The sequence below is a fragment of the Cannabis sativa genome, chromosome X (genome assembly GCF_029168945.1).
Source record: "Cannabis sativa cultivar Pink pepper isolate KNU-18-1 chromosome X, ASM2916894v1, whole genome shotgun sequence".
Lineage (NCBI taxonomy): Eukaryota > Viridiplantae > Streptophyta > Magnoliopsida > Rosales > Cannabaceae > Cannabis > Cannabis sativa.
Genome location: NC_083610.1, coordinates 32,745,407 through 32,817,495, shown reverse-complemented (window position 1 = coordinate 32,817,495; position 72,089 = coordinate 32,745,407). Strand labels below are relative to the sequence as shown.

The 72,089-nt window shown below is 34.6% G+C and overlaps 1 long non-coding RNA gene across 1 annotated transcript; it reads left to right on the top strand.

Annotated features, from left to right (window-relative positions):
- The first annotated feature begins 19,880 nt into the window (after positions 1-19,880).
- Positions 19,881-21,417, top strand: LOC133032434 (uncharacterized). Its single transcript, XR_009685071.1, has 3 exons — positions 19,881-20,156; positions 20,806-20,869; positions 21,267-21,417. It is a non-coding gene; the product is annotated as an uncharacterized LOC133032434 (long non-coding RNA).
- Positions 21,418-72,089: the final 50,672 nt, after the last annotated feature.

Below are 72,089 nucleotides of genomic sequence, written 5' to 3'. Positions count from 1 at the left end.
TGATGCAAGAGGGGTAGGAGCCCCGCCACTCGCCGGAGTACTAGCTGACTCCGACATACATCCAACTACGCTTTCAGCTCGCAGTGCCTTCTCCACCATCTCAGCATAGGTGGTCTTGTCGTCAGTAGTGATCATCAAGTCATGTTTAATCTTTGCATTTAACCCGTCCAGGTACTTCTCTTTCTTGCTGAAGTCGGTTGGCACTATACTCGAGGCTAACCTCGCCAACCGATCGAACTGAGTAGTATACTCTGTCACGATCATATTCTCTCCCTGGGTTAGGTGAGCGAACTCTTTCCTCTTGGCGCTTCTGACTGCCTCGTTATAATACTTGGCGTTGAAGAGTTCCTGGAACCTTTCCCAGGTCATGGTGGTGACGTCATGAATCTGAGACACCATGTACCACCAGACAAGAGCGTCTTCCTGAAACTGGAAGGTGGCACACACCACTCTGTCATTCCCGGTGACACCCATAAAGTTCAGAATTTTGGTGATCACCGTCAGCCACTGTTCGGCCTTCATCACATCTGGACCTCCCAAAAAGACCAGAGGTGCTTGCTTCCGGAACCGTTCATACAAAGGTTCCAATCTGTTGGCCGCCACAACTATTTCGGCCTGAGCAGCAGGGGCGGGTGCCACTGGAACTACTGGCACAGGCACTGCAGGAGCACCCTACTGCCTCAATCTCTGAATCTCATTATCTTGCTCCTCCATTCTGGCTTGCATTTCAGCAAACCTAACTTCCCAATTCTGGGCTTCCTGATTGACTTGGGCAGCCTGTAGCGAGTTGATATCATCCCGACCACGAGCCCTGCCCCTGGGACCTCTACCTCGGCCCATAACACTTGGGGGAAACTGAGCTCCTCGACCTTGATCTGACCCGACTGAGATGCCCTGACTCCTAATATTTCGTCTGACGTCCATCTAGTCTGAACAGCCTCGAAACCCTGAGTTGGCATTTCAGGTTACGATCAACGAGAGCTTACTAATGCCGCTTAATTTGGAAATTAAAAACGAAACATGCGCCTATTCTACTATCAGGCTACTAACATGCTTCCTAACAAGCTTTTCTTATTTCATAAAAATAAATAAACTACTAAAGCAATAAAAGCTTACTGAACCGTAGAACGAGCTAACTGCTGATGATGATTGTACATGTCGTGACGATCTTCGGAAGACAACCTGGCGGCTCTGATACCAAATTGTAACACCCTAACTAGCATAGGCGTATTACGTGATTTTTAAACATACTGTGCAGCTCGTTGCTAATCAACGAGGTTTATGGAAAACATGATTAATTAAAATTTTTGCTTTTTAATTAAACTTGTAAAATATTTATACAAAATACTCGGGATTCCGATTACAAAACCATTAACAAAAGTTTACTGTCTATATAAAATACTTGTCGCCTAGCGACTAATTACAAAAATAGCCTTGCTGTCCCGATGATCGTACGCTCCAGGCCTAACCCCCCGACATGTACAATCTTCATAGGCTCGTCCTCACGGTTCCACAGCTTTAATCTTGCCATAACCTACACATGAACATAGCACTGTGAGTCGACAGACTCAGTAAGAAAAGCATAATAATACTCATACATAAATCTCGGTCATGATCAGACGCCCATACCCCTGATCATAACCTTAACTGCCGTGTCCAACACGATACTGAGTCCCCCTAACTGCCGTGTCCAACACGGTACTGAGTTCTGAACGTTCATAGGGACGGTACTATTGACAAGTAATAGCCTAATCGGTCGAACCGGTCATACTCCGGCTACTGGTCATACTCCAGCCTGTACCGACGTGTTACAGTATCAGCTTGATCGGTCAAACCGGTCATACTCCGGCTGCTGGTCATACTCCAGCCTGTACCGAGGTGATACGTCAAATAGTACGGAACCACCAACCTAAGTATCAGCCTGATCGGTCGAACCGGTCATACTCCGGCTGCTGGTCATACTCCAGCCTGTACCGACGTGATACAGTGTCAGCCTAATCGGTCGAACCGGTCATACTCCGGCTGCTGGTCATACTCCAGCCTGTACCGACGTGACACAGTTGGATGGTTCGAAGCCAACATACATATCTAATGTAATCTAACAGGCTTCCTACATGCACGCTAAACATGTAATCTACACATGCATACTGTTATACTAATCTTACTTGGATTTCGAATTCAGGTGTGCCGGTCAACCTGACTGGAACTATCTGTGCGGCGGATTACAGGCTCCTAAACCATAAAAATCACAACACTATAAGTGATACGCTAAATCACTTCCCGGGGACTTAAACTAGGAACTAAAAGTTTCCCTATCGATAAAAAGCATGGCAATACCCCAAATAACATAAAATCGAGGAAACTAGGGTTTCCGAAATTTCCCCAACCGGTAGACCGGTTGTCCAACCGGAATTCCGGTTCTGGGAATTTTCGAAACCCATCCGGAATTCCGGATGCACAACCAGAATTCCGGTTCCTCGCAGGCAGAACTTCAAAAATTCACAACTCAGCCAAATCAAATCCAATTAACCTCAAACCTTCCAGACCTGTTCTATACAACCCCTAGAACATTTCTAAAGCAACAAAACCGAGCTTCACACACAGAAACTCATTTCACCATTAAAGGTCAAAGATTGAGTTCTAAACTCAAAACTTGACTAAACAACCTATCATGCATTAAACCTAGATTAAAATCACATATCCAAGCATTTAAAAACTGCAGAAATCAAACCCTAACTCATGCAACAACTACAGCCACTAAAAATCCAAATTTCTCTTTGAAAACCTAAGCTTTTACACTAAAAACTCCACAACTCTAACAACCTAACCATCAAGCATTACAAGCAGCTTAATAACATCAATTAGTCATGCTTAAACCTCTGCAAACAACTATAAAATCACAGCAACAATAACAACTTAAACTAGGCATGCAAACATCATCAATTCATCAAAATTCTTCAAGAAACTAAAAGGGAGAGCTACAAGGATCTTACCAACAACTTGAGGTCAAAATCTATGCTAAAATCAGCTTGAACTCCAAGAGAAATCCCCTCCAAACCCAGCTGCTCAAAACCGAAAAGGAGAGAAAGAAAGAGAGCCTTTGAATATCCAATTTTCTAACTTTTGAAATTTTTGACTAAATGAAATAAATGCAACCTAGCTCTTTTTATTTCAGCCAACATAAAACATACTAAAACACATAATATTCCACTTACTAAGTCCACTAAAGGACAAAATCACATAAATAACACTAAAGGGGTATTTTGGGAAATTCCAAATTCCCGGTCATTCCCAACATTCCCAATGTCTAGTAAACCGTCCCAATCTACTAACATACTAAGTTGTGATTTTACTGAGCCAAACACCGAGTTCCATGATACCAGGCACCGAAAATGCAAAATTATGAAAACTACTAAATGACATAAAAATGCATCTCTGAATTCAATATTAACAGTATAAATAATTATTTAAATAGCTATAAATAATTTCATAATTAAACGTGATTAACTGCTAATTTCCAAATTAAACTAAGCGGTCTTTACATATTCACAGTAGAAAAGTTATCATAAACTTACTGTAATATCTTTTCTAAGTAAATATCACTTAGTTGATCTTAGATCAAAGATCTTAATTCTGAGATGGTTAGGTTCTGGGTCAAATGTACTACATGTGTTCTTTGACTTGTTCGTTACAAGGCTACCAAAGGATCAACTTGTTGGGTTGTCTGCCCTAAATAAAACCCATTTCAACATAATTACATTTACTAATTAATAAAATATCAGAAATCGTTTTATATTGCATGGTTCACATGATTTATTTCATGATTATACTTAATGTAAAAATTCGATTAAGTCCAGAACATATATAAATATATATATTGTTCATGATTATAGTGTCGTTAGCATAGTAGAATATAATCATGATTATATGTTCAAAAGTTTAATTCCAATAATTTTTCAGTTTACTGGATTTAGACTAACATGATAATTGACGATAAGGTATACTTACACCTTGGATAAGCGTTATGTCCTTTCCAGGGTATTAGCAAAGTTTACCAGTATCGGATGTATGGAGTATACATTAGATTGGACCGATATTGATCTTGAATAAGATATCATAAACTTACCGTTATATCTTTCTAAGTCAATATCACTGGTTGATCTTAGGTCTATAGATCTTAATTCTTATATGGTTATGTTTAACTAAGTTGTATTATTTATGTTCTTAGAGGTGTTCGTGGAAGCTAACCAATGGTTCTGGCAGATATTTACATCTTGGGAATATGGTAGTTCAATTGAGTGGGAGCGATGATCATAGATGTGGAATCTATAGCTTCTATAAGTATTTAGAGGTGAAACAATGATTTTCTTTGAGCTTGGCTGAATAGAGATAAATGATTGAGGCCTCATTTTAGTAATTATATTAGTTTATTGAAACATCATTTATAGGTAGCTAAGTTTTTTAAGGATAAAATACATTGAAGGGTAGAACGGTAAATTTATCCCTATTCAGTGTAGATCATCTATAGAGAATCTTTGACTATTAGGATTGTAACAATGGATAATCATAACGTATCTATATCCTGGTACATATAGAGCGTTCTATATAATTGAGAGTGCAATTCAATTCTAAATCTTGTTGGGTTTTATGCCCTAAATAAAACTCTATTTCAATGTAATCCAGATTATTCAATATCAATAAAGTAACAGAAGTATTTTTCATTCATTTGTGTATGTTTTGGTTCACTTAATCAATTGTTTGTCTATTTGATTTATAAATTCATCCAAACCCCTTTTCACATACTTGATCATGTTTATTGTGTTGTCAACACAGTGGAAAGTAAACATGAGTATGTGAATAAAGTATTCCTAGATTTATCAGAACACTGGGTTTTACTGATATGACAATCTACAACAGAGTTTACTTGCATTTGGAGAAATATTATGTTCTTTCCAGAACATAGGTTAAAGTAAAGCTCAGGTTGGATGCATGGAGTATGCATTGGAATGGACCGATATTGAACTTTGAAATAGATTTTTGAAACTTACCGTAAATATCTATTCAATTCAATATCATAAGTTGATCCTAGATCACATGATCGAAATCCTGATATGGTTAGGCTCAATTTCAAGAGTGTTATTCGTGTTCTTTGATTTGTTAGTTAAGCCTAATTTTTGGTTAGGGCAATACATACATTTTGGGAACACGGTAGTGCGATTGAGTGGGAGCGCTAACATAAATATGGAATCTATAGCTTCTATCTGCCGAATAGTAAGCAAAGGATGATTTCCTTCGAGCTTAACCAAACGAGATAAATGATTGAGTACTCATTTCACTTAGTTGAAATATCATTTATACAGGGTTAAGTGTTTTAAGGATAAAATACATTGTAGGGTGTTACGGTAATTTAGTCCCTTTACAGTGTAAATCATCCATATAGAGGATCATTGATCACATTAGGATTATAACAATGGATAACTAATGATGTGTCTATATGGTGGAACATATAGAGCATTCTATATACTGAGAGTGCAATTCTGAGTTCTATGTGTGGATTCAACGAAGAATTAATAAGTCAGTGAATTTAAGTGGTAAATTCTAGATCTGCTTATTGGAAGCTCGGATATATAGACCCATGGTCCCCCCACTAGTTGAGATAATATTACTTGTAAGACTCATTTAATTGATTTTAATTAATCAATTAAAATTCTCAAGATAGACTATGTCTATTTGAGAATTTATCACTTATTAAGGGCAAAACAGTAAATAGAAATTTTGAAGGGCATATTTATTAATTAGGAAACTTTAATTAGTTTCATTATTAATAAAATAAATGACAATATATTATTTGATAATTAATTTTAATTATTAAATAATTAGATTTGACATTTATGTGGTTGAACAAAGGAATTGGCAGTTTTTGACAAAACAGGAAACTATCAGTGTAGAAAAAGGAAAGTTGGAAATGTGGCAAGCCTTGTTTCCACAATGCCTAGGCCGGCCACTTCAACATAACTGATACACAACATTATTCTGACAGAATTTTCTCTCTGAAAATTCTCTCTGAGCCGCCACCCTCTCTCTCTCTATTCCTTCACTGTTTCGAAACCTATAAGTGCTAGAGTAGTGCCCACACACATCAAGTAATACCTCAATCATAGTGAGGAAGGCTGTGTAGAATTCAGAAACAACAAAGAAGGACTATCGGGCTCAGATCTTGATTATACTCTGCTACAGAAAGGAATCAAGGGTTAGAGATCTGAGTGAGAGGAGACATATATTCCGCTGCACCCAATGTAAGATTTCTGATACTCTTATGTGTTTAATTTTCTATCGTTTTAGAAGTTCATATTTAGGTTGTTAAATCAACATACTTGTGAGTAGATCTAAGTTCTTGGTAAAATAACTTCCAACCAATCTATAGTAGCATAAGGCAGAATTAATAAATTAGGGAATTCACTTGGTAAATTCTAGATCTACTTATTGGAAGCTCGGTTAAATAGGCCCATGGTCCCCTCACTAGTTGAGATAATACTGCTTGCAGTCTCAGTTAATTGGTTTTAATTAATCAATTATAATTCTAAAATTAGACTATGTCTTATTTATGAATTTTCACTAACCAATGGCTTAATTGTGAAGAAAAGAGGTTTTGGGGTCTATTTATTAATTAAGAGATTTTGTATGGTCTAATTGATAAATAATATACATGGTAATTTTATTTGATAATTAATTATAATTATTAAATAAATAGTTTGACATTTATAGGATTGAAATTGGAAAATAAGGTATTATTGAAAGAAGAATAAGTGTGTTATCCCAAAATTGGTACTCTGACGTGGCATCACGAGAATGGTGACATGTGGCATCTACTTAGAGCACCTGGTCGGATCAACACGCCGAGCAGGATGCCTCGCTGGCATGTCCATAATGGAATACTCAACGAGCCGTGCAGAATGAGCAACACTTAGCGAATTCAACCAAGCGCATCGTGAGTCACCAGCTCAATCCCTATAACTCAGGGATCAATTTGGGTGGTTGTGGCATATACACGATCCCACTATTAGTGTATTCAGCCTCAATCCCACGATCCTAGCATTCAGCATTGATCACACGATCTTTCTATTTATGCGCATTGTATCGAGAGAGAAAACTCTTCCTCCTCAAGTTTCCTGCCCTATAAATAGTGAGGAATGTTCACTGGGCAAAGGACGGAGAAATTGTACGCCGAAACGCTATAAGCTAAGGCTATCTAAGAATTATATATTCAGAGATATTATTGTAAGAGCTATAAGAAAAGGAATCTTCTTCCTTATTCTTAAGTCAATACAACTCTAAGGATTAGGCTATTACCGAACTGCTTGGGGCTGAACCTCAATAAAATTTCTGTGTCTTATTATTATTGCTTTACTACGTATTCTTATTACGACATATCGTTTATCGCTTATCAAAAAGACTCATTGTCGTTGGCTAAAAGCGAAGTCAACATTTTGGTGCTTTCATTGAGAGAAGAATCACAGATCGCTCTTTCGACACGATGGTGCAAACTCGTAGAGGCCTGGCCAAGAGGTAGGCGGACAGACCTTGTTCGGGAATTCATCAGGAGGAGTCATGCTCGATGGATCCACGCAAAATAATTGAGCCATTCCACCTGCCAACCAAGCGAACCAATCGCTAAGGCAGCCAGGTTCTTCTGTGTTCGATAGGTTGGGAACAACCCATGACCTAAGGGACGACCTAAACAGAAGAAGGGGAACAGACGAGTAGAATACTACAACGAATGTGCAGTCCGGAGCCCATACACAAATCCCCGCTCAGAAAGATGCTGACGTGGCCCAACCCGACTAGAATGCCAATCAAGTCAGCCCAGCCGTACAGGCTCAGATTGACGAACTGAAGAATATGTTTCATGGCATGGCTGGACAGCGTAACAATGATCTTGAGTTAGACCGTGCACGCGGAACTCCCTTCTCACCAGAAATCAACCTCCTGCCACTACCTCACAAGTTCAAGATGCCAACGTGGAAGATGTACACTGGAAGAGAAGATCCTCTCTCCCATCTCAAGTATTTCGAGATGCAAATGGATTTACAAGGGGTACGAGGAGACGTATGTTGCAGAATCTTCCCCGCAACTCTGTCAGAGGCCGCACAGCAATGGTATTTCAAGTTGGCTCCAGGAAAGTTTAGTTCATGGAAAACCTTCTCCTCAGAATTCCATGCACAATTCTCTTCCTCATGCCAACTCCCATTGCATCTGGGAGATTTGGTCGAAGTAAAACAGCGACCAGGCGAGCCACTCCAGGCATAAATCAGCAGATTCATGACAGAAGCGACCAAGGTGTCATGGGTAACCGAGGATGGAAAGTTATCCGCGATACTGGGGGGCATTGAAGTCCTTGGTTAACTATGGAAGGACATAAGGAAAAACGGATCGGTCGACTCAATGAGTGATTTCCTTGACCGGGCCGAAGGTTTCATCAAGCTCGAAGAAGCCATTCAGCGAGCAGAAAGTGAGCAAAAGACGAACAAAACGAAGGCTCCTTCTACTGGAACGTCCGTCCAGCTTCCCCAATATTCCAGCAATTCAAGTGGCAAACGTTCAGGCAACAACCACAAGCAAGGAATCAGGAAGAAGGGAAAGTTCGCCGAAAAACCCAGACAGACTCCCCGTGATCGCGCCAAACACACTGCATTTACTATCTTAACTGAGGATATAGAAAGTTTGTATATAGCGACTCAGTCGCTAATCCCGTACAAGAAGCCCGGGCCCATGAAGAAAGATACCAGCAAAAGGGACATGACAAAATTTTGTCGGTTCCATGGAGACTACGGCCACGACACCAACGAATGCTACAACTTGAAGCGGGAAATAGAACTTCTGATCAAGAAAAACAACCCGCACTTACAGAAGTATGTCAAGGCCAATCAAGGTCGGAATAACTAGGATCTGATGCCTCCGCCAATAGATGGACACTTGCAAGTCATCATTGGAGGCCCGCACATTGTTGGAGACACGGGCAAAGCTCGAGAACGATATGCCTGTACAGCTCAATACGAGCAAGAAGAAGTCATCCTGGCCGTGGAAGAAAGGAAGCCTAAAGTTCCACGAGCAGGAGAGCCAACCATAACATTCAACGACGAAGATGCTGTCCAGATAAGATTTCCGCACAACGACCCGCTAGTCGTGGAAGTCCAGATAGCAAACAAAATGGTGTCCAGAACCATGATCGATAATGGGGCTTCTTCAAATATTTTGTTTAAAACTGCTTACGAGAAGATGGGGCTCCAGCTCAAGGATTTAACTCCATGCCTTCAGCCCGTCTATAGTTTCTCCGGTCAAGGAGTTGCGCCTTTGGGACAAATCCGCCTACCCCTCAAAGTTGGACAAGCTCCAAGGAGCATAACTATCATGGCACAATTCCTGATATTGGATGTTCCTTCAGCCTTTAACGTAATGCTAGGCCAACCAGCCTTGTATGACTTAAAAGCTGTCACATCAATATTCCACTCGTGCTTGAAGTTTCCAACCAAAAACGGGGTAGGGTGTCTTAGAGGGAACCAACAATCTGCTCGGGAATGTTACAACCTTGCAGTGGCCAAGGCTAAGAAGGAAGTATCCTCCAGCCAGAGCCCGGACAAGGGAATAAATATTCCCAAGTAGGAAACTTCCCAAGGCGAGGATGAAGATGTGGATCCTTCACTTGGGGACCCAAGCAGCAATGTTGGACCTGTGGAAGAATTAGAAGAGATCGAGGTCGATCCAGCTATCCCAGCCAGAAAGCTAAAAATTGGAAAGGGTTTGTTGCTTGGAGTAAAATCGGAATTGTTAAAATTTCTGAGAGCAAACCTAGATGTTTTCGCCTGGTCACATGCGGATATGGTCGGGATCGATCCTTCTATTATTTCGCACGTCCTGAATATTGATCCTAATATCCGGCCAGTTCAGTAAAAATGAAGATTGCTGGATAAGGAACGAGCAGTAGCCCTAAAGGACGAAGTTGAAAAGCTGCGCAATAACAACTTCATCAAGGAAGCCTTTTACCCGGCTTGGATTGCGAACCCCGTACTCGTGTCTAAGCCGAACAAGAAATGGCGAGTCTGTATTGACTTCATAGACCTCAACAAAGCATGCCCTAAAGACTGTTTCCCACTTCCAAGAATCGATCAGCTCGTCGATGCAACAGCCGGGCATGAAATATTAAGCTTCATGGATGCTTATTCGGGCTACAATCAAATCAAGATGCATCTGCCAGACCAAGAACGTACAAGTTTTCGGACAGATATGGGTCTCTACTGCTACAAAGTCATGCCATTTGGTCTTAAAAATGCCGGAGCTACATACCAAAAACTGGTCAACAAAATGTTTAAAGATCAGATCGACAGAAATATGGAAGTGTACGTGGATGATATGCTCGTCAAATCCAGAAAGGCTGGGGGGCACATAGACGACCTGGATGAATGTTTCAAAGTCCTCAAAAAATACAACATGAAACTGAATCCCCTAAAATGCTCCTTCGGAGTCAGCTCGGGAAAGTTTCTAGGCTTCATCGTCAACGCACGAGGAATTGAAGCCAATCTGGAAAAATCCAAGCTCTCCTGGATATGAACTCGCCAACAAAAACCAAAGAGGTACAAAGCCTAACTGGTCGAATCGCCGCAATTAGCAGATTCGTGTCAAAATCAACGGATAAATGTGTCCCATTCTTCAACATCATGCGAGGAAATAAAAAGTTTGAATGGACAGAAGAATGTGAAAGAGCTTTTCAAGGCCTAAAGGCACAGCTCGCAAAACCTCCCGTCCTCTCTAAACCTCTGGACGGTGAGGAACTGGGGATATACCTGGCAGTAACGGAGCATGCCATAAGCGCCGTACTAATCAGAGAAGAAGATGGCGTGCAACATCCAGTCTATTACATCAGTAGAAGACTCATCGAGGCCGAAGGCCGATATCCGTTGATAGAAAAGCTCGCCTACTTCCTTATATTAGCAACAAGAAAGCTAAGACCTTACTTTCAAGCTCATCCTGTTCGGGTGTACACCGACCAACCACTACGGCAAATACTGCAAAAGCCAGATGCCTCTGGGCGATTACTCAAGTGGGCGGTGGAATTGGGGCAGTACGAAATCAACTTCCAACCCCGGACAGCTATCAAAGGCCAAGCCTAGGCCGACTTTGTGGTGGAATGCACAGGAAAAATTGAAAGCATCCCAGAAGGCGATCCCGAGCCAACACCACAGCCGAACAGCACTGAAAACAAGCCGACCTGGAAGCTTCATGTGGATGGATCGACCACAAATCAGCTATCCGGCGCAGGAATTGCCCTTGTCACACCTGGGGGGCAACACCTACATGCAACGGTCAAATTCGGATTCAAAGCCTCCAACAATGAGGCTGAATACGAAGCCCTAATCGCTGGACTCAAACTAGAAAAGGAGATGAAGGCCGAGCACATCGAGATCTGCAGTGACTCACAGCTAGTGGTTAATCATGTATCTGGTGAATACGAGGCTCGGGGAGAAAAAATGAGAGCATATCTGAGCAAAATATATGACCTGCTCGCACAATTCAAAAGCTATAGCCTCAAGCAGATTCCAAGAGAGGAAAATACAACAGCAGATGCGCTAGCCCGTTTGGCGAGCAGCAATATAAGTGACAAGGCAAACATGGTCTCGATCCAGTTTCTTGAAGAGCCTAGCATCACCGGCACGGAAGAAATCGAAATGATAGACACATCTCCGAACTGGATGACGCCAATAGCAGCCTATCTCAACTCTGGGGAACTCCCAAATAACCAAAATGAAGCTCGAAAAATGAGAAGGAAGGCAGCACGGTACATCATCGTAGACGGGATCATGTATAGAAGAGGATTCTCAATGCCATTACTCAGATGCGTCACACCAAATGAAGCTGCACGGCTTCTATATGAAGTTCACGACGGATTCTGTGGAAATCATCCAGACGGACAGAGCTTATCAAAGAAAATTCTAAGGCAAGGCTACTTCTGGCTGACGATGATTGAAGATTCGAAAGCTTATGTCAAGAAGTGCGACAAATGTTGGGTTTTATGCCCTAAATAAAACTCTTTACAATCTGATTAGTTATCAATATAAGAAATTTGAAGTGATTGATGTTTGCATAAATTTTACATGCTAATGGTTTAATATGTTTGATATGGTTATTACATTCATACACACAAAATCAGTTAAATCCAGATCATATGTTTATTCACAATTACAGTATCGTCAACACAGTGGAATGTGATTGTGATCATATGAATCAAAAGTTTTGGTCCCTGTTTCATCAGTGTTATTGGATTTACACTAATGTGATAATCAGCGATGATGTATACTTACACTTGGAGTAAGTGTTATGTTCTTTCCAGGACATTAGTAAAGTATACTAGTTTCGAATGTATGGAGTATACATTGGACTGGACCGATATTGCAACTAAGTTAAGATATTACAAACTTACCATTATACATATCTTTCCAAATCAATATCAGTAGTTGATCTTAAGATTAAAAGAATCTAAATCCTGATATGCTTAGGCTCAACTCAGGAGTGCTATTCATGTTCTTTGATTTATTAGTTAAGCCTACTTTTGGGTCAGGGTGATACGTATATTTTGGGAACATGATAGTATGATTGAGTGGGAGTGCTGAACATAAATATGGAATCTATAGCTTCTACTGGTGTATAGAAGTCAAGTGATGATTCCCTTCAAGCTTAGCAAATAGAAGTAAATGGATGAGCTCTTGTTTAACTGACTAATAATTAGATCACTAAACACCATTTACAGGTAGCTAAGTGTTTTAAGGGGCAAAATACATTGAGGGGTGAGAACGGTAAAGAAATCCCATCTCGATGTAGATCATCTATATAGAGGATCTTTAAATCACAATAAGATTATAACAATGGTTAAATGAGATAGTATATTGATATCGTGGAACATACAATATGCTCTATATAAGTCTGAGAGTGCAATTCTAAGTTCTAAGAGTGGATTCAAGGAAGAATTAATAAGTAGGAATTTACTTGGTAAATTTGGTTCACTTATTGGAAGCTCAGCATATAGATCCATGATCCCCATTCTAGTTGAGAACATTATGCTTGTAAGACTCATTAATTGATTCGTGATTGATCAATTATAATTCTAAAGTTAGACTATGTCTAATTTTATGAATTTTCACTAAGTAGGGGTGAAATTGTAAAGAAAAGAGTTTCTAGGTTTATTTATTTATTAATGGACTTTATATGTCTAATTAATAATTAAATTAAATGACAATATTATTTAATAATCTATTTTAGTTATTAAATAATTAGTTTTGGCATTTGAAAGGTTAGAATTGGAAAATTGGCGTTTTTGAGAAAATAGAGATAAAATTTGATAAAACTGCAAAATCAAGTGAGGCCCATAACTAACACCTAGGCCGGCCACTTAATGTTGTTTTTTCAAATTAATATTTTCATTATTTTAATGCCAAATAATTCTAAACCTAAACCTAGTAGTTGCCTATAAATAGAAAGTGATGGCTCAGTCTCACATAATGCTTTCATTAGTAATCTGACAGAAATTTCTCTCTTCAGAAAACTGAGCCTTCCCCACTTTCTATACCTGGCCGAAATCCCTCTCTCTTTTCCCTTCATCTTTTTCGTGACCCTAGTGAAAGAGTAAGTGCCCACACACAGCAAGCAGTAACTCAATCATAGATTGGAAGACTGTGAAGGATCAAAACTTGAAGAAGAAGGACATTCGGGCTCAGATCTTGATTATACTCTGCTACAGAAAGGAATCAAGGGTTAGAGATCTGAGTGGAAGGAGACATTAATTCCGCTGCATCAATGTAAGGTTTTCTTAACTTTATATGTGTTTAATTTATCGTTTTAGAAAGTTCATATTTAGGGTGTTTAAACAACATACTTGTGAGTAGATCTAAGATCCTGATAAAATAATTTCCAACAACTGGCCTCAGAGCGATGGTAATTGATTTACTTGCATGAAATTTGGACTTTAAAACGATTGTTTGTATGTTCTTTGGATGGTATCATGTTGTATTGAGTGTTATTTGATGATTGATTGATGTTTGTTAAATTTTTGTGAAACATAATTGTGATTTTGTTTCTGGAATTATTTTTATTGGATAGTATGGAAAAAATTAAGCAAGTTAGCCTTTTACAGAACTTAATTTGGATTTTATTTGAATTAGTTATGATTTTTTGAAGATTTGAAAAAATCGGGACTGTGCTGATATTTTCCTGCGATCGCAAATCTGTCCGTACAGTTCACAATTTTTTCGTTTTTCTTCGATTTTTCATACTTTTTCATGGAATTAACTTCCGATTTTTTGTATAGTTTTGTATATATACTATTACTATTCCTAATTCAATTCTAATTATAATTTTGAATTAATTTAATATTTTTTTTAAAATTTAATTCAAGATATTAGTGTAATTTGAATTCGAATAGAATTAGTATCTATCTTCTTGCTTAAAAATCTATCTTATTTTTAAATTTGATTATATCTTATTTTTTTTTTTTAAATTTAAGGTCAGATTTTATAAGATATTTATAAAATCTTTTAAGATATTTTTTAAGATATCTTATCTTTTAAGATATTTTTAATTATATCTTATCTTTTATGATATTTTTTTTTAAAATTAAATCTTTCTAGATATTTTGACCTTATTTAAATTTAAAATAAGATATTTATAATCATGTAATTTTAAATAGATGTAAGATATTTTGCTAACTTTTAAATTTTGTTATTTTATTTATTTAAATTAAATTTAAAATCTGAAAAGATATTTCATTTATCTTTTCTAATTTTTATTTAATTTTTATTTTTAAAATAACATTTAATTTTTAAAAGTAGTTAGCAATTTTTTGAAATGATATTTAGGTTGGTTGAAACCTAATTTTTCAAAATAGTAGGTTTAATTTTAAATATTTATTTTTTAAATAATTTCGAAATTTAAATTTATTTTTTATTTTATTTTCGAAACTAATTAAATATTTTTTTTAAAATTTTTTTTTTCGAAAATTAAAATGTTTTTTTTTATTTAATTATTTATTTTTCGAAATTATTTATTTAAAATTAAATAAATCCTACTTCCAACTATCTAGCTAACCTTGTTGCAGGAGTATATGGTTTAAACTTGTATGTAAGTTTTTCAAAACCTATTATTACTTTATTGCAAATAGCCATGGTTACTTTTTGCCAGATCTAATGATCTGATGGCTCCCTTGGTCAAGTTAATAATTTGTAACAGGTAAATTTTACAATCTTCTTTCATCTGTGTATGACCTAGCAACATGATAGGATCCATCCAAAGTGTGCCTGTGTGAGCCTATATGTTTATTTTGTTTTAATATAGATACATATAGGTTGTTGCTAAATAAAATGTCACACTATGATAGATTTTATTTAGGTCCATTTAGTTATTGGACCTATTCAATTAATAACAGTTATTCATTTTAAGGTTAAATTCCTCTCTTTTGGGCCTTGTGTGAGAGTTGGGAGCCATAGAAGTGGGTACGACATACTGAACCCAACACCCCCTCACATGAACTACCCCAATTGTGAAGGCCCATTTGCCTGATTTGAATAACTGTACTAGGTTAATTATATTAGTTTGACCTAATAAAATTGAATTAGCAACATAATTAACTTTTAAAATATATGAAATTTATTTTCATTTTAATATTTTAAAGTTAATTTTAAGAAAAACACTTTTAGTTTAGATATTATTTCTAGACAAACTATTTGTATTTTTCTTGTATTTAATTAAATATAGAATTTTCACTAACTAAGATTCTTTCTAGAGCTTATTTAATTAAATATTCATATTTAAGTTATAAATTAGTTGTATCAACTGATTTTTCTCATCTAACTTAAATTTGAATATTTGATTTAAATTTTAAATCAAGTTGAGGAATCCTAGGCATTAGTTATTAAAGATTCTTAAGATATTTTTTAAGTTAATATCTTTTCAAATATTAACTTAAAATGGAATATTTTAGATATTTTTTGGTTAATATCTTTTCAAATATTAACTTTAAAAAGATATCTTCAAATTAAGTGGTTACAACTTAATTTTTGATATTTAATTCAATCTAAATTTGAAATTATTTAAGTTTTAGATTTTTTCTATCTAACTTAAATTAGATATTTTTCAAATTTTTTTTGAAAAGATACTTAGTCAAATAAGATATTTTCTAGACAGTAATTTCTAGACTACTTATTATTTCTAATATTTAAATAGGAAAATATTATACTTTGTGAAATTAATTATTTAAATAATTAATTTTGGTACAATTTTATTAAGTATATTTTTCCTAGTATTAAATAGAAATTAATAATTAAGCCTTCCCTACACTTAATTATTATTTCTTGAATTTAATACATTTAATTAACTTGAAGAATCTAAGTATCTAAGTTGATTTTCATCATGATACTTAAATATTTATTGATTTTTCATGACACTTAATTAAATAGAAAATTATTTTTAGGTTGAAATTTAATTTTTCAACTTAAATTTAAATAATTTTCAAAATATATATATTTTTCTTTATTTTATTAATCAATTTCGAAATTTGCATTTTAATTATGCAATATTTTCGAATTTTTTTTGAAAAATAGATTGAGTTGTAAATTAATTATTTATTTTAATTAATTCTTGGACCAACTACAATCAATGATTTTTTCATTTAATTGATTATTTTAAAATAAATGAATTTAATATATATATATAATATTAGAAATTGAATTAATTAGTCAAAAGAAAATCTAGATAGGTGATATTTTTGCTTGAAGTATTTCTTTTCAATTTTTATTATTTTCGAAAATTGTATAGTTTTTATACTTAATTTTTGAACTCAATAAATATATTCTCAAAGGAAATTTTTAAGTTGCTAATTATTTAATTTAATTCAACTTAAATTAATTTCCTTAATATTTATATTTAAGATTACTACTAAGATGGAAATAATTAATTTTATTTCAATCACCATCTAAGTATAATTTTAAAAATATTATATTAAATTCTTATTTTTGAATTTTAATTCTTAATTTCGAATTTAATGAGAATTTATTTATTAGAATAATAAAGAAAATACATTTTAAAGAATGAGCTTTATTATTATTAAGATATTCGATCTCCATTGTGGGTTTTACACCGCGTTTGTTTTAGTGAGTAATCCTCCCTAATGGAGGAACGTTCATTAGCAATTTCACACCGTTTAATCTCGCATGATAAGTGGTTTGTAAGTGTTTTATATGGTATAGATCACCCGAATGGTGGCGACCATATTTGACTTGCAAATTGCGAAACAATGGTAGAAGCTCATGAGATAGAATAGCCTTGACTCTCGCCTAAACGGGACAACGCTGGATTCCAATCTTGATCGAATAAAAGGTTGCTAGAATGTTTAACATTTTAGATGAGCTGACAACTCTATTCAATGGATGGTAGCTTTGACTCTCGCCTAAACGGGACACTGATATCAGTTTGTTGAAAAACCTTGGAAATTATTTAGGATTGAATTTTTTAAGTATTTTCTCATATCATTCCTACTTGCTATGTGCTTATAATTTCTGAATTGATTTTGTGTTAAACCATTATTTATTTCTATTTGTTGATTTCTATTATTTTGTAGTATCTTGTTTTGTCAAAATGAATCCCATGTTATCACTGTTGACTGAAAATAAACTGAATGGATCTAACTTTAATAAGTGGAATGAGAACATTAATATTGCTCTCATAGGAGAAAGTTTCTTGTTTGTTTTAACTGAGCCGTCACCTGAAGTGCCTGGGGACAATGCTTCCAAAGCTGTGAAAGAAAAGTATGAGCGTTGGCAGAAAGCAAATGACAAAGCTCTATACTTTATGCTTTCTAGCATGGTTGATACCCTCAAAACTCGGTTTTCTAAAACCGAGAAGGCTGCTGAAGTTATGACGAAGTTAAATGAGCTATTCGGTAAGGCATCACTTCAGTCACGCTTTGACGCGACTAAGAAGTACATTAATGCACGGATGGAACCTCATCAAAACGTGCGTGACCATGTTCTCCTCATGTCTAGTTATTTCCAAGAAGCCCAGGATCATGGTGCTGAAATGGACAGTGCTACTCAAGTTAGTCTTATCTTGAATAGCCTGACTCCAGCATTTCTACCATATACATCAAATTATGTTATGAATAAGAAGGAAATTGACTTTCATGAATTAGTCAATGACCTTCAAACTTATGAAAATTTGATTGGAGGACCCAAGAAAAAAGGGAGTAAACATCACAATCCTGGGAATGGTAATGGGACGATAAAACCTGAAGCAAATGTTGCCTCTGCTTCAAAACCCAAATCGAAGAAGAAGTGGAAGAACACCAAGAAGTGAACAAAAGCCATAAAAAGGCTGTTCCTTCTGGTGATGCTACACTTAAAGGAAAGTGTTTCTACTGCAATGAGAAAGGTCATTAGAAATCTCAATGTCCTATACTTCTTGCAAAGAAACAAGGTATTTCCATTTTGTAAACTTTAAGAGTTTTAGTGAATTATTATCCAATTGGATTTATGATTCTGGACTAAACTTTGTTTATTTGTTTTCTTCTTCTTATAGGCCAAGCTACTTGAACTCAATTGAGTTAGATCAGAAAGCTGGACCAAAGGGTGAAATCGTCCAGATGAAGATGAAGCTCTTCAATTTATTTTTGAATTAATTGTTTTAGTTTAAAGACAATTTGGATTTCAAATTTTAGTTAGGGATATTTATCCCTGTTTTTCTCATATTGTTGCAATATTTTTTTTATTATTAATAAAGTTTTTTTATTTTCGAAAACACCATTGCAATTTATGAGATTGAGCTTCATTTATTTTATCTTCATCAACTATTACCACATTATATTTATATGTTTGTATGTGTAAGTGTTTTTATTATTGATGCAAATTCTACAATATTTACAACTCTTCATCGAGTTATATTAAATAAACACTAGAAATTATTTCTATGTTTATCAATAATTGTTCATTCTAATACAATTATTAAGAATTTGTTTAATAAAAGGATCTTTTGATGTGATAGGGGTGGAAAAAAGTTAAGAAAACTATGCAGTTCAACGATCTTTTATATCTAATGAACTTTGGATAGTATTCAACTCCACATAAACTCTATCACACTAAGAGAATCATGATCTTTACAACCTTTAGGGGTGGATCATAATCTCTATATACTTAGGGGTGGAGGTTATCCATAGTACCCTATATGTATATTCTTAGGGGTGGAGTCCATTCCACAATTCCCTATGAAACACATATCTTGTTTAAACATGGAAGTAATATAATGAGTCAGCTATTATCAATATAAATTCTTGATCTTGATTGTATGTTCCATTTCGATTTTACTGTTGCAAGTAAAAGTTTGATACCTTTGAAAGTTCTTTGTTAAAGTTTCACACTACCGTAATTGAGTGGGAGAATTTTAAATTTCTATACCCATCTTCATTAGGTTGATAATTGTGATATGTACTTAAGAACACTACTGAAAAGCAAATCTAACCATTCACATGGATAGGTATAGCTTATCAGAATTATGAGAATAAGATAAAGAACTCTAGTTCAGTCCATTCGAATGACTTGAACATAGAATTCTTAATCCTCATAAAACACTACTACAAACCAAGCTTTTAGAGGCACTTTTTTTCAGCAAATATTAAAGAACCGACGTCATAGGGTTGAAATTTTTTGGAAGGGATTTTGACACCACCTATGGCGTCAGTTTTTTGGAAATAACCGACGCCATAGGGTGTCCCCCCTATGGCGTCGGTTATTTCTAAAAAAACTGACGCCTAAAGGGTTTATAACCCTAGCCCAGCCCATCGTCTTCCTCATTCGACCAGCCAACCCAGAAACCCCCAAACCAGAGAACCCCAAACCCTCTCCGCCAACCACCACGAAAAACCACCCCCATTTCACCATTTTTTCACCATTTTAGCTCATTTTTGTTTCTAAATCTTCTATTTTTCATACCTAAAACTATATACCTGAAAAGATCACATTTTTCCTCATTTTTTAGGGAAAACCGAAGGTAGAGGTAGTGGTGGTGGTGGTTATACCTCCGGCCACCGTTTTTAGTGGAGAAAACATTGTATTTCAACGTCTATTAAGGTATAAATCTAATTTCTACTAATTTTAGTACTGTACATTGCTTTATTTTTTATTTTATAAATTTTTTTAGGGTTTTTCTATATTATTAAATATGTATTGTGTGTATATATATTGTGAATGAGAAATGTATTGTGTGTATATATATTGTGAATGAAAAATGTGATATAGGAGAGTATATATGTATGTATTTTGTGTTGTATTGAATATGTATTGTGTGTGTGTATATATTGTGAATGAGAAATGAGATAAATAGGAGAGTATTTTATATATTGTATATGTATATATTGAGTATTTTAAACAAATAGTTTTGTTAAATATTGTGAATGAGAATGAGATAAGAGAGTATTAAAATAAAAGTTTAGAAATTGTTTTCTAAAAAATTAGTTTAGAAACAAAAGTTTAAAAATTAACTCTATTTTGTATCAATTTTTTTCTATTTTCAATTTTATTCATGTGTTTTTATTTTTTTTAGTAGCTAGTAGATAGTTAATTACAACTACTTAGCAAGTTACTAATTTTCATTCTATTCATGTATTTTTAACTAGTTAGTAATAAATTAACTAGTTAGTAACTAAATACTCATAAATTATATAACTAGTAAGTAGCTAAATAAAAATTTGTAATTTTGTAGTATTTCTTTATGTTGTAGGTTGTGAGGTCAATTTGCAAGGATCTGACTTATTTGGTATTGATCGGTTTCTAGTTAGCTCGAGGTATACACTTACTAAATTTTATTATAAATTAATTATGAATGCTTAGTAGAGTTTGAATATCTTAAATATTCATCCGTAGTGAAGTAGGTTCTGTAATATATTGTAATGCGCCGGATCGATGGGTGAAATAATATGCATGTTAGATGAGTTTGAATATCTTCAATATTCATCCTTAGTGAAGTAGGTTCTGTGAATACATGTACTTGATCGAATGGGTGGTAAATTTTTATATTGCTAAATGTTGTTGTGATTATTTCATATTGTTTTGAATTGTGTTTTGTTGTTATTAATAGGTTTGAATTTTTCGGAAACGTTCAATTATAGTCGTTATGCTGCCGAAATTTCAGTAAAATTAGGATAATATTTGATTTTAATTTCTCTTAAACTTGGTTGTTAGGATTTTATCGGAAGTGACTTTATCGGAAGACAAGTACATAATTTTTGGTATAAGGTATGCTTTCTTTAACCTACTTTTATAAGAATATTTTTCATATATATTTAGATAATCTTTAAATGCTTAGAGTAATTTTAGAATAATATTGATGTAATACATATGATATTTATTGTTGAGTGCTAAGGATAGATATAGTAAGCTATAAAAAAAATACAAAAAAGGTCTATATTGAGATTTGAACTTGTGACCAAAAGGATAGATTGATAAGTTTTTACCAATATACCAAAACACACTAGAATTAACAAATACATTATAAACATTGATTCTAATACTTAAAATAAGAATTCTATTATTTTATGTTAAGTAAAATAGCAAAATAAAACACAAAAATACCCAAGTTCAAAAAAAAGATCAAAAGTTATTAATAATGTTCAAAGTTTTTAAAAAATTTCATGCAAATTTTAACCCTTTATCTACAAAAATACAATACACTACAAAAATGATACTAATATATTAAAAAAAATTATAAAAATATACTAATATACTACAAAAATACAAACACATAATATAAAGATCAAGACATCAGATTGACCTATTTGCACAGTTTGTTTTATATTAGTGCAAGTGGGAGTTTGTTGGGTTTTATGCCCTAAATAAAACTCTTTACAATCTCATTAGTTATCAATATAAGAAATTTGAAGTGATTGATGTTTGCATAAATTTTACATGCTACTGGTTTAATATGTTTGATATGGTTATTACATTCATACACACAAAATCAGTTAAATCCAGATCATATGTTTATTCACAATTACAGTATCGTCAACACAGTGGAATGTGATTGTGATCATATGAATCAAAAGTTTTGGTCCCTGTTTCATCAGTGTTATTGGATTTACACTAATGTGATAATCAGCGATGATGTATACTTACACTTGGAGTAAGTGTTATGTTCTTTCCAGGACATTAGTAAAGTATACTAGTTTGAAATGTATGGAGTATACATTGGACTGGACCGATATTGCAACTAAGTTAAGATATTACAAACTTACCATTATACATATCTTTCCAAATCAATATCAGTAGTTGATCTTAAGATTAAAAGAATCTAAATCCTGATATGCTTAGGCTCAACTCAGGAGTGCTATTCATGTTCTTTGATTTATTAGTTAAGCCTACTTTTGGGTCAGGGTGATACGTATATTTTGGGAACATGATAGTATGATTGAGTGGGAGTGCTGAACATAAATATGGAATCTATAGCTTCTACTGGTGTATAGAAGTCAAGTGATGATTCCCTTCGAGCTTAGCAAATAGAAGTAAATGGATGAGCTCTTGTTTAACTGACTAATAATTAGATCACTAAACACCATTTATAGGTAGCTAAGTGTTTTAAGGGGCAAAATACATTGAGGGGTGAGAACGGTAAAGAAATCCCATCTCGATGTAGATCATCTATATAGAGGATCTTTAAATCACAATAAGATTATAACAATGGTTAAATGAGATAGTATATTGATATCGTGGAACATAAAATATGCTCTATATAAGTCTGAGAGTGTAATTCTAAGTTCTACGAGTGGATTCAACGAAGAATTAATAAGTAGGAATTTACTTGGTAAATTTGGTTCACTTATTGGAAGCTCAGCATATAGATCCATGGTCCCCATTCTAGTTGAGAACATTCTGCTTGTAAGACTCATTAATTGATTCGTGATTGATCAATTATAATTCTAAAGTTAGACTATGTCTAATTTTATGAATTTTCACTAAGTAGGGGTGAAATTGTAAAGAAAAGAGTTTCTAGGTTTATTTATTTATTAATGGACTTTATATGTCTAATTAATAATTAAATTAAATGACAATATTATTTAATAATCTATTTTAGTTATTAAATAATTAGTTTTGGCATTTGAAAGGTTAGAATTGGAAAATTGGCGTTTTTGAGAAAATAGAGATAAAATTTGATAAAACTGCAAAATCAAGTGAGGCCCATAACTAACACCTAGGCCGGCCACTTAATGTTGTTTTTTCAAATTAATATTTTCATTATTTTAATGCCAAATAATTCTAAACCTAAACCTAATAGTTGCCTATAAATAGAAAGTGATGACTCAGTCTCACATAATGCTTTCATTAGTAATCTGACAGAAATTTCTCTCTTCAGAAAAACTGAGCCTTCCCCACTTTCTATACCTGGCCGAAATCCCTCTCTCTTTTCCCTTCATCTTTTTCGTGACCCTAGTGAAAGAGTAAGTGCCCACACACAGCAAGCAGTAACTCAATCATAGATTGGAAGACTGTGAAGGATCAAAACTTGAAGAAGAAGGACATTCGGGCTCAGATCTTGATTATACTCTGCTACAGAAAGGAATCAAGGGTTAGAGATCTGAGTGGAAGGAGACATTAATTCCGCTGCATCAATGTAAGGTTTTCTTAACTTTATATGTGTTTAATTTATCGTTTTAGAAAGTTCATATTTAGGGTGTTTAAACAACATACTTGTGAGTAGATCTAAGATCCTGGTAAAATAATTTCCAACAACAAATGCCAGAGATTTTCAAAGATACCAAGATCTCCGCCCAACGAGCTGACACAAATGCAAAGTCCGTGGCCCTTTGCCATCTGGGGAATTGACCTAATCGGACAATTACCTAAAGGTAAAGGCGGAGTGCAGTACGCGGTGGTAGCAGTCGACTACTTTACTAAGTGGACTGAAGCCGAACCACTCGCAACTATCACATCAAAGAAGGTTCAAGACTTTATAGTGAAGAACATCATATGCCGGTTCGGACTACCGTACAAAATAGTTTCGGACAACGGCAAGCAGTTCGACAGCCAATCTTTCACTGATTTCTGCAGGAACCATGGCATCATCAAAAGCTTCTCCGCAGTGGCACATCCCCAAGCAAATGGTCAAGTTGAAGCAGTCAACAAGACCTTGAAGGACACACTAAAGAAGAAACTTTAAGATGCCAAAGGAAATTGGCCGGAAGAACTCCCCGAAGTTCTATGGTCATACCGTACAACGGAAAAAACAGCAACCGGTCAGACACCATTCTCAATGGCGTACGGTTATGAAGCTATGCTGCCTGTCGAACTCGAACCACCATCCCACAGAAGGTTGACGTACGATCAAGGTACCAATCACATACTCCTTTCAGAATCACTTGATGAAATCGAAGAAAAATGAGCAAATGCAAACTTAAAGTTGGTAGCTCATCAACAAAAAGTAGCTCGGTATTTCAACAAACAAGTGAAAGCTCAGAAATTCTTTGTGGGAGATATGGTCCTAAGAAGGGTATTCCTAAACACCAAAGACAGCACGTCAGGCGTACTAGGACCTAACTGGGAAGGACCATATCAGGTGGTCAAAGTTCTCGACTCCGGAGCATACAAACTGGGTAAGTATGACGAAAAAATGCAACTCATTTTAGTACCACGATACTGGAATGGTGAACATTTAAGGAAATACTACTAATGAGTACTCAGGTCGGGTAGACCACTTCAAAGTACTCAGGTCAAATAGACCATTTCAAAGTACTCAGTTCGGGTAGACCACATTAAAGTACTATTGAACATTCGCTTATAAGTGAATGGCCTCTTGGGCGGACTACGCGCAAAGGCTTCAGAAACAAAAGTACTCAGGTCGGGTAGACCACTTTAAAGTACAATTTCTTATTTGTTTTATGTCATGTTAAGCTAAAAAGATCTATTGGATCACTAGCTTTGATGTAAGTTACTACGGTAACAAATACATTTTCGATCAATAAAAGAATAAAGATAGTATTTCCAATTCTATTGAGTCGAAAAAATCAGCATGATTATAATTTACCTAAAGTGCGTACAAAAGGTTCAGTCGAACCCAAAACACCGAACAGAAAAGCAATATATTTGCGAAAGACAAGTGACCAAGAGTCATACGTCTGCTCGGTCACTTGGGGGGCACCTATACCTGTACAAAGCATTTGGTAAACATAAAACAATTACAATTGCATTGCAATTGTAAACAGTAGAATGAAATTCATTAAGGATAACAAGAGCATAAAGTACCAGGATTAAAAGCTGCTCGGTCAGCCCGTTGTCTAAAAAATGAAAAATAATTCCAAGTTTAAAGACCGCTTGCCCGGTCATGATGTCTTAAAGGCCTTAAGGCCATATATAATATATATATATAAACATGAGAGATAAAAAGATCAATGTTCAAACGGCTGGAGTCCCAGGCTCTGGATTTGGTTCTTTTGAGCCGACTGGAGCAGGAGGATCTGTTGTTCGAGCAGGAGAAGCATCAGCAGCCTTGTCAGAAGCTTGGCCGGAGGTTGAAGCAGCCACCTCTTTCCCACCATAGGCAAGTTGGGCCGCGCAGTACTCGAGGTACATGTCCTTGGCGTCGCCCAAGTAGTCGAAGTTGGCCTGGGGATTAGCCTTCCAAAAATCAAAGAAGAGCTCGAGGCCGGCAGTCTCCAAAGCATTGACCTTCTCCTTCAAGCGGTCCGCCTCGGCCGCCTGAGCGTCCTTATCTTCCTTCAGCCGAAGAAGGACCTGCCGCAGAGAAGTCCTCTCATCCTGAAGACGATAAACTTCAGCAGATAAGGTCTCGATGGTTTCCTTAAAGCGATCAGCAGCCTCGAGGTCCTTGGTCAACATGGTGATCTTCTTCTCAGCGGCAAACAGCTTCTTGTTGGCCTCAGCCAACTCATGACGAACAGCTGCAGTCTCCGCCCTGGCCTCCTCAGCTTCCTTCTTGGCCAAGTCCGCCTCCGCCCTCAAGGTGTCGGCCAGAGCCGCGCTTTTGGAAGTAGCAGATTTAGCCCGGGAGTAGGTATAAGCCAACTTCAAACCGGCCTGCATAAAGGAAAAAGTCAGCATATGAAGCTAAGTATGAAAAGCTAAAAGGGAAGTGTCGAAAAGAAAAGACTAACCCTGGTAAGCTCCTTCAAAACTTCGCCCACCAACACATCCAGAGATGAGTCGTCAGCACCAGCCAGTTGCTCACCGACCTCAGGAACCAGCCGGTTCATGTAGTGAGCCATCACCTCCTTGCCCTTCTTGGCCTCACGCAGCACGGGCATGGGTGGAGTTGATGCCTGCACCCGCTCAAGAATCCTCCTGACCAGTTCGGAACCAGATGTTGGTGGCCCAGACTCCTTAGACTTGGTAGATTTGGGAGTGGAAGGATTTGCAGTAGTCAGCTCCTCAGAAAGGTCAATGACCTCTCCAGAAGGCCTCTTCTCTGAAGACCCCTCTCTGCCCTTAGACTTCTTGGCTGGAGGGGAGGCGCTAGAGTTTCCGCTCATCCTCTTCCTTAAAGCGTCGATCATCTGCCGAGACATGTCTGCACAGAACAAAAATAACATGGTTAGCAAAAACTAGCAAAAAATACAAAGTATTAAAGTCAAGAAGCTGAAAAAGAAGTAAAGCGCAGAGTGACTGCCCGCCCAGAATGTCAGAAGTCCATCATCACCTGATATCTCAGCCATAACAGCCTTCCCTTTTCCAGCATAAGGATGAGATGGCCGAACAGGTGAAATGGGCTCCCTTATGCGAATGGCATGTTCAACGGGCCTGGGCGTGGCTAGGAGTTTCTTCTTCCTCTTCAAAGGAGTCACCTGCTCAACCTCAGCCTCAGCCTCAGCCTAAGCTTCATCTTCAGGATTCATAGACTCCTGAGCATACTGCTTTGCTCGAGCACCTCCCTTCAACTTAGCCTCTCGCTTAAGTTGAATGAGCTCATCCTCCTTATGAGCTCGTTAAGGCCGGACAGCAGCATATTTCCCCTTCTTCCTCGTCATGGACTTAGAAGAAAAGTCCTCTGGGTAAAGCCCGTACTGCACCAGATTTTCATCGGAGGTCAACTGGATGATATCCCTGTCTTCCGCCGGCAACCGAGCAAGTTTTTGAGCCCTATCCCTAAGAGTAAGGGTGAGGGGAGGACGGTGATATGTCGGAATCTGCTGAAACCGAGTACGGGTGATGTTCGGATCCTTCACCATGAAGTACTCATCAACAAAACGCCCTATTTTGCTGATGGCCTTGTGGTCCGTCCCGCTCAACCACTTGAAGCCAGGCTAAGAGAAGTAAAAATACCCCGACCTGCCTTGCTTGGGGGTAGACTTCAGGTTGAAGAACCAAGCGACCTTGTGGGGAGAAGGAGCATCCCATCCCTTGGGAGCATAGAGGACGAAGAGAGCGGACGAAGAGCGCGATTGTCGTGGGCGGGAATGTAGCAGTCCAGCTCACCCAGGTATCCGTCCTGGTCGAGAGTGCAGAGGCGTGCCTCCGAAATCTTGGACGGAGGACTCACCCACCTGGCGCCCAAGGCACCCTGCCTCCTGTGAGGAACCGCCTCAGCAAGCTCCTCAGTGACGTAATCAACGCCCTCAACCAGGACGTCCCCGTCAGCATCAACTGGTTTCCCAGCCTCATTGTACTCCCCATAGTTAGGGGGTTCAATCTCTTCCTCTCCCTCAGCAGCGGGAGGGCTGCCCGGACGCGCCTCGTCCAGCTCCTCAACCTCTTGGACTTCAGCGTCCCCCTCACGGTCCTCCTCCATTGGGACCGCCAAATCCTATTCGGCGTTGGGCAGAGTGGCAAGCCGAGCCACCTGGGGTCAGAAGCGTCAGCCAAACGCGTAGTTTTCTTAGTACGAGCCATCATCCTATGGCTGGGTACGAAATCAGAAGAATATCCTTCTCTTGAAGGAGGATTAGCACGAAGACAAGGATGGACTTCGTGCAGAAGTTGAAGCAGCTCCTGGTCGATTTGATGCTTGGGCTCCCAAGACTCACCTGGGTTCATCTACAAAAGACAACACACAAGATGAGTGTTGGATGGAGTATCAAGCGAAAAAACAAGCAAATATGCCGACCAGAAGTACCCAACAGATTAAAGAACGATCATGTTCAGAGAAAAGTCTAAACTCAAGAAGTCAGAAAGTTTTTCTTGAGTTAGGGCAAAAAAGTTCATGAAGCTTGAAAAAAGCAGAATGGAAAACAGACGCAATGCAGTTCTAAAACAAGCCTTACGGCTGAAAGCTAACACAAGGACATGGAAAAGAAGAGTCACAAAAGTTTCAAACCCTAGGGTTACCTACAGTGTTCTTTCTACAACAAAGTTACATTCAAAGCACAAGCATGCAAAGGAAAAACATAAAGGGAATCAGAAACTTACTCAAAGATTCAAGTGTCCGGGTTCAAGCAAGCCAGAAATCGTCTGTAAACTCTTCAGCAACTTTGAAGCCAGAAAGCTCTCTCCTTTTACTCTGAAGTTTGCTCAACAATGAAGGGTGATGAAATGAGGTAAGGTGCCAGTACTCCAAGTATTTATAGGCAAAAGGGTAACTGTACGTAAAGGAACCTTAGACGCCTCGACTTCCCGCCTTGAAAGCAAATATGGGAAATCAAAATAATCGAGTGCAACCGTCAGCCGTGGAGAGAGAAATTCGGATTTTCAAAATATTAATTGTCAGAGCATTAATTAGCCGAAAACCGAAGGGACGCCCAGTTAGCTTCACATCGAGTCTCGAACGGTCATGCTCGACACGTGTCCCCTTTCAAAGGCAGAACCAGCTCGGAATAAGTCTACACGCAACCTCGGAGGTCCCGTACAGACTTGGGGGGCAAATGTTATCCCAAAATTGGCACTCTGACGTGGCATCACGAGAATGGTGACACGTTGCTGTTGGAATTTATTTTATCAGGATCTTAGATCTACTCACAAGTATGTTGTTTAAACACCCTAAATATGAACTTTCTAAAACGATAAATTAAACACATATAAAGTTAAGAAAACCTTACATTGATGCAGTGGAATTAATGTCTCCTTCCGCTCAGATCTCTAACCCTTGTATCCTTTCTGTAGCAGAGTATAATCAAGATCTGAGTCCGAATGTCCTTCTTCTTCAAGTTTGATCCTTCACAGTCTTCCAATCTATGATTGAGTTACTGCTTGCTGTGTGTGGGCACTTACTCTTTCACTAGGGTCGAAATTGATGAAGGGAAAAGAGAGGAGAGGGTTTCGGCCAGGTATAGAAAGTGGGGAAGGCTCAGTTTTTCAGAAGAGAGAAATTTCTGTCAGAAAACTAATGAAAGCATGTGATTTGACTGAGCCATCACTTTTTATTTATAGGCAACTACTAGGTTTAGGTTAGGAATTATTTGGCATTAAAATAATGAAAATATTAATTTGAAAATCCACAATAAGTGGCCGGCTATGGTGTGTTAGTGGGCCCCACTTGATTTTATAGTTTTATCAAATTTTATCTCTATTTTCTCAAAAACGCCAATTTTCCAATTCTAACCTTTTAAATGCCAAAACTAATTATTTAATAACTAAAATAGATTATTAAATAATATTGTCATTTAACTTAATTATTAACTAGACATATAAAGTCCATTAATAAATAAATAAACCTAGAATCTCTTTTCTTTACAATTTCACCCCTGCTTAGTGAAAATTCATAAAATTAGACATAGTCTAACTTTAGAATTATAATTGATCAATCACGAATCAATTAATGAGTCTTACAAGTAGAATGTTCTCAACTAGAATGGGGACCATGGATCTATATGCTGAGCTTCCAATAAGTGAACCAAATTTACCAAGTAAATTCCTACTTATTAATTCTTCGTTGAATCCACTCTTAGAACTTAATATTGCACTCTCAGACTTATATAGAGCATATTATATGTTTCACGATATCAATATGCTATCTCATTTAACCATTGTTATAATCTTATTGTGATTTAAAGATCCTATACATAGATGATCTACATCGAGATGGGATTTCTTTACCGTTCTCACCCCTCAATGTATTTTGCCCCTTAAAACACTTAGCTACCTGTAAATGGTGTTTAGTGATCTAATAGTTATTCAGTTAAACAAGAGCTCATCCATTTACTTCTATTTACTAAGCTCGAAGGGAATCATCACTTGACTTCTATACACCAGAAGAAGCTATAGATTCTATATTTATGTTCAGCACTCCCACTCAATCATACTATCATGTTCCCAAAATATACGTATCACCCTGACCTAAAAGTAGGCTTAACTAACAAATCAAAGAACATGAATAGCACTCCTGAGTTGAGCCTAAGCATATTAGGATTTAGATTCTTTTAATCTTAAGATCAACTACTGATATTGACTTGGAAAGATATATATAACGGTAAGTTTGTGATATCTTAACTTAGTTTACTAATGTCCTGGAAAGAACATAACACTTACTCCAAGTGTAAGTACACATCATCGCTGATTATCACATTAGTGTAAATCCAATAACACTGATGAAACAGGGACCAAGTCTTTTGATTCATATGATCACAATCACATTCCACTGTGTTGACGATACTGCAATTGTGAATAAACATATGATCTGGATTTAACTGATTCTGTGTATAATAGTAATAAACATATTAAACCATCAGCATGTAAAATTCATGCAAACATCAATCACTTCAAATTTCTTATATTGATAACTAATTAGATTGTAAAGAGTTTTATTTAGGGCATAAAACCCAACAGTTGCATCTACTTAGAGCGCCTGGTCGGATCAACACGCCGAGCAGGATGCCTCGTTGGCATGTCCATAATGGAATACTCAACGAGCCGTGCAGAATGAGCAACACTTAGCGAATTCAACCAAGCGCATCGTGAGTCACCAGCTTAATCCATATAACTCAGGGATCAACTTGCGTGGATGTGGCATACGCACGATCCCACTATCAGTGTATTCAGCCTCAATCCCACGATCCTAGCATTCAACATTGATCACACGATATTTTTGTTTATGCGCATTGTAACGAGAGAGGAAACTCTTCCTCCTCAAGTTTCCTGCCCTATAAATAATGAGAAATGTTCACTGGGCAAAGGACGGAGAAATTGTACGCCGAAACGCTATAAGCTAAGGCTATCTAAGAATTATATATTCAGAGATATTATTGTAAGAGCTATAGGAAAAGGAATCTTCTTCCTTATTCTTAAGTCAATACAACTAACAAGGATTAGGCTATTACCGAACTGCTCGGGCTGAACCTCTATAAAATTTCTGTGTCTTATTATTATTGCTTTACTACGTATTCTTATTACGACATATCGTTTATCGCTTATCAAAAAGACTCATTGTCATTGGATAAAAGCGAAGTCAACAAAGTGGTTGAAATAAAGTGGCAAAATTGTTACTAGAGAGTGGTCCACTAAGTAGCCGGCCTTAGTGTGTAATTTTGCCCATTATTTTATTCTTTTTTTATTCCATATAATTCAAACCTAAGACCTAGTTGAAACACTATAAAAGGAACATGATGCCATCCAACACTTTTCAACCTGCCAAATCTAGTTTCTAACTATGTCAGACAACTAGTAGATGATAGACACCTTCTATAGTGATTCAAACCCTCCTTCATTGTTCTTCATAATCGGCCCATAGTGATAGAGTGCCATGCCCACACATAGTAAGTCAAGTACTCAATCATAGTGTGAAAGACGGTGGTAACCAAACCCAAAGGAGAGAAAGAGATACAGGCTCAGATCTTGATAATGCTCCGCGACACAAAGGAACAAGGGTTAGAGATCTGAGTGGAATGAGTCATATTATTCCGCTGCAACCAATGTAACATTTTCTAAACTCTTATGTGTTTAATTTCGTTGTTTTAGAGATATTCATATTTAGGATGTTAATTCAACATGCTTGTTTGTAAATCTAGATCCTGGTAGGATATTCCCAACACAGCTCAATACTTACATCTTAGGAACACGGTAGTGCAATTGAGAGGGTGCGCTAATTATAGAAATGGAATCTTTAGCTTCTATAAAATACTTAGAAGTGAAATGATGATTTCCTTAGAACTTGGCTAGTTGACATAAATAGAAGAGCTCTTATTTCAGTAATTATATTAGTTTAAGAAATATCATTTATAAGAAACTAAGTGTTTTAAGGGTAAAATACATTGAAGAGTAAAACAGTAATTTTAGTCCATACTTAATGTAAATCATCTATAAAGGATCATTGATTATTTAGATTGCAATAATAGATAACTTATAGTGTATCTATTTTTGGTTAATAGAGTGTTCAAATCAAGAGTAAAATTCTGAATCTATAGTGGAGTCGAGAGGAATTAATAAGATAGGGAATTTACTCGATAAATTCTAGAACTACTTATTGGGAGGTTAATTATATGGGCCATGGTCCCCACACTATCTGAGATAATATTTTCTTGTAGACTCAATTAATTAGTTTTAATTAATCAATTAGAATTCTAAGTAAGACTATGTCTCAATTATGAGTTCCAGTAAGCAAGGGCAAATTTGAAAAAAAAAAAAAATAAATTCAGGGTTTATTTGTTAATTAAAAGATTTTAGAAAGTGTAATTAATAAATAAGTTAAATAATAATTTTATTTGATAATTTATTATAATTATTAAATAGATAAAATTAACATTTAAAAGCTTAGAATTAGAAAATAGTATTATTTTGAAAAGATAAATCTTGACATAAATTGGTAATTTTGAAACCCATGGACATCTAATGAATTCTAGTATGGTGCTTATAAAAAGCTATTTTTTTTTTAACTTTCTTGATCCATTTTAAGAGTCTAAACCTAATTGTTAACGCAGATTTTCGTTAACTATATTTGAGCCTAAATTGTGATAGACTTGCACATAAATTAAAAGCAGTAAATAAAAAATAAGAACACCAAGGTTTTTACGTAGTTTTGCAGTTAAAATTCTACATAGTCCACGAGTCAATCTTATTAGATTTCTGATATAGCTCTCAGGCCTTTTTTCTTATGAATTTTTTGTCCCTTTTTTAGTATAACCTGCTCCTATTTATAATTACATAGGAGTGCAGTTAATTACATAGTTGACTGATATTTTCCAACAATTATCCCCTGAAATTGTGGGATTGGATTACATACCACGTAAAATACATGTGGTTAATATTTGAAAATCACACAGATGTGATAGGTCTACTTTTACCGGGTCAATGTAAACGTGTATTAAATACGTTGTAAATCGCGTCGTTCTGGGACGTCTCACTGGGAATCATAGCAACAATAACCTTGGTAGCGAGCTGGAGCTTTTCCCATGTCGTTCCAAGGTTGATAATGTAACCTCGTCATTCCTGCGCTTGAAGACATAATGCTCCATCTAAAAATCGCAGTTCTTGGTGACAAGGTGAACCTCAGCAGTCAACAGCATTTGTGTGTCAGCTTCTATCTGAGAGAGCTAACTCGACGGAGCTGTGAATCCCATTGAAAGGTGTCTGGAGTTGATTAGTGAAGGTTCTATGAGCGCGCCTTCCTATAGCAAGATGGGTGCCTTGCTATTAACTGTTTTGATTTACTCGACTGTTATACTTAGTTTGCATAATGTTTATTATACACTAAGTGTCTTAGTAGTCATCATGCCTCGTCTTTGTCTTGTAATGCGTGGCGAGGTTGATGCCTCACTTTATACATCTTGAAGTCGTATAGTTTCTCGTTTATGCTCAAATCAACATTTTTTATATCTTTATCTCGCGTAAGACCTTACAGTCAGCAAGTTATAAATATACTCTGTCAATTCTGCATTTAATGAGTTATTCCATCTTCAACTATAATTATCATTACATTCATTGATTCGTATTCTTCCCAGGAGGACACATGTCTACCTCTGATGTGCTAGCCAAATTTTGGGTATAACCCTAAGAATACTACTTGTTATTTGTGTTTTTGGCAAGGGACATGTGGACTAGGACAAATAATTAAAGCCCATCAGTGGGCTGAAAACAACAAGGATTGGGCCAAGCCCAATATCAGTTAACCTTCCGGGAAGGAAATCATGTTACTCATCCAGGTGAGTCTCTGTCAAGTATAACTTGCATCCGGAGGACTTCTAGCTCTACATAGCCAGAGGAATTTGCCAGTGTGTTCTTGGAAGTAAATTATAGTTTCTCTTTTCCAATCCAAGTAGAATCAGGAAATTACTTTCCATAGATCTAGGATAGAGAACAATATTAAGCTTAAAAGGGAAATAACATAATTTAAGATCAAATAATTAATTACCCACAATCAAAGAACACGGTATGAACAACTATCGTCGTGATCAACTTGCCAAGTCAGCATACAGTCATTGCCGCATGGGCTGGGGTTTTCACGATAAATCCAATGTATTGTATTATGAAAGGGTAACTAAGTATAATTTTTATTACTCTATACCTACACAACAAATCCTTCAAGCAAAGGGTTAGAAATTCTTAACTCACAAGCTTGAGAAGAGAATAGAGCAAATATATTCATTGTAATCCCTTTGGCTTTTCTAGCCTAGCAGATAATAAAACTGACTCGTGAACTAAGGCTCTTTAACGCCCCAACCACATAAAAACAGTGTTCTCTTTTGATTATTGTTCCTTAGTTCTTACATTAAATAATTTGTTTTGTAAAAATTTCGATAAATATTTTGGTGCTATCATTCAGAGCTAAAGAAAGAAGTGATACCACCTCAAATTACGTTCAGCAATTATGGTACTCACCCGAAAAAATTTTGGTCATCACTATACTAATCCTAATGCTAACGCAGGAGATACAATAGATCCAACTAGGGTAACCAGTCGCCACGAGGATCAACATAGTAAAGACCAAAATCCTAATGATCCTATAGTCGAAGACAATGAATCAGGAGAGAATAGTTCAGATGATCACCAAGATACACCGAAAGATGATTACCAAGACATGCCTACTGATTGTGGCGAAAAGAAGGACGACCCAGACAAGTCAGATCCTGTGGTCATCATGGCGAAGAAGTTACAAATAGTTGAAATAAAATTAACTTGATAGGAAGAATTTTCTTTGCTAATGCTTGAGAAAATGTCGAGAATAGAATTTGTAATGACATCACTGGCTATATGAAACAAAACTAAACAAACAACTCCAACGGACAATGCCACCGGGAAGGTTGATTAGAAAAATCTTGGAACTTATGACCCTTATAAAGATAAAAGGAAAGAAAAAGTAGGCAAAACTTCGAGGAAAGCTCCTTAAACTGACCAACAAATGACATCTAAATCTGCCCCCAACCTCAATAGAAAAAGAAAGGAAACCATGCTTGAGGGTAGGGTAACCGAACTAATTCTAGGGGCAGAGCTGCGTAAAAAGATAAATCTGATGCCAAAGCCAAAAAGCCTACTGCCTGAAAGGATGCAAATCAATACGACGATTGACTCAGTCAAAGTGACAATGTTGAAGAAGTGCATCTATTATCAGATCACAACAGTGGGAGTCTCTCCACAACTGATCTTCAGAGAAAATTAAATGCAAAGAAAGAAAAATCTAGAACAGAGAAAGTCAGACCTCGTGGAGATGACTTAAGGAATCACATTAATGATTAATTTTATAGAAGAGAATCTTTAGATGACAAAACTCAATGCTTGGAATGCAAGTTTGAAGAGTTAATGAAACTCACGGAGAAGATCTCTCGGAAGCATAATGGAACTGTGTCTAATTTGGAAGAAGAAGACACAGAGCCATATGTGAAAAGAATTATAGACGCACTACTATAGGAGCATTTCAAAATGCTTCATATGAAATTGTATGAAGGAAGAATGGACCCCAAGGACCATCTATCCAAATACCACTGTATGATGCAAGTTGCTAAGGCTAGTGATGATGCAAAGTGTCTTTGCTTTTCACTTACTCTGACAAAATCCATTAAAGATTGGTGGAAGAGGTTGTCTCCTCGATCAATTCATAACTGGAGAGATTTGCTAGCCATGTTCAAGAAACAATTTATAGCACCAAAGGATTTCGATCTAGAAGTTAGCTCCTTGACCAACATCAAACAACAACCAAAAGAAAGCCTCAAAAAATACATACAGCATATGATGGATATTTCTACAAAGATGAAGGTTACTGATGATATGAAGATGGTGGCTTTAACATCAAGAATATCCACTGGATCCTTACTATGGGGTGGGCTTCAGAGAAAGAGGGCAATTCAAGGATTCATCAACCTGGAAGAAGCTTATGCTTAGGCATATGGAATACTTCTAACACCATCATCAAACACATCCACAACTCAAATAACTACTCCCGCTATTTTGCCTCCAACATCTACATTCACAACGCCTACTATTTACAGAGCTGGTACTTCCATATAACCAACTGGATAAGCAAGTTTCTCTAGCTTTGGAGTGGCACAAACTGAATATAGTTCTGCTCTTAGACAAATGAACCAACAAAAGGAAGTACCAGAATCGAACGTTAGCAATCCTTGAGGCAAAAGAAGTTCTAAAGCCCCAAGTAGGAGCGAATCTTCGAAGAAGGGGAGAACTTAGGAACCAAGATAATCTGAGTATACAAGCTTGATCGATACTCAAGATAATGTATACAAATCAACTTGCAGCACGATGCACTACATAAGGTATCCGCCAATGTATAAAAGTGGAAAACAAAGAAGGTATCTAAATAAAAGGTGCGAATATCATGGCGATGTTGGTCATACACCGAATGAATGTGACTACTTAACAGAAAAAATTGAAGGATTAGTCTGCCATGGCCACTTATCCAACTGGGTAAGGATTTTAGTTATCTATCCTAGACAAGCAGTAGCACACATACAATTTTTTTATTCCTGGATAGCCTGGAGCCATAAATCCTCCTTAGGGAGTAGGAATCCAGTAAGCTCATAGAATACAAGCTCCAGCTATACAAACCCCTCGGGGGTACAAAATGCCCTAGTGGTAAGAACTACAGTTGCTCTTGGATCTGGAAACCCGTACCCACCTGGAGCTGCTCTGCTAGCATTTTTTTTTTGAATGAAGCTGCTCTGCTAGCATTAGATGGTCATGTAGCCACAATATTTGGAGGACCATATATAGCAAAAAACATGAGAAATGCATAGAAAAGGTATTTGAATGAGTTGAAGCATGGTGAAGCCTATAGTCTGGTATAATCACCTACACAACGTCCTCGAATGATGATTCTTCCTATAATATTCACGGAAGAAGATGCTAAGCATGTACATTTTTCACATAATGATCCATTGGTGATAGAAGCTTAAGTTGCTAACAAGAGAGTGTCATAGATTCTCATATATAACAGAAGCTCGATCAACATTCTCTTCAAAGAAGCTTTTAAAGTCATATGTCTTGTGGAAACAAATCTATCATCTTGCCCAGTTCAACTTCAAGGCTTTAATGGAGATACCCTTGTTGCAATGGGAAAAATACAACTTTCGGTTACATTGAATAGAGCTAGTTTTGGAAGTAACACAATATGTGTTGGGTTTTATGCCCTAAATAAAACTCTTTACAATCTGATTAGTTATCAATATAAGAAATTTGAAGTGATTGATGTTTGCATGAATTCTACATGCTAATGGTTTAATTATGTTTATTACATTTACACACAAAATCAGTTAAATCCAGATCATATGTTTATTCACAATTACAGTATCGTCAACACAGTGGAATGTGATTGTGATCATATGAATCAAAAGACTTGGTCCCTGTTTCATCAGTGTTATTGGATTTACACTAATGTGATAATTAGCGATGATGTGTACTTACACTTGGAGTAAGTGTTATGTTCTTTCGAGGACATTAGTAAAGTATACTAGTTTCGAATGTATGGAGTATACATTGGACTGGACCGATATTGCAACTAAGTTAAGATATTACAAACTTACCGTTATACATATCTTTCCAAGTCAATATCAGTAGTTGATCTTAAGATTAAAAGAATCTAAATCCTGATATGCTTGGGCTCAACTCAGGAGTGCTATTCATGTTCTTTGATTTATTAGTTAAGCCTACTTTTGGGTCAGGGTGATACGTATATTTTGGGAACATGATAGTATGATTGAGTGGGAGTGCTGAACATAAATATGGAATCTATAGCTTCTACTGGTGTATAGAAGTAAAGTGATGATTCCCTTCGAGCTTAGCAAATAGAAGTAAATGGATGAGCTCTTGTTTAACTGACTAATTATTAGATCACTAAACACCATTTACAGGTAGCTAAGTGTTTTAAGGGGCAAAATACATTGAGGGGTGAGAACGGTAAAGAAATCCCATCTCGATGTAGATCATCTATATAGAGGATCTTTAAATCACAATAAGATTATAACAATGGTTAAATGAGATAGCATATTGATATCGTGGAACATACAATATGCTCTATATAAGTCTGAGAGTGCAATTCTAAGTTCTAAGAGTGGATTCAAGGAAGAATTAATAAGTAGGAATTTACTTGGTAAATTTGGTTCACTTATTGGAAGCTCAGCATATAGATCCATGGTCCCCATTCTATTTGAGAACATTCTGCTTGTAAGACTCATTAATTGATTCGTGATTGATCAATTATAATTCTAAAGTTAGACTATGTCTAATTTTATGATTTTTCACTAAGCAGGGGTGAAATTGTAAAGAAAAGAGTTTCTAGGTTTATTTATTTATTAATGGACTTTATATGTCTAATTAATAATTAAATTAAATGACAATATTATTTAATAATCTATTTTAGTTATTAAATAATTAGTTTTGGCATTTAAAAGGTTAGAATTGAAAAATTGGTGTTTTTGAGAAAATAGAAATAAAATTTGATAAGACTACAAAATCAAGTGGGGCCCACTATAACACCATGGCCGGCCACTTATTGAGGGTTTTTCAAATTAATATTTTCATTATTTTAATGCCAAATAATTCCTAACCTAAACCTAGTAGTTTCCTATAAATAGAAAGTGATGGCTCAGTCAAATCATAAGTTTTCATATCATCTTCTGACAGAAATTTCTCTCTTCAGAAAAGCTGAGCCTTCCCCACTTTCTATACCTGGCCGAAATCCCTCTTCTCTTTTCTCTCTTTATCAATTTCGAACCCTAGTGAAAGAGTAAGTGCCCACACACAGCAAGCAGTAACTCAATCATAGATTGGAAGACTGTGAAGGATCAAACTTGAAGAAGAAGGACATTCGGGCTCAGATCTTGATTATACTCTGCTACAGAAAGGATACAAGGGTTAGAGATCTGAGTGGAAGGATACATTAATTCTGCTGCATCAATGTAAGGTTTTCTTAACTTTATATGTGTTTAATTTATTGTTTTAGAAAGTTCATATTTAGGGTGTGTAAACAACATACTTGTGAGTAGATCTAAGATCCTGGTAAAATAATTTCCTACAATATCAACTTTCAAATACTGTACTTTTGTGATAATGGATTGCCTAACAGCCTATAATGTCATCCTAGGATGACTTGGTCTAGTTGACTTTGGGGCTATAACTTTTGGAAACTTATTTTACCAGGATGACGATTTTTATGTATGTTGATTATAATTCTATAATCTAACATCCTAAATATGAAATTCCTAAAAACGATAAATAAGAACATTAGGGATTAATAAATCCTTATAGTGATGACAACAAAATAATATGACTCCTTTAACCCTTGATTGGCAGAGTATGATCAAGATCTGAACCTAGATTCTTCTTTTTGATGACAGTTGAACTACATAATCTTTCTCACTATGCTGAGTATTGATTTGATATCTATGGGCATATTCTCAACACCAAGGAGCACAAAATTTTATGAAAAAATCCAAGAGAAAATAGCCTCTAAATTTTTGAAAATAAAAGAGAAGAAAAAGTGAGCTTTTTTAGGATATTCTAGCTTACAAAATCATCAGACAAAGCTCTCTTCTCTTTCTTATTATAGGCTTCACTTAGATTTAGGTTTAGATGATTAGGGCTTGGAATAAAGACTTGGGTTGAATCTTACTCTTAGGGCCAAATATACATATGGGCATTAGAGTTAGATTCTTGTCACTTTATTTCAACTAATGAACTAATGTGCCTTTTCCTATTTTTAGCACTTTTCTCATCTAATTATTTAAATACTTATAAACAATTATCCAATATGATACAATTTAAATATATTTATTAATTAGACCACAAAGTGTATTAACAAATAAACCCTTGTTTCTCTTTTCTTTTCAATTATATTAATGAAATTCATAAATAAGACATAGTCATTATTTAGAATCCTAATTAATTAAATAAATCAATTAATTGAGACTACAAAATAATATTATCCCAGTTAGTTTGGTGACCATGGGCCTATGTAACCAAGCTCCTAATAAGTAGATCCGAAATTTACCAAGTAAATTTTCTAGCTTATTAATTCTTCCCGACTCCACTATAGATTCAGAATTGCACTCCTGATTACATAGAACACTCTATATACCAAATATAGATACACTATGAATTATCTATTGTTACAATCTAAATAATCCATCATTCTCTATAGATGGTCTACATTGAATATGGACTAAATTACCGTTTTACCCTTCAATATATTTTATCCTTAAAACACTGGGCTACTTGTAAATGATATTTTGGGAAACTAATATAATTATCGAAATGAGGCCTCAATCATTTAAATGCGTTTAGCCAAGCTCTAAAGAAACCATCATTTCACTTCTAAGTACTTGTAGAAGCTATAGATTCCATATCTATGAATAATGCTCCCACTCAATTGAACTACAGAGTTCCCAAGATGTAAGTATTGGACCGATCCAATTGGCCAGCTTGAACGAACAAGTAAAAGAACCCATATAGTACAATTAAGATAGAACTTAACCATCTCAGGATTGAGATCAATTGCCCTAAGATCAACTAAGTGACATTGACTTAGAAATGACATAACCAAAAGTTTATGAAATCTTTTCCTCTGTCAATATTGGTCCAGTCCGATGCATAGCCAATACATCTAATACTAGTTTACTTTGCTAATGTCTTGGAAAAGACATTTTACTTATACAGTGTAAGTAAAACACATCACTGATTGTCACGTTAGTGTAAATCCAGTGCACTGATAAATTGTGAGACTAAACAGTTTGAAGCATATAGTCATAATTATTTTCCACTGTGTAGACAACACTATAATCATGAATAACTATACATTCAAGATTTAATATAATTTATATATTAAACATATAACCATGAAAGTAATCATGTGAACCATGCAACATGAAATGATTTATGATCTTTTATTAATTAGTAAATCCGATTATATTAAAATGGATTTTATTTAGGGCATATAATCCTAACAAACTCCCACTTGCACTAATATAAAACTAAAAGTGTATTTCAATTAATTTTGTAATTTTGATGTCCAGCTCAAGTGCGGTATGTAGTATTATCATTATAATAGTATCTGATAGGTTGTTTGACTTTCAACCTTCTCTACCATTACATCTCCTTAGTCACAAAATCTTTGATATTGTGAAATTCCTATCTATATGTTTAGTCCTCTTATGGTATTGAATTCTTCACTTTTTTGGCAACTATATGTGTGTTATCAGAAAGTAACACTAGTAGTTAATCCATGAGTAGAATAATTCCAAAAACTATATAGAACTTCCCATATGCTAAATAATTATCTGGTAGCCTTCTGGGCCACTTTAACATTCAGTCTCACTGGTAGAGGTAGAGACTCCGAATAGGTTTTAACACTTCTCCAAAAATCACTGCTCCACCCCTAGAGTACTCACCATCCAAAATTTAGACATTCTAGCATTAATGTAAATCTTGAAATCTAAGTGAGTGCAGCCTAAAGGGTTTCAAAAACATCACCCTTATAGACTAACATATAGGTCCTCCTTGATCTTAAGATTTATTTCATTGTCTTTCAATATTCGTTTCCTGGATTAAACTGATACCTACTCATAACTCCCACTAAACATCAGGTGTTAATGCATGCCAGAGCATACATGAGACCTCTCATTGTTGATGCTTAAGGAGTTCTTTCCTTGACTTTTATCTTTTCTGGAATAGATGAAACTGTTTCTTAGATAAATAAACTCTATGTCTAGGAGCCAAAAGACTTCCTTTAGAGTTAGCCATTTGAAAAATGCGTCAATATCTTACTAAAGTAAGTTACTTGCACTAGAGTAAGTAAATTAACAGGTATACCACAAGCTACAGGTTTAGATAATCTCGGAACTATGAGACTAAGATCATGAAGTTTTGTTAAATCCATTAAATAGACTTATTATCAGAACTTCCCTTCTTGTCCTTGTAATAGAAAACTTTTGGTTGCTCCATGTGAATAGTTTTAACCATAGTTCTCTTGGATTTGATTCTTAGTTCCTTATTAGGACTATCCATTACTTGTTTAAACTAACAATGAATTTTTATCACAAGTGTCTTCCAAGTCATAACAGGGCGAGTTCCTTAAAACCCTCCCACTACGACAAGGTACTGTGACTTTTTTTCTAGGAACATTAGTGGCATTGACCTCATTAGTTGTGTCAATACAATAGAGGCAGTGGGACCATCTTATATAGTATAAGATGATGGAACACTTTGAGTTTGACTCAAATGGTATCTCCTCTACTTTGCTACTCTATTTTTAGATTTATTCATGTTCTTAGAAAAATAGTATTTTTTGAAACAAATACTTTCTTATCTTAATGACCATATGATGGTCCACCCCTAATCACTTTAGAATAGATATTAAACATGTATACCTTAGTTAACCGTTCTAGTTTTTCTTAAGTTCATTTTTAGGGCATCCCTAAATCTAGTAATGGTGTATATTGAGTTTACGACCATTCCATCATTCCGAGGTTTTCTTAGGACCAGACTTAGATGGTACCGCGTAGAATGTCATTTGCTATCTCTAAGGCATTTCCCTATAAGGAGTCAGGCAGCTGCTAGTAACTAATCATAGACTTATCATTTTCATCAACATGCATTTTGAATTTCTAGGGAGGTAAGTTTTGATACAATTCGAAGTTCAACTTAATGATCTTTGAACTTCATAACCAAATATTTCTCCACCCCTATTAGTTCACAAGATCTTTAACCATTTACCTTATTGGTTTTTAACATTGCTAGAAATTCATGAAATTTTTTGAACATTTCAAATTTCTTTGCATAAGGTAAATATCTAGAGTGATCGTTTAAGAATTTCACGATAACTCATATCCACCCCTAAATGTACATCTATATGTTCATATACAGATGGATACACTTCCAAGTGGATATTGGCATGTTATCTCTTTACAGAGAAGAATCATGTTAAAATTACTATGAACAAGATGTAAATTCCATAGATATATTATTGCGGTTGTGGACTTTCCATGATTCCTAGGTCTAGTTACAATAAAGAATTCTTAGAATAGTTCAAGTGAATTTTGGTCACAGAATATAAAATTCATAATCCATACATTTAACATACAGTTTGGATCCATTGATAAAAAATAGATATTAACAACTTGTGAAAGTTGTTCTGTAGTGTTCAATGTATTCTGGAAACTGAAATTAAATTTTATTTGGAATCTAAAATTTAAAGTCAAAGACATAAATTTATACCAAATATTTAATGAGTAATTATTCTAGGTTGGACCACCACTAAAGTACTAATTCAACTCTAAGTTTGAGTTATCTTTAGTAAGCATATGAAGAAAATTTTCTAAGATTGAGGATTTATATCATTACAGGATAGAATATCTAGAATATGGTCATCTATGCCACTCATTTTTATAAAAAAAATAGAGTGACAACGTAAGCAGAATACTTGGACAGAAAATCCATCCCAAGTATGATGTCAAACTCAGTTAATTCGAATTCTATAAGGTTAGCACTCAACTCCCTATCGTCGATCCTAACTGGCATCTACCTAATGCCCCTATTAGAGATAACCAACTCCCCGCTAAGCATTAGGGTTCCAATCCCTCTTTCTAGGATATCACAAGGCCTACCCAAAAGATAATTATTCGCGTAGCCACATATGAGTGTGTAGCTCCTGAATCAAATAATACTGTAAATAAGGAGTTGTTGACGGGAAGCTGACCTATCACGTCAGAAAGACTGGCTGTAGCATCAACTTGGGTGATAGCAAATACCCGAGCAGGAACAGGTTTTACCTTTGCTTTCGGTTCTTCCTTCTTTGCCTGAGGGCAATCTTTCTTAAAATGCCCCACCATGCCACACAGAAAGCATGTCTTCCGGTTACGCTCTCCCGGATGATGTTTCTTGCAACGTGGGCACTCAGGGTAAGAGTAACCCTGACGTCCACCTCTACCTTGGTTCCTACGGAACTGCTTGCTTTGCCCCGAACCATTAGATGCCGAGGTAAACTTCCTTTTCTGATCAGTGGTGGAGTCACCACAATTCCTACCATAAACAGAAGTAGGAAAAGTGGGGGTTCCACCAACATTCGGGGTCACTCGGGGCTGCTGAAGGAATTTCACAGCACCCTCAGCCCGCAGGGCTTTCTCAACCATTTCAGCATATGTGGTTGCTTCATTAGTAGTGATCACCAGATCATGCCTAATCTTCACATTCAAACCGGCCAAATACATCTCTTTCTTGCTAAAGTCAGTTGGCACGATACCCACGACGAGCTTGGCCAGACGGTCAAACTTTGTAGTATACTCAGTAACCGACATCCTCTCGGTTTGCATCAACTCAGTGAACTCTTTCCGCTTAGCACTGCGGACGGCTTCATTATAATATTTGGAGTTAAACAACTCGCTGAATTCTTCCCAGGTCATAACTGTGATGTCCTGAGTGAGGGTTATCAACTCCCACCACACGAGAGCATCTTCCTGGAACTGGAAAGTGGCACAGGTAACCCGATCATTACCAACCACTCCCATAAAATTTAGAATTCGTTCAATCACTGTGAGCCACTGCTCAGCCTTCATCACATTGAGACCTCCCAAAAACACTAGAGGTGCTTGCTTACGGAACCTTTCGTACAACGGCTCCATACGGTTGCCAGCAACAGGTTGTTCTGCTGGCACCGCTGGAACTGCAATGGCCTGAGCAACTTGTTAAGGAGGCACGACAGGAGGACCCTGCTGCCTTAACCTCTGAATTTCTTCATCCTGCTGGGGGATTTGATCTTTCATTTCTACAAACCTCTGCTCCCAATCCGGAGGAGCTTGTGGTGGATTTACAAGACGACCACCTTAAGCTCTGCCACGACCACGACCGCGTCCACGGGGATTCTGGGGATTTTGATTTTCCTGACCGCCTCCGGTCTCAACCATGTTACCCTGACTTCTAGTATTTTGCTGGACGTCCATTTTATAGGACTTAGCCTGCGAACCCATAAGCCAGGCAAGTTAGACAGCGATCATAAAACTTAATACCGCTCTTATGGACTTAAAGGCAACACACTTAAAATAAATAATTATAATCTAATATGCTTCCCATCATACTTTAATAATCATTTAAAATACTAAACAAGTACGGGCTTACTGAACCGTGAACCGAGCTTTCTCTGATGAAGATTGTACATGTCTTAGCAAGCTTTAGTAGACAAACCTGGCGGCTCTGATACCAAAATTGTAGCACCCTAATGCTAAGGCACACTACAGTGCTTTTTCAATTACAGTGTTGTCTTTGCTAATCAAAGAATTTTCTTGAAAAACGTGTCAAATTAAAACTTTTATATTATTTAGTAAACTTTATAATATACAAAACCATTTACAAGTTTCGGGATCCTGTTTTCAAACTTTTTAACATAATACTTCAAAATACATAATATTCAAGTCGCACAACGACTACAAAATACAACTCCAGATGTCCCGAGACCAAACACTCCAGGTCGCGCTGCTTCGACATGTACAACCTCAGCCCAGCTCAAGTTCACTCCTGTTCAGCTTTCGCCTTTCCTTTACCTACACATGGAAGAAAAACTGTGAGTCGACAGACTCAGTAAGAAAAGCATATAACATATCATATAATTTCCAACTTGTATTTAGGTGCCCATACACCTATTTACAAGGCTCAACAGATGAGTAAGAACGTTCCATACTAGGGTATAGTCACTATACCACATACACTACATACTTCACTGTACGAGTGTTGGTAGGGTTTGTTTCATACCCTGGGTACCACTGAGTGATATACCACACACACCCAGTACTTCCCTTACTTGTGCTGGTATCACTGTAATGTACTCTCAACTAACATTCACTATACCAATACACTCTATATCTTAACTGTACAAGTGTTGGTAGTGCAACTAACACTTTAAGCATGCATATACACATAACGTGTACATACACTCAGATATTGATATCGTACATTATATACAGTTCTTACCTTCTTTCCAGATTCAAGTGTGCTGGCCGACCTGAACGGAAAGTCTCGTGCTAGATGGATGCCCTAATCACATTATGAAACCGGGTGAGTTACACGATCAAAACCCTAATCCCAAGAAACCCGAATCCATAACCCTAAGTTCTGTTATACTCCCTAGAGGTTACTCAAACTCTAGAATTAGGGAAACACCCAACCACGGCACTGAAATGGACGAAAATTGAGAAAATGAAGTGTTTGGGGATCATGCCAAAACCGGCTTTTGGGGGTCTGGTAAAACTGGCTAGCCGGTTTGCACCAGTCCACCCCAAACATTTCATTCTTTGCTCAATTTTCCACCAAGTGCCACCAAACTTTCCAGAGTACCTAATCAATGCATAAACAACATATTCCAGCAAGTAATTCACAGAAAAACTCAATGAAACAAATTATGCCATTAGAGATCAAAGCTTTGAACTCAAAGCTCAAACTTGCACAAAACCTAATCTAACCATCAAAACCAGCTACAAAAAGCTAATACCAACTCAAATGAACCCTATAATTCGAATTACACAAAAGTTAAACCCTAAAAGCCCCTAATCTCTAGAATCATAAACTCAACCTAAACTTAAATTCAAGAACTAAGGCAAAGAGATGCTAGGGCTTACCTTGGCTTGATTTCCCCTTGAATTCCTTGCTGAAAACACTAAGAATCAGCAACCAATTCCCCTTACTTTGGCTGGTTCGAAGAGAGAGAGGAAGGGAAGAGAGGTTTCCTTCCATCTTTTGATTTTTAGCTTATTTTCTCTTTTTCTTTCTAAATGAAATAAAGGTTTATTCAATTAAACCTTGGCTGAAACTTATTTTGCTAGGTGTCACAAGACTAGGCAGCCACCTCAACCCCCACTTTACAAAATGACTAAATTGCCCTGGTACTTAAAATTAGGGTAATTCTAAAGCTAGGGGTAAAATGGTCAAACTCCATAACCCCGCTTAATCCCGATATTTTATTTTCTCTAAAATATTTCCCGCTAAGAAATAAGGTTCTAAACTTACCCATGTGATCAAACTAGCCATCCATCGCATTTTCCGTTGTCGCTGAGCAAAAATTACAAAAATAACATATTTCACATATAAGTCAAATAATACCCCTAGAGTTTAATAAAATCTTCGGAATTGAGAAATTATAACTCTAATGCCCATTTCTAATATTGGGGTCCAAAAATAATAAAATTCATAAATAATTATAAAAATGACAGAAATTAGTGCTAATTGCCTTTACTAATCCCAATTACTAAAGCGGTCATTATAATGCTTATCTCACGAGATCTAACACTATTATGTTGTCTAACAGATGAAAATCTATTGGGGACTGCCCCATTAAAAAAATAAGCTAAGTTAGACCAACAATGAAGATTCAAAATTGATACTACATAATCAATAGCAGAAAACAATACAGGTTCAATATAAATTCATACACAATTTTTAGAAATTTGTAAACATTTAGCAAGTAATGAAGATATAGAAAAATACAAAACAAATACATCTCAAATATTTTTTTCTAAGATTTTCAACTAGATGATATACAATATCTCAGTAGGCGAGTGTCAAAGATATCATCGGTTGAATAGAGTAGTTAACTCATTTAAAATGGACACTATTTTAACAACCTTTTATTCGATCAAAATAAGAATCCAATGTTGTTCCGTTAGGCGACAGTCAATGTTATCTTATTTCTTGAGCTTCTACCATTGTTTCATATTTGTAAATTTAATTCTAAGTAGTCAATGTAGGGATGAGTCTACTAGGAAAAAAATTTTACAAAATACTTATCATTCGAGATCTTACAGTGTTAAATCTGCAATGGATGACCATCCATTAGGGAGACAAAATCTAGCGCCTCGAGGTCCCATTGAAAATAAAACATGTAAGACCAACAATGGAGATCGAATATCTTATAATTAAAGCTCATTATTTTAAAAGAAATTGTATTTTCATTTTAAATATTTATTTTAATCTATTTATTTAATTAAAATTACTTATTTAGATGAACTAAATATAAATTTTATTTTAATATTTATTGAAATATTTACTTAGATTGATCTGAAAATAAATTAAAAAAAGTATCTTCCAAACTTAATATATATCTTTCAAATAAATATGATGAAAATTATATAATTCAAGTTGATCTAAAATTAATTAAGAATTAATTTTCAATTTAAATTTAATTTTTTATAAATATATTAATCATAATTCAAAATCCAATGTATTTTAAAAATAAATTCAAATTAATATTAAAATAAAATAGAATAAATCTTGAAAAATTATTCTAATATATGTTGATCTAAAATTAATTAAGAAATTTTTCAACATAAATATAATTTTCTCATTTAATTAAATGCCTCAAAAAATTATCCAATATTTAAGTATCTTAAATTAAATAAACTTGAATATTAATTTTCTATTTAATTAAATATGTAGAAAAATACAAAATAGTTTGCTTAGAAATTAATTATCTAGAATTTATTTCATAAACTAAGTGTTAGTTTTTCTAATTATAATATATTTTAACCTATTTATTTTAATTAATTATTAATGAAAGTTATTTAATTTAAGTTGATTTATAATTAATTAAGAAATTAATTTTTAACTTTAATTTAATTTTCAAACTTTAAATTTCAAAATTCTAACATTAAAAAAATGTTTTCTTTGAATAAATAAATAATTATTAAAATAAAATAAAATACATTCTTAAAATATTCTAATTTAAGTTGTTCTAAAATTAATTAATTTTTAACTTAAATATAACTTTCTATTTAATTAAATATAATATAATTAATTAAGTATCTTGAATAGAATTCAACTTAATATTTATTTTCTTATTTAATTAAATATCATAAACATACAAATTAGTTTACTAAAAAATAATTATTTAGAATTTATTTCATTAAACTAAGTATATTTTTCTAAATTAGTTTCAAAATAATGGGAAATGTGCCTTCACAATTGGGATAGTTCATGTGAGGGAGAGTTGAGTTCAGTATGTCGCACCTACTACTACGACCCCCTAACTCTCACACAAGGCCCAAAAGAGAAGAATTTAACCTTTAAATAAATAATTATTATTAATTGAATAAGCCCAATACTAATTGGGCCTAAATAAAACTATCATGGTGATTATTTTATTTTTAGCAACCTCGTTCATTTAAATATCTAAAGTTAAATGAGCTCCTATATGTATCTAAGCCCAATATCAAACATATAGGTTCACATAAATATTAATTTGGATGGATCCTATCATATTACAAGGTTTATGACACAAACAAAAGAAAATTGAAAAATTACCTGTTACTAATTATTTAATTGATTTATTGACAATTAACTATGACTAATTTGGATCATTAGATCCATCAAAAAGTTAATCATAGCTATTTAAATTAAATAAATAATAAGTTTATTAAAAAAATTTAAATAAACAAAAATACAACAATTAAGGATAGTTGGTTAAAGGGTTTTATTTTATTTTATATTTAATTAAATAAAATAATCTCGACTTTTCGAAAAGTTAGTAAGGTTGTAACAACCCTAAATATCTATTTCAAAAATAAAAACATCAAATAACTATCAAAATTTTATTTTATTATAAAAATATTTTAAAAAATAAATATCTAATAAAATAAAATAGTAAATAATTAGCATTTATCTAATCTTATAACTTAAATTAATAAAATATAATAAAATAATCAAATTTTGAAAGTTGATAATTATGGTTAGATTTTTAAAATTATCTAGATTATTTTAAAAATTTTATTGTTATTTTAATGTCAAATAAGACCATTTCATATATACGTATATTAAATAAATAAATAGAATATGAAAATATCTAACCTTATAATTAAAATAATAAATAATCAATTTAAAAAAAATAACCAAATTACAATTCAAACATAAAATTTGAAAAAAAATAAGTTGTACAACAACCAAAATATCTATTCAATTTTGATTAACTTACAAATTCAATTTATTTTTTTTTTTAATTCAAATTTTTATTTTAATAATATTTTATTATTCAAATGTTTATTAAGATAAAATGATAAAATATCTTATTTTAGGAAAAAGATATGTATCTTTTATCATTTTTCTAATCTTAAAATTTAAATAAATAAAATAAATTTGAAAGTTGATTATTATGGTTATCTAATTTAAAATATTTTTAGGTTTTGAATTTTATCTTTTTAATTAAAATATTAAATAAGATAATTTTAAATTTAATATTATAGTTTAAAATATTATTTTAAACTTAATATTTCTAATACTCCAAATAACTAATCTCATTATTTAAAATAAAAGATAAAATTGATTTTAACCAATTTCAAATAATAGCATATTAATTTTTCAAGTTTAAAATATCATAATATCTAAAAATAACTTTTATTAATTAAAAAATAAATAAAAATTATTTTTATTCTGATATTTCTATTTTCAACTTGAAATTTGAATTCTACACAAAAAAAAATTAATAAATTTTGACTTTTGAATCATTAAAAATGATTTATAAAACTCAAAATATCTTAAAAATACCATTTGCATGCGAAAGCATGCATGTGAGACTGCAAATCTCGGACGTGTCAAGGAAAAAACGCGTTATGTAGGCTCAATTAAGGTTGTACGTTGGTCAGTTTGGTCAGTCTATACTATATATTTTTTTAACTCAATGTAAAGATTGGGTTACAAAATTCTAAGTACAACTCGCTGAAATAAAGAAAAAAAAATCTTAAACCGACCGAGACAGATTGGTCGGGTTAACCCAACGAAAAAAGGTTTTTTATTTTTTATGTTATAAAGTCAAAAATAAAAAAGTGTTTGACTATAATTATTAGTAGGAAGGAATTCATAAAATGTATCACTTATCATTTTTATGCATACATATCATATATATATATATATATATAAATAATCAAATATACTTGTGACAAAAATAATAAAAGGCAAAGTTTTATAGTTTATTATACCTATACATATTATATGCCAAAATAAATTATATAAATGTAAAGATAAATGCAATTAGTACTACAAGCTATAATAATAGATAAATAGAAAGATAGAATATATTATATATAATAGAAGTGAAATGTGAAGGAAAAAAATAGAAAATAATTAGTCGGGTTGGGTGGGTTATTTCAGTTTACTTGGGCGAGTTGGATCTATTTTCAACTTGCCCAATTAGCAAATTGGACAGTTTATAATTTTGTCAAGTTTTTTTTTTATTTATATTTTTGGTCGGGTTTTTCGGCTTAGTTTGGGCGGGTTTTTTCCGTTTGGAAGATTTATGAAAATTTATGTACAACCCTAGGCTCAATGGCCCAAAGACATGGGAAATTGCAGCCTTGGTCGTGCTCAGATAGATGCTCATAGGCAGCCAGCACCTTTGAACTTCCAAAATTAATATTTTTTTTGTTTTTTATCGGAAACAAGTTCTGTAAAAAGCAAACTTGCTTAAAATTTAACCAACTATCCAAATAAAATAATTTCATAAACATTATAAAATTATTTTCTATAAAAAAATTTACAAAAACACATTCAATCATCAAACTCACATAAACACAACATGAAACATCCAAACAATCCAAAATTATTTTAAATCCATATTTCATGAAAGTAAATAATTACCATGGCTCTGAGGCTAGTTGTTGGAAACTTATTTGACTAAGATCTAAATTTACTAACATGTATGTTGATTATAATTTTATAATCTAACATCCTAAATATAAAATTCCTAAAAACAATAAATAAAAACATTAGGGATTAAGAAATCCTTACAGTGATGGTAGCAGAACAATATGACTCCTTCTGTTCCGATCTCTAACCCTTGATCCTTTCTGTTATAGGGTATGATCAAGATCTGAACCTGAATTCTTCTTTTGATGACGATTGAACTACATAATCTTCCTCACTATGTTGAGTACTGCTTTGATATGTGTGGGCATATTCTCAACAACAAGGAGAAAGAAATTTTTGTTGGATTAAAAAGCCTATTGTAGGTAGATATGTATAAATATACATACATGCTATTATAAAGTGTGATGCAAAATTAAGTGACCAATTATGTTATGGGTATCAAAAGGATATTAAATTGTCATGGAAATAATGTGTAGATACCATAAGTTAATTTATAATTTGTTAAGGGGTCAAATTATAAATACCCAAAACTCATTCTAAGATGAGTCTATAAATAGGTAGTGGTCCCCAAAGAACACTAGGGTTTCTGTATTCTCTCCTTCCCCGTTAGAGAAAATACTTTAGAAAATAGTGTATTCTTAGAAGATCAAACCATTCTCTACAATCTCCAACAATGACTTTAGGTTAGTGCTTCCGCTCATCTTTTATCATCATCTTCTTCTTTAATTTAACAAATGTTTTATAGATTTATGATTTAGTGTTTTCTATATTAAAGTACTTTTAGGAATATCTTTAGATCTGTGATTTATATATTTTTTGAGTATTTTATAAATTCTAACAAGTGGTACCAGAACCATCTTTTGCTAAATTTATTGAAGATCTGATGATTTTGTTTACGAAATTTAAGGATTTTAATAATTAGGATTTTGATTTTTGTTAAAGTAATTCTGCGACAGCAATTTTTTTGGGGGGGTTTTTTGGATTCTCTGACATATGTTTAAATTTTAATTTATGTGATGATCATAGTTGTGGACTTCAATATATGGTAATACATATATATGAGAAATGCTAAAGGGTACCAGTAGTGCCTAGTACCCTCCTACGTGTCTATATCGCTATTAGTCCAATTAAGTATATCGGGTCCCATAAACTTTAATATAATAGCTTTTAGGAGTATCGCTAGCCAATCGCAATGCGACATGTCGCAAAGGTGCTAAACACCACTGGTACTTAATAACAATGCTCCATATATATATATATGTATTTAATTCAATTTGTGATTCTTGGAATTAGTTGTTTTTTATTGATTTCGACTTCTAGACGTCATTCTTATTGGTGGTATAAGAAGTATATATTTAAATCAATTCTTGATTCACAACTTTCGATAATAATTATAATTTCATATATACTAATTTGTTTTATATCTTTATATATTAAAAGTGCCTATCTAACGGCATTTCTTGGTTTAACAGAATATACTTTTAAAAATAAAAGAATATTCTGTTAAATTTAACGATAGGTTTGATCTCCCGTTAACAAATAAACCCAATAATTAAACCCAAAAAATTAAACAATCTTTTTTTAAATTAAAAAAAATATCTTAGCCACATATCAAAAATTAAACAATCTTTTTTTAAATTAAAAAAAATATCTTAACCACATATTTCTCTAAGAAACCGTATATCCCTAAATTATCAAATCCAATTCTCTCGCTTTGGCTTACGATCAACCAAACGCAGTTTGCACTCCGATTTTTAAGAAAATATATTATCCCCATTCTCTTGCGATGTATCCATCTATAGGTGTATATTTTCATGTATTGTGTAAAAAGATCTATATCGAAAATCATAGGAATTTGTTGCTTAGGGTTTTTGTTGGGCTCGCTTTTTTTTTTTGGATCGTTCTTCTTGTTTGAGTTAATGAGAGCCTTAATTTTTTTTTTCTTTTTGGCTTAAAAAGTGTTTTGTTTTCTGGGTTTCATGCTTAATCTCATATTTGAGATTATGATGGGTTAATTTCCATCTTTAAAGGGTTTCTTGCATTTATATCTTATTCCCCCCTTTTAAATATATGGTACAGTACAGCCAAAGAAGGTACTGGTTGGTATTAAAACTTTTCTTGGACTTGTATTGGGATTATATCGTATTTCAATTGAAGATTGTTGTAGCATAAGTTAATGGTCTAATTCTGAATACCTGATTTTGCAGCCACTCAGAAATGGAGCGAGCCTGTGATAAAAGGCACACATCCAACTCCCAGAGACAGCCACAGCTGTACCACTGTTGGTGATAATCTCTATGTGTTTGGGGGTACTGATGGGATGAATCCTCTGAGGGATTTGCATATATTAGACACTTGTGAGCAATTTTTAATATGAGTATTTTTCTTTCTGTTGATTAACATGTCTGCAACCAGTAGGTCTACTAATGCTTAAATTATATTTTTAATTATAACATATTATAAATATTGTTTTTGTGTTTCCAGGAAAATGAGTAAGAAGGTTAGAAGTGACAGTTGTGCTTGTAAAAAGAGGAATTGCTTGAGTGGGTAAGTGATCATAATAATTAGTATATTTTATTTTTGAAAATCAATACATATCGGTATAAATTGTATACATATATTTTATATAAATAATTAATGTATACAATTGTTTTTTTTTCCAAGAGCTTCAGGTATTCTTTTAATTTTCTTGTTATTATTCTTAATTTCAAATTTAGCTTCGTATGTTATTAAATTATTGAAGCTTACGTATTTGTTAATCTACTTTCTTCTTATTGTTGGGTGGATTTGATTAATTTCGATTTTGTAGTTTGGGTTTTCAATTGGCTTTGTAATGATCCTATGGAGTTCCACATTAGCATATAGGACATATATATAGTTATCGCGAAAATTTGAGCCACCATAGACTTGATAATTTTTTTAGTTTATTTGTGTATTTATGCGATTTTTTTTTTATGAATTACTCTTTTTAAAAATAAATATGTTTATATAAATTTAAATTTAAACTCTATATAAAATAATATCTTTTTTTTTTCTAGAAACATAAAGCGACTAATTTCATTAACAATCATCAATATAAAATTTAAACTCTATATTAAAAAATACATTTTTTTTCTAGAAACATAAAGCTACAGACTAATTTCATTAACAATCATCAATATAAATATTCAACTATGAATAAATCAGAACAATTCAAAATCAGAACAAATAAATATTCAAGTATTTCAATAAATTCATAAACAAATAAATCAGAACAATTCAAAATCTCAAATCAAGAAAATTAAAATTTTAGATTTATAATATTTACAAATATGAAAAACTTATAAAATAGATCTATCTACCATTGTTGTTGTCGTTGCTTAGTTATTGAATTCTTAAACAAAAACCACTAGAACTTATATAAAACTAATATTTACGTGGCTCGCCACGTAACTCTCATCTAGTATATATATAAATATATATATATGGCACTATGTTAAATGCCGAATTCACGTATTGCATTTACACATTTAAAATCAGATTTAATGGTATATCTGATTGTAATTTTATTTTCCTGTTGGCCTATATATATGCTTGTAAATATTTTGGTATTGTGTAATACATATTGATGTACAGTTTAGTATATATATTTATATATTTACATCTTAGTTTAAATAATTTAATTAAAATTTTGGTGTTGGTTTATGTCTAATATTTGAGTAAATTAATAGAAATAATATGTTGCCAAAGTAAAATCTTTTGTGTAGATTAATTTATTTAAATATTAAGATGGTTGTGTGTTTGTAATTGATGCATATATTGACTAACCAAAGGTAAGTGAATATTTTGCTAAATTTTAAATATACATGTGGCGATAAATGTGTGACAATTATAAGGTACTTTGTGTGAGCAATACGTTAGTCCAAAGATTAATCTATTGTTGACACAGTTTTATTGTCAATGTTTGATTGCTACACCAAGAGTACAATTTACAGTTAATATTACTGTCCAAAGACTTGATATTAAAGTATGTTAGGTATCTTGAGATGGGATTAACCAATTTTTGAATTTATTGTTTTATCATGTATATTAATGTGAGCTTGTTTTATTTGTTCTATATTTAGCTAGTTCATCTTCTGCTGCCTCAATATATGCTAATATTAATTCTATTCTTATGCTTAATGGGACCAATTTCAAGGATTGGAAAAGAAACTTACTTATAGTTTTGGGATGTACGGATTTAGTGTTGGAAGTTATTTTACCAGGAACTTAGATCTACTCACAAGTATGTTGATTTAACAACCTAAATATGAACTTCTAAAACGATAGAAAATTAAACACATAAGAGTATCAGAAATCTTACATTGGGTGCAGCGGAATATATGTCTCCTCCCACTTAGATCTCTAACCCTTGATTCCTTTTTGTAGCAGAGTATAATCAAGATCTGAGCCCGATAGTCCTTCTTTGTTGTTTCTGAATTCTACACAGCCTTCCTCACTATGATTGAGGTATTACTTGATGTGTGTGGGCACTACTCTAGCACTTATAGGTTTCGAAACAGTGAAGGAATAGAGAGAGAGAGAGGGTGGCGGCTCAGAGAGAATTTTCAGAGAGAAAATTCTGTCAGAATAATGTTGTGTATCAGTTATGTTGAAATCTGAAGCTTTTGCCTTCTATTTATAGAAAACCACCCAGGGCTATGATTGAATTAATTAAAATTTAATATTGAAAAAATCAAAGGGAAAAGGGAACTTAAGTGGCCGGCCTAGGCATTGTGGAAACAAGGCTTGCCACTTTTCCAACTTTCCTTTTCCTACACTGATAGTTTCCTGTTTTGTCAAAAACTGCCAATTCCTTTGTTCAACCACATAAATGTCAAATCTAATTATTTAATAATTAAAATTAATTATCAAATAATATATTGTCATTTATTTTATTAATAATGAAACTAATTAAAGTTTCTTAATTAATAAATATGCCCTTCAAAATCTCTATTTACTGTTTTGCCCTTAATAAGTGATAAATTCTCAAATAGACACAGTCTATCTTGAGAATTTTATTTGATTAATTAAAATCAATTAAATGAGTCTTACAAGTAATATTATCTCAACTAGTGGGGGGACCATGGGTCTATATATCCGAGCTTCCCATAAGCAGATCTAGAATTTACCACTTAAATTCACTGACTTATTAATTCTTCGTTGAATCCACACATAGAACTCAGAATTGCACTCTCAGTATATAGAATGCTCTATATGTTCCACCATATAGACACATCATTAATTATCCATTGTTATAATCCTAATGTGATCAATGATCCTCTATATGGATGATTTACACTGTAAAGGGACTAAATTACCGTAACACCCTACAATGTATTTTATCCTTAAAACACTTAACCCTGTATAAATGATATTTCAACTAAGTGAAATGAGTACTCAATCATTTATCTCGTTTGGTTAAGCTCGAAGGAAATCATCCTTTGCTTACTATTCGCTAGATAGAAGCTATAGATTCCATATTTATGTTAGCGCTCCCACTCAATCGCACTACCGTGTTCCCAAAATGTATGTATTGCCCTGACCAAAAATTAGGCTTAACTAACAAATCAAATAACACGAATAACACTCTTGAAATTGAGCCTAACCATATCAGGATTTTGATCATGTGATCTAGGATCAACTTATGATATTGAATTGAATAGATATTTACGGTAAGTTTCAAAAATCTATTTCAAAGTTCAATATCGGTCCATTCCAATGCATACTCCATGCATCCAACCTGAGCTTTACTTTAACCTATGTTCTGGAAAGAACATAACATTTCTCCAAATGCAAGTAAACTCTGTTGTAGATTGCCATATCAGTAAAACCCAGTGTTCTGATAAATCTAGGAATACTTTATTCACATAGTCATGTTTACTTTCCACTGTGTTGACAACACAATAAACATGATCAAGTATGTGAAAAGGGGTTTGGATGAATTTATAAATCAAATAGACAAACAATTGATTAAGTGAACCAAAACATACACAAATGAATGAAAAATACTTCTGTTACTTTATTGATATTGAATAATCTGGATTACATTGAAATAGAGTTTTATTTAGGGCATAAAACCCAACAAACTCCCACTTGCACTAATATAAAACAAATCAGTACATTTCAATTAATCCTAAATTCTGACGGTGCTTTTCGAATGAAGTTATTGCCAAGACTTTGGTGAATGGATCAGCTAAGTTGTCCTGCGTGTCCACTTTCTCCACCAGTACATCCCCTCTTGCCACATATTCTCTGATAATATGATACTTTCTTTCTATATGCTTACTTCTCTTGTGGCTCCGAGGTTCCTTACTGTTGGCTATAGCTCCATTGTTATCACAAAGCAGGACTAGAGGCTTTTCCATTCCAGGAACTACACCAAGACTGGTGAAGAACTTCCTAAGCCAGACAACCTCTTTAGCTGCTTCAGCCGCAGCTATGTATTCTGCCTCCATGGTAGAATCCGAAATCGCAGTTTGTTTAGCACTTCTCCAAACCACTGCTCCACCCCCAAGAGTAAACACCATCCCAGATGTAGATTTCCTGTCTTCAAGACATCCCTGGAAATCTGAGTCTGTATAGCCTAAGGGATTTAAAGCACCACCCTTGTAGACTAATACATAATCTCTTGTACTCTTTAAGTATTTCAAAATATACTTAACAGCATTCCAATGTACCCGTCCTGGATTTGACTGATACCTGCTCACGATTCCAACTGCATAGCAGATGTCAGGTCTAGTGCATAGCATAACATACATTAGACTTCCAACTGCAGAAGCGTAAGGAATTTTCGCCATGTCTTCTATCTCTTGAGGATCGGTAGGACACTGTTTCTTAGATAGACGGATACCATGTCTAGAGGGCATATTTGCCCCATTGGTATTGGTCATGGAAAATTTCTCTAGAACTTTGTCAATGTAAGCTGTTTGAGAGAGAGCAAGGGATCTGTTCTTCCGGTTTCTGATAATCTGAATACCGAGAACATAGGCTGCCTCACCCAAGTCTTTCATGTCGAATTGAGTGTCAAGCCATTCCTTGATGTGAGTCATTTTCTTGACATTGTTGCCAATGATCAAAATGTCATCAACATAAAGGACCAGGAATACTACTACTTGGTTTTCCTTGAGTTGGTAAACACAAGGTTCATCTTCATTCTGATGAAAGCCGTAGGTTTTGATGATCTCATCAAACCTTTTATTCCATGAGCGAGAAGCTTGCTTAAGTCCATATATGGACCTATTTAATTTGCAAACTTTATTCTCCTGCCCAGGAAGAACATAACCTTCTGGTTGCTCCATATAGATGGTTTCTTCAAGAAGCCTATTAAGAAAGGCTGTCTTGACATCCATTTGCCAAATTTCATAATCTAAAGCGGCAGCTATGGAGAGAAGAATTTGGATGGATTTGAGCATGGCAACCGGACTAAAAGTTTCCTCATAGTCCACACCTTCTCTTTGGGTATAACCCTTGGCGACCAGTCTAGCTTTGAAAGTTTCGACTTCGCCTCCAGCACCTCTTTTCTTCTTGTAGACCCATTTACATCCAATTGGACGAAAATCATCAGGTGGTTCTACATATTCCCAGACTTTGTTCTTTTTCATGGAATCCATTTCTGAATCCATGCCGGCTGACCATCGCTTCCGTTGCAGACTTGCCATTGCCTGATTATAGGTTAATGGGTCGTCATCAATACCGTCACCAACGACCATATTGATTTTACCATCCAAGCCATAACGAGATGGTTTTGTAGAAACCCTCCCACTACGACGAGGAGCGGTGACCTTCTGAACAGGAGCTTTGGTAGTAGTTTTCTCAGTTGCTACAACTGAGGGAGTGGGATGTTCCTCTTCTTGAGTAGAAGAGGATGGTACATTTGAAGGAACAGTATCTGTGAGCATTTCCTCTAATACAATTTCACTTTTCGATTTGTTGTCTTTCATATAGTTATCTTCAAGGAAAGTAGCATTTGTAGAAACAAACACTTTGTTATCCTTGTGACTATAGAATAGTCCACCCCTAGTCTCTTTAGAATTTCCGACAAACATGCAAACTTCAGTTCGCGATTCCAGTTTTCCTTCTTTCTTTCTCAAGACGTGAGCAGGGCACCCCCAAATCCTATAATGGCGTAAACTAGGTGTATGACCATTCCATAGTTCGACGGGTGTCTTAGGGACTGCTTTAGATGGTACAACATTTAAAATGTCGTTTGCCATTTGAATAGCATATCCCCAGAAGGACGTAGACAGAGTTGAATAACTCAGCATAGACCTAACCATTTTCAAGAGAGTACGATTTCTTCTTTCTGCAACTCCATTCTGCTGTGGAGTGCTTGGGCAGTATATTGGGATTCAATTCCAAGTTCAGTTAAATGATCTTTGAACTGCATATCCATATATTCTCCACCCCTATCAGTTCGCAAGATCTTTAATGTTTTACCTAATTGGTTTTGAGCCAAAGCATGAAATTCCTGAAACTTTTCAAACGTTTCAGATTTCTTTTGCATTAGGTAAAGAAAACTATATCTAGAGAAATCGTCAATGAAAGTGACAAAATACTCATAACCACCTCTGGCTTTTACATTCAGCGGTCCGCAAACATCTGAATGCACTAACCCTAGGGGTTGTTTGGTACGCTCTCCCTTCGTAGAGAAAGAACGTTTGGTCATTTTTTGTAAAGACCGCTTAGTTTAATTTGGAAATTAGCAGTTAATCACGTTTAATTATGAAATTATTTATAGCTATTTAAATAATTATTTATACTGTTATTATTGAATTCAGAGATGCATTTTTATGTCATTTAGTAGTTTTCATAATTTTGCATTTCCGGTGCCCGGTATCATGGAACTCGGTGTTTGGCTCAGTAAAATCACAACTTAGTATGTTAGTAGTTTGGGACGGTTTATTAGACATTGGGAATGTCGGGAATGGCCGGCAATTTAGAATTTCCCAAAAATACCCCTTTAGTGTTATTTATGTGATTTTAGTGTGAAGGGGCAAAATGGTCATTTTGCCCCATTGTTAGTTTGTCCTTTAGTGGACTTAGAAAATAAATTTATTAAGTGTTTTATTGTTTTGTTGGCTGAAATAAAGGATATGTTTTTGGCATGTTTCTCATTTATTCAAAGTTAGAAAAAATTACAAATTTCTCAAAAAACTCTCTCTCTTTTCCTCTCTCTTTTTCGGCCCCTTGAGCAGCAAGAAAAGAGGATTTCCTATTGGATTTCAAGCTGATTTTAGCATTGATTTTGACCTCTTGTTGTTGGTATGTTTCCTCTAGCTTCTCTTTTAAATTTTCTTGATGAATTTTGATGAAAATGATGTGTTGCATGCTTAGTTTTAGGTCATTGTTGCTGCTGTGTTTATGGATTGTTTTCAGAGGTTTAATCTTGTTTAATTGAGTGGAATGAAACTGTTTTGATGCATGTTGGGTTGGTTTGAAACTAATTTAGAGTTTTGGTTCAAAAACTATGCTTTTCAAAGTGAAATAATGAAATATGTTGCTGCAGTGGTTGTTGATGCTTGCTGTTGTTTTCTGAAGTTATTATATGCATGTTTAGGAAGATTTGAGCTAGTTTGGATGCATGTTATTTAGGTTTAACCAAGTTTGAGTTTTGAACTCAAAGCTTGGAGCTTTAATGGTGATTTTCGATTCTTTATTTTCTGGGCTGTGTTGATACTTTAGAAATGTTCTTTGGGGTATTTAGAACAGGTCTGGAAGTTTTGGTGTGGTTTGGGATTGATTTGAGCAAATTGTGAATTTTTGAATGTTTTCTGCAAGGAACCGGAATTCTGGTTGTGCATCCGGAATTCTGGATAGGGTTCTGAAAATTCCCAGAACCGGAATTCTGGTTGGGCAACCGGTCTGCCGGTTGGGTGATTTTCAGAAACCCTAGTTTTTCTCGATTTTATGTTATTTGGGGTAATTCCATGTTTTTTATCGATAGGGAAACTTTTAGTTCCTAGTTTAAGTCCCCGGGAAGTGATTTAGCGTATCACTTATAGTGTTGTGATTTTTATGGTTTATGAGCCTGTAATCCGCCGCGCAGATAGTTCCAGTCAGGTTGACCGGCACACCTGAATTCGAAATCCAGGTAAGATTAGTATAACAGTATGCATATGTAGATTACATGTTTAGCGTACATGTGGGAAGCCTGTTAGATTACATTAGATATGTATGTTGGCTTCGAACCATCCAACTGTGTCACGTCGGTACAGGCTGGAGTATGACCAGCAGCCGGAGTATGACCGGTTCGACCGATTAGGCTGACACTGTATCACGTCGGTACAGGCTGGAGTATGACCAGCAGCCGGAGTATGACCGGTTCGACCGATTAGGCTGATACTTAGGTTGGAGGTTCCGTACTATTTGACGTATCACGTCGGTACAGGCTGGAGTATGACCAGCAGCCGGAGTATGACCGGTTCGACCGATTAGGCTGATACTATAACACGTCGGTACAGGCTGGAGTATGACCAGCAGCCGGAGTATGACCGGTTCGACCGATTAGGCTGTTACTTGTCAATAGTACCGTCCCTATGAACGTTCAGAACTCAGTACCGTGTTGGACACGACAGTTAGGGGGACTCAGTATCGTGTTGGACACGGCAGTTAGGGTTATGATCAGGGGTATGGGCGTCTGATCATGATCGGGATTTATGTATGAGTATTATTATGCTTTTCTTACTGAGTCTGTCGACTCACAGTGCTATGTTTATGTGTAGGTAAGGGCAAGGCTAGAGCTGATGGACCGTGAACGAGCCTATGAAGATTGTACATGTCGGGGCGGTTAGGCCTGGAGCGTACGATCATCGGGACAGCAAGGCTATTTTTGTAATTAGTCGCTAGGCGACAAGTATTTTATATAGACAGTAAACTTTTGTAAATGGTTTTGTAATCGGGATCCCGAGTATTTTGTATAAATATTTTACAAGTTTAATTAAAAAGCAAAATTTTAATTAATCACGTTTTCCACAAACCTCGTTGATTAGCAACGAGCTGCACAGTATGTTTAAAAATCACGTAATACGCCTATGCTAGTTAGGGTGTTACATTTTTTCTTCTAGGCAAGACTCGCAAACTGGCAGTTCTCCTAAGACGACATTTTTCAATGGACCGTCTTTGGTTAGCCTATTGAGTCTATCAAAGCCTATATGACCTAAACGTAAATGTCATAGATAAGTTTGATCATCATTATCAATCTCTTTTCTCTTAAGGCTTCTAGGTTTAGCTACATTGAAAAGTTCAGTATTTAGTGAGATTTGAGTATCAGGTCTTAAAACATAAAGCCCTTGTTCCATGTTTGCAACACATATATGAAATCCATTACGAGAAATTGAACAATTTGAACTCGAAAAATTCAATATATAAAATTGTGTTTGTAAACATGAAATGCTAATCAAGTTTCTACTAAAATTAGGAATATATAAAACATTCTCTAAAAGTAAAAACTTCTTAGAATTAAACTTGATTCGGGTTGTTCCTCTTGCTTTAACTGATACCAACTCGCCATTTCCAACCTTAAGCTTTAACTCATCTGGGTGAAGATTCTCCCAAGTTTCAAGCAGCTGCAATGAAGAACATACATGGTTAGTAGATCCATAATCAACAATCCATGTGGATTTGTTGTTCTCTAAAACACATGACTCAAATACAAAAGCATCACCTTCGTTTGAATTGTCTAGAAGCCTGGGACATTGTTCTTCTTTATGTCCCTTTCCATTACAATTCGCACATAGAACATGATGTCTGATAATTGTACTTGAAGAAGCAGCTTTGTTAGAGCCCTCATGCTTAATCTTCTTCCTCTGTTTAAAGTTTGCAATACCAGGAGGTCCCATTGCAATCAGATTCCGCTCATGGGCCCTTAACTCAGTCTCGAGTTTGTCCATGTCGGAGGAGTGAGGATTGTTCAATAAGTAATATAGAACAAAACTATCATACTCCTGAGGAAGACTATTAAGTATGATTCTTACCCATTGTTCCCTTGATAAATCAATTCCAAGTAGATTTTCCTTTTGGAATTTCAGATTCATCAACAATAGGTGCGAGTTAATGCAACTACCAGGATGCATTTTCACACTATTGAGTTCTTTTGCAAAGATACTAACTAGGAGTGGATCGGGATGAGGGTTATTCATATTGGCACTACAACATATCAATAAACAGAAGTAAGGTTTTGGTTCTATAAATTCATACACAGGTTCAGAAAACAAATAATCACATATGTTATAAAAATACTAAATCTAACATAGTTTATTTTCCAAGGTTTCCAACGAACTGATACAGTGTCCCGTTTAGGCGAGAGTCAAAGCATCATACATTGAATAGAGTTGTCAATTCATCTAAAATGTCAAACATTCTAGCAACCTTTTATTCGACCAAGATTGGAATTCAGCGTTGTCCCGTTTAGGCGAGAGTCAAGGCAATTCTATCTTATGAGCTTCTACCATTGTTTCGCACTCTTATAAGTCTTATACAGTCGCCACCATTAGGGTGGTCATAAACCATATAAAAAACTTATAAGAATACTTATCTTTCGAGATTAAACGGCGCTAACTTGCTAATGAACGTTCCTCCATTAGGGAGGATTACTCACTAAAACAATAGCTATGTAAAACCAACAATGGAGATCGAATTTCTCTTGATTAAAGCTCATTATTTAAAAAAAAAAAATATGTATTTTGTTTAACCATTTATATTCCATATCTCAATAATGAAATATTACAAATTAAAGTAAAAATTTTAATTAAATTTCAAAAATGGAATAATTTTGAAAAATATCTTTTTTAAGTTGTTTAGAAAAATCTAAATACCCAACTTAAATATTCTTCAATCAATGACTTAATTAAATATTACCAATTAAGTAGTAACCACTTAATTTAGAAGATATTCCATTTTAAGTTCCCATATTTATAAAATATCAACTTAAAAAATATCTAAAGAATCTTAATAACCAATTCCTAAAATTCCTCAACTTAATTTATAATAGGAAATTCAAAAATATTCAAATCTAAGTTGATTTGATAGATTTAACTAAATCTCAACTTAAATAGGAATATTTAATGAAATTATAAAATTAAGATTCAGAAAGAATTTATATGGTTATAATTCCATATTTAATTAAACACAAGAAAAATACATATAGTTTTCCAGAATATAACTATTCAAACTATGTTTTTCTTAAATTAATTTCAAGGAAGAATGAAATTAATTATGTTGCTAATCAATTTTTTATTAGGTCAAACTAATATAATTAACCTAGCACAGTTATCCAAATCAGGCAAATGGACCTTCACAATTAGGGTTGTTCATGTGAGGGGGGCTGGGTCCAGTATGTCGTACCCACTTCTAAGGCTCCCAACTCTCACACAAGGCCCAAAAGAGAGGAATTTAACCTTAAAATGAACAACTGTTATTAATTGAATAGGCTCACTACTAAATGAGCCTAAATAAAATCTATCAGTTATGATATTTTATTTAGCAACAACAACCTATATGTATCTATAACAGAAATTAAACATATAGGCTCACACAGGCATACACATTTGGATGGATCCTATCATGTTACTAGGTCATACACAAGTTTATAAAAATTACCTGTTACAAATTATTTACTTGATCTATCATCAATTGAACCATTGGTTAAAATTAGATCATTGGATCTATCATCAAGTTAACCAAGACAATTTAGATCAAGCAATAGTAGGTTTTAGAAAACTTACAAACAATCTAAAACACATACTCCTGCAACAAGGTTAGATTTAGATAGTTGGATGTAGGATTTATTTAATTTTAAACATATATTTCGAAAAATAAAAATTAAAATTAAACCTACCATTTTGAAAAATTAGGTTTTGGGTAACCTAAATGTCATTTGAAAATTAAATTGCTAACTTTCCTTTTAAATTTCATGTTATTTAATAAATTAAATAATAAAATAGAAAATGGCAAATACATACCATTTTCTTGTTTTACAATTTAATTTAATTAAAAATGACAAAATTTAAAAGTTAACAAAAATACCTTATTTCCTCTTTTAAATTTATGATGATTATTTTGATCTTATTCTAATTAAGGTCAAGTTACCAAAAATAAATTAATATCTGACCTTAAAAAAATAAATAATCAAATTTTAAAGGAAATAAGAAAAGAGGTAAGCAAAACTTGATTTTTCCTATTTTCAAAATCAAATTACACTAATCTAAAATGAATTTTAAAAAATAAAATTAATTTATTTCTGATAATTAGATTTGAAATTTGAAAAACAAAAATCAACATACAAAACTACACAAAAAATCAGAATTTAATTCCATGAAATAACATGAAAAATCGAAAAAACTGAAGAAAAAAAATGATGAACTGTACGGATGGCATGCCATACATGCTCATCCGCGCGCGTATCTGGGGTGCACGCCGAGGAATCACGGCGCAGGAAGGCTGCTTGCAGCCATTCCGCGCGCGTGATGAGGGTGCTCATCACACTGATTTTTTCAATTTTCAAAAATTCATAACTAATTCAAATTAAATCGAAATCGAGTTCTGTAAAAAAGTAAATTGCTTAGAATTTTCCAAACTATCCAACAAAAATAATTACAGAGACAGAAAAGTAACTATTTTCCCCAGAATTCACAAACAACAATCAAACATCAATATGACACACAAAGCAACATGATACCATCCAAAACACAAGCAAATCGTTTTAAGTCCAAATTTCTTGCAAGCAAATCAATTACCATGGCTCTGGTGCCAGTTGTTGGAAGTTATTTTACCAGGAACTTAGATCTACTCACAAGTATGTTGATTTAACAACCTAAATATGAACTTCTAAAACGATAGAAAATTAAACACATAAGAGTATCAGAAATCTTACATTGGGTGCAGCGGAATATATGTCTCCTCCCACTCAGATCTCTAACCCTTGATTCCTTTCTGTAGCAGAGTATAATCAAGATCTGAGCCCGATAGTCCTTCTTTGTTGTTTCTGAATTCTACACAGCCTTCCTCACTATGATTGAGGTATTACTTGATGTGTGTGGGCACTACTCTAGCACTTATAGGTTTCGAAACAGTGAAGGAATAGAGAGAGAGAGGGTGGCGGCTCAGAGAGAATTTTCAGAGAGAAAATTCTGTCAGAATAATGTTGTGTATCAGTTATGTTGAAATCTGAAGCCTTTGCCTTCTATTTATAGAAAACCACCCAGGGTTATGATTGAATTAATTGACATTTAATATTGAAAAAATCAAAGGGAAAAGGGAACTTAAGTGGCCGGCCTAGGCATTGTGGAAACAAGGCTTGCCACTTTTCCAACTTTTCTTTTCCTACACTGATAGTTTCCTGTTTTGTCAAAAACTGCCAATTCCTTTGTTCAACCACATAAATGTCAAATCTAATTATTTAATAATTAAAATTAATTATCAAATAATATATTGTCATTTATTTTATTAATAATGAAACTAATTAAAGTTTCCTAATTGATAAATATGCCCGTCAAAATCTCTATTTACTATTTTGCCCTTAATAAGTGATAAATTCTCAAATAGACACAGTCTATCTTGAGAATTTTAATCGATTAATTAAAATCAATTAAATGAGTCTTACAAGTAATATTATCTCAACTAGTGGGGGAACCATGGGTCTATATATCCGAGCTTCCAATAAGCAGATCTAGAATTTACCACTTAAATTCACTGACTTATTAATTCTTCGTTGAATCCACACATAGAACTCAGAATTGCACTCTCAGTATATAGAATGCTCTATATGTTCCACCATATAGACACATCATTAGTTATCCATTGTTATAATCCTAATGTGATCAATGATCCTCTATATGGATGATTTACACTGTAAAGGGACTAAATTACCGTAACACCCTACAATGTATTTTATCCTTAAAACACTTAACCCTGTATAAATGATATTTCAACTAAGTGAAATGAGTACTCAATCATTTATCTCGTTTGGTTAAGCTCGAAGGAAATCATCCTTTGCTTACTATTCGCCAGATAGAAGCTATAGATTCCATATTTATGTTAGCGCTCCCACTCAATCGCACTACCGTGTTCCCAAAATGTATGTATTGCCCTGACCAAAAATTAGGCTTAACTAACAAATCAAAGAACACGAATAACACTCTTGAAATTGAGCCTAACCATATCAGGATTTCGATCATGTGATCTAGGATCAACTTATGATATTGAATTGAATAGATATTTACGGTAAGTTTCAAAAATCTATTTCAAAGTTCAATATCGGTCCATTCCAATGCATACTCCATGCATCCAACCTGAGCTTTACTTTAACCTATGTTTTGGAAAGAACATAACATTTCTCCAAATGCAAGTAAACTCTGTTGTAGATTGTCATATCAGTAAAACCCAGTGTTCTGATAAATCTAGGAATACTTTATTCACATAGTCATGTTTACTTTCAACTGTGTTGACAACACAATAAACATGATCAAGTATGTGAAAAGGGGTTTGGATGAATTTATAAATCAAATCGACAAACAATTGATTAAGTGAACCAAAACATACACAAATGAATGAAAAATACTTCTGTTACTTTATTGATATTGAATAATCTGGATTACATTGAAATAGAGTTTTATTTAGGGCGTAAAACCCAACATTTAGACCATGCACTAAGGAATGAACAACTTGCACCTCTCACTAAGAAAAGTTCCCATGATGATAAAAGGGAATTTGAGAGGTGGGATTGTTCACATCGCATGAGTCTAATGATTATCAAACACATCATTCCAGAAGCCTTTTGGGGCACAAAATCCGAAGGGGTTACTATAGCTAAGAATTCCCTTGAACAAATTGAGGAATGTTTTGCTAAAAATGATAAGGTTGAAATGACAACACTTCTTGGTTCTTTAATGAACATGAAGTATAAGGGTCAAGGAAATGTAAGGGAGTACATTACAGAAATGCATCATATTGTCTCAGGATTAAGGACACTTAAGATTGAGCTTTCGGATGATGTACTTGTACTCATGGTTTTGTTGACGCTTCCTCCACAATTTAACCAATTCAAAATTAGTTACAACTGTCAAAAGGAGAAATGGACTCTCAACGAGCTCATTTCCCATTGTGTGCAAGAGGAAGAAAGGTTGAAAAAGGACAAAACTGAAACTGCTCACTTGGCCACTACCCCTAAGGATAAGGGCAAGAAAAGGACATTTGAGAATGAAGCTGCTATGGGTCCAGTTCAAAAGAAACAACAATAGGATTCTACGAGTTGTTTCTTTTGTAACCAACCTGGACATGTGAAGAAAGATTGTACCAAATATCACACATGGCATGTAAAGAAAGGTATTAATCTTGCTTTGGTTCGTTCTGAGGTTAATTTAGTTTCAATACATAGAAATACTACGTGGATAGATTCTGGTGCTACTACTCACATAAGTGTTTCTATGCAGGGTTGCCTGAGCTACTGAAAGCCAAGTGATGGTGAAAGATACATCTTTGTGGGCGATGGACAATCGGTGGAAGTGGAAGAAATTGGGCATTTCATATTGTTTTTGGGAACTGGTTTTTCTTTGGAGTTGAAAGACACTTTTGTTGTGCCGTCTTTTAGACGAAATTTAGTTTCTATTTCTTTGTTGGACAAATCTGGATATTGTTGTTCATCTGGAAACAATCAGTTTACTTTGTCTTTAAATTCAAATGTTATTGGAACTGGTTATTGAAATTCTTATGACAATCTTTATTTGCTAGAAACAATTGTATCCTATAATGAAACCTTGCATGTGGAATCACGAGGTACTAAACACAAATTAAATAAAGAAAATTTAGCGTCATTATGGCATAAACACTTAGGTCATATCTCAAGAGGTAGAATTGAGCGTCTTGTGTCTGATGACATTTTAAAGTCTCTTGACTTCACAAATTTAAATGTTTGTGTAGATTGTATCAAGGGAAAACAAACCGAAACAAAGAGTTTAGGTGCCAATAGAGCTTCAGAAGTCTTAGAATTGATTCACACAGATATTTTTTGGTCATTCCCTACGACATCTTGGAATGGTCAACAATATTTTATATCATTCATAGAAGATTACTCACGTTATGGGTACCTATATCTCATTCATGAAAAATCTCAGTCTGTGGACGTGTTCAAAGCTTACAAAGCTGAAGTTAAGAGTCAACACAACAAAAGAATTAAGAACGTCAAATCTGATCGTGGTGATGAGTACTACGGTAGATATGATGGCTCAAGTAAACAACGTCCAGGACCATTTGTTAAATTCCTAAAGGAATGTGGTATTGTCCCACAGTACACCATGCCAGGATCACCTAGCATGAATGGTGTTGCTGAGAGACGAAATGGGAATCTTAAGGATATGGTAAGGAGCATGATCGCTCATTCTACCTTACCTGAGTCCCTCTGGGGAGAAGCATTAAAGATAGCAGTTTACATACTGAATAGAGTACCAAGTAAAGCAATTACAAAAACACCTTATGAGCTTTGGATAGGTCGAAAGCCATCTAAAGCATTTTCACATTTGGGGATGTCCAGCTGAGGCAAGGCCTTATAGGCCACATGAAAATAAATTGGACTCCAAAACAGTTAGCGACTACTTTATTGGTTATTCTAAGCGATCTAGGGGCTATAAGTTTTATGATCCCACTGTCAGAAATATTTTTGAGACGGTAACTGCAATATTTTTTGAGGATGTTGAATTTGGGGGGAGAAATAAGGTTAGAGACATTGCTTTTGAGGAGGAATTGAATTCAACCTCAGTTCCTACTATCATTTTAGACAATGTTCAGGCTTCCACACCTGTCATTGATCAAGAAATGAATCTGGAACCTCAACAAGTCAATGTTGAACAACTCCCAAATCAGGATGAGGTTATTGTTTCTGAAGAACAAATTCAGCACCCTCAAGAACAAGAGCCATAAAGGAGGTCAACAAGAGAGAGAAGAAATGCTATTTCAAATGATTATTTTGTATTTCTTCAAGAACATGAGGATGAAATTGGAATGATGGAAGATGATCCAATCAACTTGCATCAGGCCATGAAAAGTTCTAACTCTCAAAAGTGGATTGATGCCATGAATGAAGAGAAAAAGTCTATGCAAGACAATAAAGTTTGAGAAGTTGTCCCATTACCACAAGGTGTAAAACCAATTGGTTGTAAGTGGATACTTAAAACCAAGAAGGATGAATATGGTAATGTTGTGAGATTTAAGGCACGTCATGTTGCAAAAGGCTATACTCAAAAATAAGGCATTGACTATACAGAGACTTTCTCTTCGGTTTCATCGAAAGACTCTTTTAGGATAATATTGGCACTTCTTGCTCTTTTGACGTTGAGTTACATCAGATGGATGTTAAAACTTCGTTTCTCAATGGCAACATTGATGAGACAATTTATATGGAGCAACCAGAAAACTTTGTGGTTGGTGACCTAAAAAGTATGGTTTACAAATTAAAGAAATCCATCTATGGACTCAAACAAGCTTCTCGTCAATGGTATCACAAGTTTCATCAAGTAATTATCTCTTCTGGTTTTGAGATGAATATTATTGATGATTGTGTATATCACAAGTTCCGTGGGAGTAAATACATTTTTTTGGTTCTATATGTCGATGCTTGCCACTAATGATATAGGCTTATTGCACGAAACCAAGAGATTTTTATCTAAGAAATTTAATATGAAAGATCTTGGTGACGCCTCTTTTGTTTTAGGAATTCACATACGTCGAGATCGTTCTCGGGGTATTCTTAGATTATCACAAAAGAGCTACATCGATAAAGTACTCAAAAGGTTTGGCATGCAAGATTGTAGACCAGGTGATACCCCTGTTGCTAAAGGAGACAAATCCAGTCTTAGTCAATTCCCTAAAAGCAGTCCTGAAATGTAGGAAGTGAAAAAGATTCCCTATGCATCAGTTGTAGGGAGTCTAATGTATCTTCAGGTATGTACGTGTCTTGATATTGCGTATGCAGATATTTAAGCACCCCTGGTATGGACCATTGGATAACACCCAAGAGGGTTATGAGGTATCTTCAGAGAACAAAAGATTACATGCCCACATACAGGAAGTCAG